Genomic DNA, 70,239 nt, shown 5'->3' on the forward strand with positions numbered 1-70,239 from the left:
GTCCGCCCGCCCCCGCTCGCCCGCCCGCCATGGCTCCGTCCGCCCGCCACTGCTCCGTCCGCCTCCACCACGCCCGCGCGTCCCTGCATCTCCGGCTTGGCCGCACCCGCAGCCGCCGCTCGCACCGCGTCGCGCTCGCACGCTCCCCGCCCGTGCCGGCCTCCGACGCCATCGGTGCACACGCGCCCGGCTGCTCCAACCGTCGCGATTTTCCGAAAGTTCGGCGCGCCACGAGTGAGGGGTTGGCCCCGTATTCAGCCTCCCGCCCCGTAGAAGTAAGGGGCCAAAAGCCACCCCGTAGCCAAAGCGCAGAAAATCGACGCGGGGGCCTGTTTTACGGGGTCTGCTAGACGGCCGGGTAGAGCCATACCCCGTATATCGACGGTTATTTTACGGGGTTGGGCCTTTTAAGGGGTCTGTTAGACCTGCTCTAACCCGGAGCCACTAGTGGACGCGACACGGCGACTGGCTCTTGCCGTTCGAGGGACGAGCCTGCTTCGACCGTGATCTGCAAGACTGGGTGGGCCTCTGCCGTCACCGACTGGAGGACGCCGGCGGCGGTGCAGGGTACCTCTGCTCGTGCGATGTCGTCGCTCCTCCTCCTCCTCCTCCACAAGCCCAACCCCGCCTCCGTCATGGAAGCTTGCCAAGGATAAGCTGTACGACAAAGGAAAAAAATAGCGCGCTATAACAAAATAGCGTGGGTCTAAAAATACGCTATTAGTATGCTATATCGTGCTATTAACGCGAATAGCGCGCTATAGCGTCGAAATAGCGTAGCGTCGGCTCTCCAGATATGCTATAGCGTGCTATTAGCGTTGGAATAGCGCGCTATTTTTTTCCATGTAAGACGCAGATCAAGAGTCGTTGCATCTAGGCGCTACGCTCGTCTACATGGGAGGCCATAGCAAGTTCTCCATCGTTGAGTCCAGGATGCATCTCAAGGACCAAGACAGGATTCAACCCAACCCTCGCGACCAACGGCCACCTACCCGTCGCCGGGTGATCCGCGTCACCACGTTTGGCCTCCAGTTTGATGAGGCAGGGGAGCTGCGGATCATGGCTCCTCTAGTCTGTGCCAACAAAACGTTCAAGCAAACCCATTATGTAGGGGATCCATCGTTGGATCCTGTGGTTTAGCTGGACGATGTTCAAGACTAGTGCACGCGTATATGTAAATTATACGCCAGATTTTCCAATTTTTCTGGTGGCTCCTTCAGTTTGTGCCTGCCGCAAAACCTAAATTGTTGGAATTGCGGCTATTTGTTGGACGATTTAGCAATTAAGAAACAAAGCTTGCTTTGAAAGTAAGTTAATCCACTCCCTGGGCAGAGCTTCATGGAGACAAAGATGCTGAAGACATTTGGGCTGGAGTGGACAATCTCATGAGACTCACCTCGATGGCTGACGGTGCAGAAGCAGAGATAAAAATGCTGATAATGACAAGTGCACTGGAGATAGGCCTGGGCAAGGATGATGGTTCTGCTGTTTGAAGCTCTCTAAAATATGGCGCGTTCTGTTGCTCGTGTTGCAGCTGCCTTTGTTTTTGGTTGGTTCTTGTTGTTGGCATGCAATATATACTCAGTTTCCTCTTTTGTCCAGCAAAAACGGTAGCATTAGGCGGCGTTTTTTTTTTCTTTTACCTGAACTTGGCTGAACATGGGTCCGTTATCTTCTGGTAATGAAATTCGATTTTTTGTTGGATCACTTGAAAAAAATATGTAAATTATGTACGTGTGTTAGGTTTTGCTCGCCCTGAAGGTAACAACATTAACCAAACACATAGATATGGATATGTAAGGTTTTTTTAGGAAAATCCTTCATGTCACGCTTTATTTTCTCTTTAAACAAGGATACGCCGTTCATTACATCAGAAATAATAAAACTAGGTGGTCATAGTGTCAAAAAAACTCATTTTTTTGAATCATAGGAGAATATAGCAATTTATGTGTTCGGTTCAAAATAATTTGCCCTCTTGGTGTTTGGATCATGCTATCATGGCTACCTAGGACCCAAGGGTCTTGCCAAGATATTAATGTTTTGGCCTAGTCTGACTCGATCACCAAATTAATGTATCCCCTTTTGAAGTATTCCGAAGTTTCCTACACATGCTGCGAAGCTGCCATGCTCGACAATGCCGACGTTGAAAGTTACTTTTAGTCATTTCGAAGTTGCCTATTAGTGTTGCGAAGTTGCGTACCGCTGTTGGGAGCTTGCCTACCCTGATTGCGAAGTTGCAAGGTGTTGTACGGAAGTTGCCTATCATTATTTGCGATGTTGTCTACCGATATCTTGAGTTGCACACCATTGTACTCAGCTTGCGTAACCATTTTTGTCAAGTTGTCTTTTGTTATTGTGAAATTTGTCTACCATGATTTTTTCTGAAATTGTGTGTTGCTGATGTGTAATTGCGTACCGCTAGTGCGAATTCTACCACATGGAAGTTGCCTACAACACCGACAAGTGTTGTAGGTAACTTATGAACGGTGAAAAACAACTAGTATAGCGAATTTGCATAGGAGCTTTCGATCTAGCAACAAAACTTCCCAAAAATTCTGAACTTGTTGAGCTCTTGAAATTTTGTCAAAACCATTCTATGCTTTCGCTACTTTTTTCGGAAAAAAGAAATATAAGAAAAAGGCTTAAAAAAAAAGAGCGACACCCTTCCTGGCCGGCCTTGGGTTCACCGTACAACATGTTAGGCCGTACGGCCCATCTTGCGGCCCACTGCCTAGCCCGCCATCATCAGCACTTCGTTCCGGTCCGCGCCCTAACACGCCGTCACGCCGCCGCTTTTCCTTTCCTCCCTACCGCTCCTCCTCCTCGCCGGCGCAGGCTGCGGCGCCTGCTCCTCCCTGGCTGCCCGCTTCCGCTCTTAATGGTCGCCATGAAGAGCAAGGAGCAGGAAGACGAGGTGCCCACGGACCGCGTGCCGCACCTGCCGTGGATGCGGCACCCCGTCGACATCGACTCCTTCTCCGGCTACCCCGTCACGACCCTCCCCCGTCTCGACCCAAGGTACCACCATTACTCCCTCGGTTCGTGCTTTCTTGCACTCTTAGAACAGCGATTCACTGCTTCAGTTCTGATTTAGCTGTTGTTGATAGGCTACGGAGGAGGAGTTACAGTGCGAATTCTTGTTTCTTTGTACATACCATCGTGAGCTATGCAGTATTTTCGTCCTGTTAAGTCCGGCCTGCTGAGTTTCTAATGCTGAACTCCGCGATTTTCTAACAATGGAGCTGTTGCGCTTCACTTGAATAGCTTGCGCTCCTAGCGTTGAGCCTGGTCGTCACCCTACCCAGTAGAGGCTCTGTTAGCATTCATTTTGTTCACTCCAATCTGAACTAGTTGTTTCACTTGCTTTACATGTTCAATCTGGTAAAGCTACAAAAGTATTGTTACTGCGTGTACTTTTTACCCTGCAAACATCTTAGTAAGAGCATGCAACTGATGGCTGTCTAATATTCTGATGCAGATTGGCAGCGGCAGTGCAGAGAATAGGAATCGAATCCTTCTTCCCAGTTCAGGTAGCGACATGGCTGGAAACGGTTGGGCCCGGTGCTTTCCAGAGGGATATCTGTATCAACTCCCCGACTGGATCCGGCAAGACCCTTGCTTATGCCTTGCCTATTGTGCAAATGCTCTCCACTCGGAAAGTAAGGTGCTTGCGTGCCTTGGTCGTGCTACCTACACGGGATTTAGCATTGCAGGTTTGTGCGGTTTCTTTTGGACCTTCTAGAAACGTATATCTGATAGCCCATATCGTTAACAGCTATGATAGTGATTTATCCATTTCATACTCTTCAGCTGACATTAACATGTGGAAGTGTTCATCCTGTTTCAGGTTAAAGAGGTTTTTGATGCTATTGCTCCTGCGGTGGGATTGACAGTAGCTTCAGCAGTTGGTCAATCTTCCATAGCGGATGAAATTTCAGTTCTTATCCGCAAGTCCAAACAAGGGCTTTACCCAACTCTTGATGAAGAATTTGTGGAAATGGAACCACAGACTCAGGTTGATATATTGGTGGCTACTCCTGGAAGATTGATGGATCATATTAACATGACAAAAGGTTTTAGTCTCGAGCATCTTCAGTACCTGGTAAGCTTAACATCAACAATTTATATGTCCTCTTTGCACATGCCTTTCTTCGTACAATGAACAGCTGAGTTCAGATGTGATAAGATATGTACTGTTAGTGCATACTACAATGTACATTTTTTAAGAAGAAACTACTGATATTGTTTCACTTAGATTCTGGCAATGGCTTTTGACCAAAGCGCATATGATTTACTTTAGCTGGCCTGTATCCATTATCCGGTAGCAGCAATGTGTGATTATCCTGGTGCATTTAGAGCTGACCAATTAATTGCTTTCCAGATTCACTTTGTTTAGACCCTTGCTATGGATATATGTTTGCCACTAGTTGCTGCTTACAACATAATTTAGCATATGCTGCTTGTGTGGTTTTCAGTATTGTTGTGTTGATAGGACCATCAGCTTGTATAATTTGTCTATCTAGGCTGGCATATGATGATACTAGTGATACCGTTTTGATTATATTTTGAATCTTATTAATGCCTCACACTTAGTTTTGAACTTCGGATTTCAGGTTGTTGATGAGACGGATAGAATGTTAAGGGAGGCATATCAGTCCTGGTTGCCAACAGTTATCCAATTTACCCGCTCCACCAATCAAGATCATCACCAGCTTGACACTGCTGGAAAAACTCTACTACATCCATTCACTACCATTAGAAGATCGTAAGCCTTACTCTACCAGATTTACCGCTCATATTATTCTTGCCCACTTTACTGCTTTATACTTCAGTTGAGAACTCTGTTTTTCTATGCTATTGCATTAGGGGTGTTGAGCGAGGATTTAAAGGTAAATGCTTTCCAAGACTGGCGAAGATAGTTTGTTCTGCTACACTGACTCAAGATCCTAGCAAACTTTCTCAACTTGAGTTGCATCATCCCTTGCTGTTGAATAGTGGGAAGAAGCGTTACAGAATTCCTACAAAGCTGGAGTCATACAAGCTGGTATATCTCCATCTTTGTGCAGCAGCTTAGTGGTTATTTCTGTTTTCAATGCTGATGCCACACATCAAAGGAGTAAAGGGTATTGGGAATTGTGCTGCGCTTTCTTATTCATGTTGCTGCTCTGCTGCTATTGCAGGTCTGCACATCAAACTTAAAACCACTGTGTCTCATTGTTCTTCTCCAAGAGTTGCGTGGGGAGAAGTGCTTGGTTTTTACGTCATCTGTAGAATCAAGCAATAGACTAAGCACTTTACTCGGATTTTTCGAAGACTTGCCCTTTAAGTTTAGTGAATTTTCACGTTTGCAGCGTGAATCTGCTCGAAGGTAAATCGCTCATATATGTTTCCTGTTGTAAATCAGAGTTCATTTTCATGTAGTTGATTGCAAACAGCGACGGTAGTAACAAACTGCAAATAACCAATATCTTTGGCCATGTATATCTTATACATGTTTTATGGATCATATTTGTTTAGCGCATGTAATTCTGAACCTGAGGACGCTACAAGAATTGAAAATTTAGCTTCTGTTGATGGTAGTATGTGATAATGATATGTTGTCTTACCTTGTGATATTAACACTACTCTCTGCTGCAGGAAGACATTGGCAGCCTTCAAGGAAGGGGAAATAGATGTTCTCATCGGCACAGATATAATGGCTCGAGGAATACATATCGATGGTTTAAAATATGTTATCAACTATGATATGCCACCGTATGTGAAAACGTACATCCACCGAGCAGGTCGTACTGCTAGGGCGGGCGAATCTGGTTCTTGCTTCACATTTTTAAGGAAACATGAGGTAATGCATTGTTTAATAGTAACACTATTTGGCATCTGGTACTATGCTTGCAACTGGTTGATTGATTCACACACCATGATAATGTACATGGCATGATTATTTGTGTAAAGAAGATGCCGAACAAAAACCAATCTCATCCCTGTACTGTGCGGGTTAGACACATGCACAGCAAGTTAAGCATTTTTTTATGCGACATGATTTTCTGTAAATAACTGTTATGCCCTTGTAGAAAACAATTCAGACTTCCTAATTTGGGTTAGGACCTATGAGTATATTAATGTTGAATTCTTCGGATATATGTTTTGGTGTTAAAACATATGTTTCTACCACCAGATGTTTAACTAAGCATGGTCTGAGAAATTGTCCAGCTTCAATTGGATTAATCTCAATGTATTTTTTTTCTTACTTGGGTTGATGAGTCAAATGTTGCGTAGGTCAAAACTTTCGACAAAATGCTCAAGAAGGCAGATGATTCTAGCTGCAGCCTTCGTTCACTACCCGAGGAATCAATAGAAAGCCTTCGCCCAACTTTTTCCATTGGTAAGATAATAGTCATATTTTTTTGAGATCTAACCGTCATATTTTAATCAGATTATATTGTTGCACCATTACCCATATGATTGGTGTTTTATTCATTCTATTTTTTTTCTGCTTCCTCGGTTCTTAACAGCTCTAAAGAAACTGGAAGAATCTCTACAACCAGAAGCATCAAAGAAATCCAACTCAGGAGATAAAGTGCCAGTTGGTTCTAAAAGAAAGAGAACCAAGCAGACGTGAAGTAACAGATCAGTTGAAGTTCAAAAAATTCACCATAACATTGGTAATATAGATTCGGTGAGCTCTACTCTAAACATGGCAAACAACTTCTTGTTCTATTTGCTTCTCTATATGTACCTCTATCAGCCCAATTGATCGGCACTCCATGATCCAACCAGTAGCAACAACTAACATGATAAGCTGTGTGGTTTGAACTTTGAAGTGGTTTTTAACTGATTTAGTGTGAACTTTGTATTGATAAATCTGGTTCATGATACATTGAGAATCATAGTTGGATGGAACCGGGCAATAGGAAGTTACAGTTAAGTCAAAGGTTCTAACAAAGCAAACTCCAATTCTCTAATAGAGTTATCCACATTGGTGACTAATTGGGCTTAGAGTAATTAGGCCAGGCCTTGATTCTGCTGTCTAACTTTTGAATTTAACCAAAATCGTAGATCAGTTTTCTGCTTCATGATTTGTATATAAGTCACCATGTCAGCACATCATGTCTCTCTGAACATTCACATTTTAGCCATTGTACTCTCCACTGTCAAATGTGATGCCCATTTTTTTGAGTTTTGATGAACTAGAAATCAGCGATGCTGAGAGTTTGAACAGTTTGACTAGGCAGTGTGTTCTACCTATTGACTAAAACTGCTACATATCACTCCGGCACAATTGCCATCATATCAAACTGTCCAATTTCCTTGAGATTCAAGGAAAGATCTTGAGTTTATCTTCTCTGTTAACATGGTTCAGTAATCTTAAAGTGGGTGTAGCAATATAGTCGTAATTGCAACGCAGCCATATTCTTCCAGTACCTTTTTTTTGTAGAAGTCAGCATCATTTGTTTATTATATATTTCTTATGTTTCTATTCCACCCATCTCCTTCAGGAAATTTGTACCCCGAAAATTCTGAAGGCTCCATCCATCATTGGCATCCAAACCAAAAGGGTCTAGCTTGTTGTACCTGTTAATCCATTGGTCATGGCTGCAATACGCTGCTCACTTTCGTGCTCGGTACAGTGAATTACTACTAATGTTTTCACTAGGGAAAGTATTATCCTTCCCATCTGTGGTGTCAATCCACCACTGTGCTTATAAGTTGGCACTCTTCCCCGCAACTGTATAAGCCGATGTAACATTTTTCCAGTTATGCTTACACTTGAAGTGTTTTTTTTTGGAAATACACTTGAAATGCTTGTTTCTACCTTTACTGTGAGATAGTTTGTCAATATATGTACTTAGTATTTTATACTTCTATTTCGTTCCATTCTTTCATTTGTGAGAATGCACCCTTATCAAAAGTAACACTTCTACTAATTACCATCTTTCTAGTTTTGAGATACCACATTTTTTAAAATTGCACTAGGCTTATAACCAAGATAAATGCATTTAACAGCTCTATACTCCGATTTCTCATTATTAACATGAGCATAAGAAAAGTAAACAGGACAACCAAATATTTTCAAATCTGTAGGGTCATCTGGACCATACCTTATTAGATGTATTCTTGTGAATAGCCAACTTAGGTCAGCAATTTGTTAAGTGACAAGCAGTGGAAGTTTCCAGCCTAGAAACACTTGCATAAAGATTCAAACTCTCCAAAACAGAATTCGAACCCATTATAGCTGCACAGCTTCTTGATATGTTTTCTCGATCATACATATCAGCAAATACCGCTGGTTGGATGAATGTCCAGTGACACAAGATGTTCATATCTGGCACTCAAGCTTGTGATCTTCTGCATTTTCTATCAATAGCTGTACACATGGATCTTCACCTCCTGTTGCATCCACAAACCATTGTTTTTGTGGGATAAGTTATACGCAAGTAACAGCTGCAGTGATGATACATCCATACAGTCAAATCAATTTGTTATTTTAGTATTGTATACCACATTGCAATAGTTTAGAAGAATTCACTTTTCTCTGGAGTGTGGACAAATGCTAATTCAGTAGCAGTCCGATCACTGTACGATGACTTATCCAAGCCAAGATGCAATCTAGAAGACGGTAGCAACGAGGGGGTATCGAGTCTCACCCTTGAAGAGATTCCAAAGCCTACAAGATGAGGCTCTTGTTGCTGCGGTAGACGATCACTTGCCGCTTGCAAAAGCGCGTAGAAGATCTTGATCACGATCGGTTCCGGCGCCACGAACGGGCAAGCACCTCCGTACTCGGTCACACGTTCGGTTGTTGATGAAGACGACGTCCACCTCCCCGTTCCAGCGGGCAGCGGAAGTAGTAGCTCCTCTTGAATCCGACAAAGACGACGGCGTGGTGTCGGTGGCGGTGTAGAAGTCCGGCGGAGCTTCGCTAAGCTACGCGGGAAATATGAAGTGGAGGAGCAAAGCTAGGGTTTGGGAGGGGGTGGCCGGCCACTCAAGGGGGCGGCCAAGCTATGGTCTTGGGGTGGCCGGCCCCCTCCCTTGGCCCCTCATTATATAGGTGGATCCCAAGTGTTGGTGTCCAAGTCTTCGAATAAGACCCGAAACCAAAACCTTCCATAGGAGGGGGCAAACCTAGCCCAACTAGGACTCCCACCCAAAGGTGGGATTCCCACCTCCCATGTGGGGGTGGCCGGCTCCCTATGGTGGAGTCCACTTGGGACTCCACCCCCACTAGGGCTGGCCGGCCATGGAGGTGGAGTCCCTTGTGGACTCCACCTTCCTTGGTGGTTTCTTCCGGACTTTTCTAGAACCTTCTAGAACCTTCCATAGAACCTTCCGCGACATTTTATTTCACATAAAATGACATCCTATATATGAATCTTATTCTCCGACCATTCCGAACTCCTCGTGATGTCCGGATCTCATCCGGACTCCGAACAAATATTCGAACTCCATTCCATAATTCAAGAACTACCATTTCAACATCCAACTTTAAGTGTGTCACCCTACTGGCTCGAGAACTATGCGGACATGGTTGAGTACTCACTCCGACCAATAACCAATAGCGGGATCCGGAGATCCATAATGGCTCCCACATATTCAACGATGACTTTAGTGATCGAATGAACCATACACATATATTACCAATTCCCTTTGTCTCGCGATATTTTACTTGTCCGAGGTTTGATCTTCGGTATCACTCTATACCTTGTTCAACCTCGTCTCCCGACAAGTACTCTTTACTCGTACCGTGGTATGTGGTCTCTTATGAACTCATTCATATGCTTGCAAGACATTAGACGACATTCCACCGAGAGGGCCCGCAGTATATCTATCCGTCATCGGGATGGACAAATCCCACCGTTGATCCATATGCCTCAACTCATACTTTCCGGATACTTAATCCCACCTTTATAGCCACCCATTTACGCAAGTGGTGTTTGGTGTAATCAAAGTACCTTTCCGGTATAAGTGATTTACATGATCTCATGGTCATAAGGACTAGGTAACTATGTATCGAAAGCTTATAGCAAATAACTTAATGACGAGATCTTATGCTACGCTTAATTGGGTGTGTCCATTATATCATTCACACAATGACATAACCTTGTTATTAATAACATCCAATGTTCATGATTATGAAACTAATCATCCATTAATCAACAAGCTAGTTTAAGAGGCATACTAGGGACTTCTTGTTTGTCTACATATCACACATGTACTAATGTTTCGGTTAATACAATTCTAGCATGATATATAAACATTTATCATAAACATAAAGATATAAATAATAACCAATTTATTATTGCCTCTAGGGCATATCTCCTTCACATCCCTCCACATGTATCAGGGTTTCGGAGAATCTGCTAAGTTTATCGCCCGAATGTTAGGAAGGTCACACCGGGAAGATATTTTTGCACCATTACACTTTCCACCACACTTTCACACATATCATAGGTTCACATGCAAGTTCTGGTAGGATTCTGGTGCTCCGGTGGTCATTCTCCCCACTCCTCCCCTCAAAACAGCGGTATGTGTGCCCCGGCAGGTCCACCCCCTAGATTTCTCCGCGCGAGGTTCCACCAATGTACTTTTTCATTGTTTTAGGTTTGTTTAGGATATATACACATGGAAAACCAAGCTTGGGACCCTTTGGCACATGCTAGCCTCCGGTATACCCGCAGCCATTATCCCATGAGCCACCCTTTTCGGTAACTTGTTCTTCAAGATAATCTTCAAAAGTGGGCATACCAAAGTTCCCATCCAATGCCGGTGATAAGCAGATATCATCCATCGCGTTGTCTTCAACAAGGTAGTCCACATGCGGTATGTGTACACGAGATGTGCAAGAGGAGGGTGACTGGCATGCACTACGAGGCACATGTTCAGTGCGTTCGCAACTATCACGCTGACCGCAAAGCTTGGATGTCTAAGGAGGATGCTCGTGACACGCTCATGGCACCGTGGCAGTACCTGCAGGTACTTGCAGTTATGTGTTATTGATTTCTTTATCGCCATGTAGTTTATTTTACCATAATGGGTCTATCTTATGTATGTAGAACCCTCCTCAGTATGTCGGCAGCGACAAAGCGTGATTTCTGGTGATGGTCATGTGGTGGACATGCCCCCATTCCTCAAGAAGCACAAGGAGGGCAAGTAGAAGAGGGCAGAGATGCGAGGTGGATCACATATCCTAGGCATCATCCCCCTCTCTCTTCACATGCAGGCCGAGGTGAGCAAATGGTTCCTTCATTCTTTGAATTCATGTTATATATTGTTAACTCCGCAAGGGTGTCCCACTTCACTTAATTACATGTTCTCTTTTGTAGGAAGTCAAGACAGGAGAGAAGCCGAACGTATTTAGCTTCATTCGAAAGATGAAGACCAGGAAGACGCCGCATCCTCAGACGGGCTCCACGTGGGTCAACGAGCAAGCCGAGACCCAGTGTACGGCGTATGTCCCGAAGTACAAGGAGAAGCACGGCGAGACCTCCCAGCCAGAGGTCGAGGAATTCAACGTTGAGGTTGCGGTGCTTGCGGGAGAAGGCATGAAGCATGGCCGCCTATGGCTTAGTGACGGATGCGTCCACCCAAACGATAGTTCCAACTCTCCGCCAGATCCGTCGTGGTCGTCAGATCGGCCAGCCTCAGGTAGAGACCCGGCCACGGGCTTCGGATCTAGATGTCGAGCGGTTACGGGTATGTTCTTCATCGGTCCTCTACGTTTATTTACATGCTTTCCATTGCAATGTTAATGACATCGCGGCAACACAACGTAGGTGGAGATGACAGCACGGGAATAGGAGGCCCAACAGCAGCAGGCGCAGCTGGAGCAGCAACTTAGGGAGTACCAACAGATGCAGCAGCAGATGCATACGATGAGCTGGATGATGAGCCAATTCGCTCTATCTCCATAGGGGAGTCAGCAACTTGCTACTCCTCCTCTCGCCTTCTCGTGGGTAAGTGGTTAACTTAATATCTCCATCTTATTTTCTCTTGTCTTATTGACTAATCATGACATCAGATGCAGCCGTCGCCGCAGATGATGCCGAACATGCCGCTCATCTAGGCACCGCCCACTCAGAGCCCGGTGACACCTATCACCGTCAACAACACTGACATCATCCGGAACTGATCCTAGGTGAGTTCTCTTACACTTGTGTCCAACGCGCTTCTAGGTTGTAGAATGCCATGACACTTGTCCCGAAACTTGATTTTTAGCCACGACATGCCACTTGTAGACTTTCAACTTGAAAATTTAGCCATTCCATGCCACCATGTTCAATTAAATATCATTATGCAAGTTTTAGCCATTACATGCCACCATGTTTAATTCCATGTCAATATGCAAATTTTAGCCATCGCTTGTTGAAAATGTAGCCATGCAATTAGACTTGTAGAAATTGTACCAAAATCATAACTTTTCTTTTCATGCCATTAGAATTGTACCAATTGAAAATGTAGCCATGCCATGCTAATACTTGTTGAAAATGTACCAATGTCATGTTTTTTCCTTTTCACCTTGTAGGAGAAGGACAAAGCAATGGAGAAGGACAAGGTTGATGCCATGAGATGCATGTTATGGAATATGTAATGGACCTTATGTATTTGTGGTGTGGTTGAATTATTTGTGGTGTGGTTGAAATGAATATATATGTATATCTCATATTTTGAAATGCAGGGAATAATCAAAAAATAAAAATAACAGGAAATACATCAGGGTCTTTGCCGTGTGTGCGTATGCACACGTCAAAGGACATTTGGTCACTTTGTCGTGCGCATACACACGACAAAGGGGCCACGTGGCGACAACCTATGTTCCTGGCAAGCTTGCTTGTGTGCCTGGCGGGTTCTTTGCCGTGCGGGTGGACCAATGGCACACGGCAAAGACTGTTTGACGTGTGACGCCGCACGGTAGAGGTGCAACTCACGACCCAGAGCTTCAGCACACGGCAGAGTTCCAGTGCACGGCATCGCGAGAGACGCACGGCAGCGTCACGCCGCACGACAAAGTTGGAGGGCGCCCTGGGTTCAGCGTACAACATGTCAGGCCGTACGGCCCATCTTGCGGCCCGGTAGAGGCAGCCCATTGCCTAGCCCGCCATCATCAGCACTCTGTTCCGGTCCGCGCCCTAACACGCCGTCACGCCGCCGCCTTTCCTCGCTCCCTATCGCTGCTCCTCCTCGCCGGCGCAGGCTCCGGCGCCTTCTCCTCCCTGGCTGCCCGGTTCCGCGCGTGATGGTCGCCATGAAGAGCAAGGAACCCTCGGATGAGGTGCCCTCGGACCGCGTGCCGCACCTGCCGTGGATGCGGCACCCCGTCGACATCGACTCCTTCTCCGGCTACCCCGTCACGACCCTCCCCCGTCTCGACCCAAGGTACCACCATTACTCCCTCGGTTCGTGCTTTCTTGCACTCTTAGAACAGCGATTCACTGCTTCAGTTCTGATTTAGCTGTTGTTGATAGGCTACGGAGGAGGAGTTACAGTGCGAATTCTTGTTTCTTTGTACATACCATCGTGAGCTATGCAGTATTTTCGTTCTGTTAAGTCCGGCCTGCTGAGTTTCTAATGCTGAACTCCGCGATTTTCGAACAATGGTGGAGCTGTTGCGCTTCACTTGAATAGCTTGCGCTCCTAGCGTTGAGCCTGGTCGTCACCCTACCCAGTAGAGGCTCTGTTAGCATTCATTTTGTTCACTCCAATCTGAACTAGTTGTTTCACTTGCTTTACATGTTCAAACTGGCCTCTTCTGTAAAGCTACAAAAGTATTATTACTGCGTGCACCTTTTACTCTGCAAACATCTTAGTAAGAGCATGCAACTGATGGCTGTGTGATTCTCTGTTGCAGATTGGCTGCGGCAGTGCAGAGAATAGGAATCGAATCCTTTTTCCCAGTTCAGGTAGCGACATGGCTAGAAACAGTTGGCCCTGGTGCTTTCCAGAGGGATATCTGTATCAACTCCCCGACTGGATCCGGCAAGACCCTTGCTTATGCCTTGCCTATTGTGCAAATGCTCTCCACTCGGAAAGTAAGGTGCTTGCGTGCCTTGGTCGTGCTACCTACACGGGATTTAGCATTGCAGGTTTGTGCGGTTTCTTTTGGACCTTCTAGAAACGTATATCTGATAGCCCATATCGTTAACAGCTATGATAGTGACTTATCCATTTCATACTCTTCAGCTGACATTAACATGTGGAAGTGTTCATCCTGTTTCAGGTTAAAGAGGTTTTTGATGCTATTGCTCCTGCTGTGGGATTGACAGTTGCTTCAGCTGTTGGTCAATCGTCCATAGCGGATGAAATTTCACTTCTTATCAGGAAGTCCAAGCAAGGGCTTTACCCAACTCTTGATGAAGAATTTGTGGAAATGGAACCACAGACTCAGGTTGATATATTGGTGGCTACTCCTGGAAGATTGATGGATCATATTAACATGACAAAAGGTTTTAGTCTGGAGCATCTTCAGTACCTGGTAAGCTTAACATCAACAATTTATATGTCCTCTTTGCACCTTCGTACAATGAACAGCTGAGTTCAGATGTGAATATATACTATTAGTGTTACAATGTTCTGTGGAATGATCGACTGTAGTATTGTTTGTGTGTGCATACTACCATGTCCTTTTTTTAAGGAGAAACTACTGATATTTTTTTCACTTAATTATTCTGGCAATGGGTTTTGATCAAGGCACACATGATTTACTTTAGCTGTCCTGTATCCATTATCCAATAGCAGCAACGTGTGATTATTCTGGTGCATTTAGAGCTGACCAATTGTTTTCCAGATTCACTTCTTGTTTAGACCCTTGCTATGGATATATTTTGAAGTCATACAAGTGTTGCCACTAGTTGCTGCTTACAACATAATTTAGCATGTGCTGCTTGTGTGGTTTTCAGTATTTTTGTGTTGATAGGCCCATCAGCTTGTATTATTTGTCTATCTAGGCTGGCATATGATGATATTAGTGATACTGTTTTGATTATCTTTTGAATCTTATTAGTGCCTCACACTTAGTTTTGAACTTCGGATTTCAGGTTGTTGATGAGACGGATAGAATGTTAAGAGAGGCATATCAGTCCTGGTTGCCAACAGTTATCCAGTTTACCCGCTCCACCAATCAAGATCATCTCCGGCTTGACACTGCTGGAAAAACTCTACTACATCCATTCACTACCATTAGAAGATCGTAAGCCTTACTCTACCAGATTTACCGCTCATATTATTCTTGCCCACTTACTGCTTTATACTTCAGTTGAGAACTCTGTTTTTCTATGCTATTGCATTAGGGGTGTTGAGCGAGGATTTAAAGGTAAATGCTTTCCAAGACTGGTGAAGATAGTTTGTTCTGCTACACTGACTCAAGATCCTAGCAAACTTTCTCAACTTGAGTTGCATCATCCCTTGCTGTTGAATAGTGGGAAGAAGCGTTACAGAATTCCTACAAAGCTGGAGTCATACAAGCTGGTATATCTCCATCTTTGTGCAGCGGCTTAGTGGTTATTTCCGTTTTCAATGCGGATGCCTAACACATCAAAGGAGTAAAGGGTATTGGGAATTGTGCTGCGCTTTCTTATTCATGTTGCTGCTCTGCTGCTATTGCAGGTCTGCACATCAAACTTAAAGCCACTGTGTCTCATTGTTCTTCTCCAAGAGTTGCGTGGGGAGAAGTGCTTGGTTTTTACTTCATCTGTAGAATCAAGCAATAGACTAAGCACTTTACTCGGATTTTTCGAAGACTTGCCCTTTAAGTTTAGTGAATTTTCACGTTTGCAGCGTGAATCTGCTCGAAGGTAAATTACTATATATGTTTCCTGTTGTAAATCAGAGTTCATTTTCATGTAGTTGATTGCAAACAGTGACGGTAATAAGAAACTGCAAATAACCAATATCTTTGGCCATGTATATCTTATACATGGTTTATGGATCATATTTGTTTAGTGCATGTAATTCTGAACCTGAGGAAGCTACAAGAATTGAAAATTTCGCTTCTGTTGATGGTAGTATGTGGTAATGATATATTGTCTTACCTTGTGATATTAAAACTACTCTCTGCTGCAGGAAGACATTGGCAGCCTTCAAGGAAGGGGAAATAGATGTTCTCATCGGCACAGATATAATGGCTCGAGGAATACATATCGATGGTTTAAAATATGTTATCAACTATGATATGCCACCGTATGTGAAAACGTACATCCACCGAGCAGGTCGTACTGCTAGGGCAGGCGAATCTGGTTCTTGCTTCACGCTTTTAAGGAAACATGAGGTAATGCATTGTTTAACAGTAACACTATTTGGCATCTGGTACTATGCTTGCACTGGTTGATTGATTCACACACTATGATTATGTACATGGCATGATTATTTGTGTAAAGAAGATGCAGAACAAAAACAAATCTCATCCCTGTACCGTGCGGGTTAGACACATGCACAGCAAGTTAAGCATTTTTTTTGATGCTACATGATTTTCTGTAAATAACTGTTATGCTCTTGTAGAAAACAATTGAGACATCCTAATTTGGGTTAGGACCTATGAGTATATTAATGTTGAATTCTTCGGATATATGTTTTGGTATTAAAACATATGTTTCTACTACCAGATGTTTAACTAAGCATGGTCTGAGAAATTGGCCTGCTTCAATTGGATTAATCTCAATGTAATTTTTTTCTTACTTGGGTTGATGAGTCAAATCTTGTGTAGGTCAAAACTTTCGACAAAATGCTCAAGAAGGCGGATGATTCTAGCTGCAGCCTTCGTTCACTACCCGAGGAATCAATAGAAAGCCTTCGCCCAACTTTTTCCATTGGTAAGATAATAGTCATATTTTAATCAGATTATGTTGTTGCACCATTACCCATACGATTGGTGTTTTATTCATTCTATATTTTTCTGCTTTCTCGGTTCTTAACAGCTCTAAAGAAACTGGAAGAATCTCTACAACCAGAAGCATCAAAGAAATCCAACTCAGGAGATAAAGTGCCAGGTGGTTCTAAAAGAAAGAGAACCAAGCAGACGTGAAGTAACAGATCAGTTGAAGTTCAAAAAATTCACCATAACATTGGTAATATAGATTCGGTGAGCTCTACTCTAAACATGGCAACCAACTTCTTGTTCTATTTGCTTCTCTATATGTACCTCTATCAGCCCAATTGATCGGCACTCCATGATCCAACCAGTAGCAACAACTAACATGATACGCCGTGTGGTTTGAAGTGGTTTATAACTGATTTAGTGTGAACTTTGTATTGATAAATCTGGTTCATGATACATTGAGAATCATAGTTGGATGGAACCGGGCAAGAGGAAGTTAAGTCAAAGGTTCTAACAAAGCAAACTCCAATTCTCTAATAGAGTTATCCACATTGGTGACTAATTGGGCTTAGAGTAATTAGGCTAGGCCTTGATTCTGCTGTCTAACTTTTGAATTTAACCAAAATCATAGATCAGTTTTCTGCTTCATGATTTGTATTTAAGTCACCATGTCAGCACATCATGTGTCTCTGAACTTTCACATTTTACCCATTGTACTCTCCACTGTCAAATTTGATGCCCATTTTTTTGAGTTTTGATGAACTAGAAATCAGCAATGCTGAGAGTTTGAACAGTTTGACTAGGCAATGTGTTCTACCTATTGACTAAAATGCTACATATCACTCCAGCACAATTGCCATCATATCAAACTATCCAATTTCCTTGAGATTCAAGTGAAGACCTTGAGTTTATCTTCTCTGTTACCAGGTTCAGTAATCTTAAAGTGGGTGTAGCAAAATAGTCGTAATTGCAACGAAGCCATATTCTTCCAGTACTTTTTTTTGGGTAGAAGTCAGCATCATTTGTTTATTATATATTTCTTATGTTTCTATTCCACTCATCCCCTTCAGGAAATTTGTACCCAGAAAATTCTGAAGGCTCCATCCATCATTGGCATCCAAACCAAAAGGGTCTAGCTTGTTGTACCTGTTAATCCATTGGTCATGGCTGCAATACGCCGCTCACTTTCGTGTTCGGTACAGTGAATTACTCCTAATGTTTTCACTAGGGACAGTATTATCCTTACCATCTGTGGTGTCAATCCACCACTGTGCTTATAAGTTGACACTCTTCCCCGCAATTGTATAAGCCGATGTAACATTTTTCCAGTTATGCTTACACTTGGAAGTGTGTTTTTTTTTTGGAAATACACTTGAAATGCTTGTTTCCACTTTACTGTGAGATAGTTTGTCAATATATCTACTTAGTCTTTTATACTTCTATTTTGTTCCATTCTTTCCCTAAGTCAACAAAACCAAGATAAATGCACTTAAGTTATTACGAAAGTCAACAAAACCAAGTCTGGGGAGAAAATTTACTTCACAAAAGAGTGGACTGAAGGAGCTTGATCGTACGCACATCATCTTCAGTTGGACATGCACATTCCCATCCTCTCTCCCTCCTTCGTCGCTTCAGAAAAATATTCATCTTTGTTCAGCACGACTGAACCGGCAGCAAGCGAGTACATATATCCCGTGATTTGGAACTGAAATTCACCTACTTCCAAAGGACATTCAGCATGATTTGCCTTGTTGTGGTGCACCCAAAAAATAACGACGGGAAACAGATTATGCGCTACTGTAGCTCATCGACATCTTGGAGGTGGTCGCCAGAAATCTCCATGGTCTTTCGGCGTACTTAAAGTTGGTTCTCGAGTTGAAGAATGGGTGACTATTATTTGAAAATTTTCATTTGAATTGCCTGCTTTAGATGACCATGTCACTTTCCAAAACTAGGACGACATCTCCAAAACCCAGCATGATTTTCTTTTCTTGTCGTTGGTTGGCGTGCTCTAAGAGGTAGTGGTGGGTAGGGTTGAAAATGAAACGGAAACGGAGGGAAATATGCTTTATCGTTTTTGTTTCCCTCTATCTTCTCAGAATCGAAAATGGAATCGAAATCCCCGAAATGAATATGGAAATGGAAATCATCCGATATGAATACGGAACGAATACGTTACGAAAACGGATTATTGACACAACTCAATGCAGCATAATACCTTAATTTGTAGACCGAAAGACACACATAAAGAAAAATACAATAAGACAAGATATATCACTTAATTTTGACAAGCGGCAATTCAATATAAAGTAAAACACGTAGTTTAACGGTTGCATACACACGCAATTATATAGATTATATAGAGTGATTAATGTTAGAGTAATTAGTGGATTTGATAGGTGGATCATGCCGCTGCATTAGCACTTTTACAAATTGTTGCAACATGATTTTTCATCCAGTGAACAATGTCAATTCCCTTGCATATATTTTCTTGGCGGCGTGGTTGGACAGTTGTGTTGGATGAACAAGCCACAACAAGAGAACCGTGCTGACAGCCGCCAGCAAGCATTGCATAGTGTGGGGTTCGGCCGAGGCGGACCCTCCCAAGTCCCCAAAATCTCTACTTCCTCGTTCCGTCCGCCGCATTGCGTCGCGCTCGCGCACCACCGGAGCCGACCAGCAGCAGCAGAGGAGATGGCGGCCGCGTCCTTCACCGCCGCCAAGTTTCTGGCGCCGGTGGCCGGGAGATCCGGTGGCGACAGGCCAGCGCCCTTCCTCCCCGCGCCGTCCTCCGCGAGGCCGCTCCGCCGCACCAGGCCGGCGCAGCGCCTCCTGGCTGTCTCCTCCGACGTGCTCGCCGGGAACAAGGCCGCGCCCGCCGCCGCCGCGCAGCCGGTGAGACGCCTCTCTACCCCTGGACGAACCGATCTCGCAGGGCACACGCTGCCCCAGCGTAAAAAAAATACGATCTTGCGCCTCTTTTACCGTTTCACGAGTGGATCCTCAGTGCCGCTGGTTGTAGATTCGTGAGGTAGTCTAGATTTACTGCAGGATTGCAGTAACTTAATTCCGATTGGAAGCTTACACAATTTTGTTTTATTCTCAAAGATTGGGCAGTAGTTCCCCTACTCATATGCTAGCCAGTTGCCTCATAAATCTTGTAGTACTCAGAATTCTCCTCTAATTTGAGCATTGAAAAGCCCTACCCATATACTACCAGTTTCCTCATAAATCTTGTAGTACTGATAATTCTCCTCTAATTTGAGCATTGAAAAGTTAAATTTCAAAAAAAAAGAGCATTGAAAAGTTCACTCTAGGATTTGAAAGTGCTGCAGAAGTTCTCTGTCTACTATCCTCTCATCTGCTTGTTAGCAAATGCAATGTACTTGCTGTGCTTGTATATGAACTGTTAAATATCTTAATTCATACTGTCTCACTCTATGCAGGCAGTGACACGGGAAGAGGCACTAGAGCTGTACGAGGACATGGTCCTTGGCCGTAACTTTGAGGACATGTGCGCGCAAATGTACTACCGCGGCAAGATGTTTGGTTTTGTCCATCTCTACAACGGGCAGGAAGCTGTTTCCACCGGATTCATCAAGCTGCTCAACCAGCCTGACTGTGTCGTCAGTACGTACCGTGACCATGTCCACGCTCTGTCCAAGGGTGTCCCAGCCCGTTCCGTCATGGCCGAGCTCTTTGGCAAGGCCACTGGCTGTTGCCGTGGACAGGGCGGGTCCATGCACATGTTCTCTGAACCCCACAACGTCCTCGGAGGTTTCGCCTTCATTGGAGAGGGCATCCCCGTCGCCACTGGTGCTGCCTTTGCTGCCAAGTACCGCCATGAGGTGCTCAAGCAGTCTAGCCCTGACGGGCTTGATGTCACGCTTGCGTTCTTTGGAGATGGTACCGCTAACAATGGCCAGTTCTTTGAGTGCCTGAACATGGCTCAGCTGTGGAAGCTTCCTATTGTGTTTGTTGTGGAGAACAACCTTTGGGCCATCGGGATGTCGCACATTAGGGCTACTTCAGATCCTGAGATCTGGAAGAAGGGCCCAGCTTTTGGAATGCCTGGGGTACATGTTGATGGGATGGATGTCCTCAAGGTCAGGGAGGTGGCAAAGGAGGCAATTGACAGGGCAAGGAGAGGTGAAGGACCAACTCTAGTAGAATGTGAAACTTACCGGTTCAGAGGCCATTCTCTTGCTGATCCAGATGAGCTCAGGAGGCCTGGTAAGATTACCTTCCTATTTATAGTTTTCTTTCACTTTTACTTTTGCAAGTAGTAGCACTGCTTGCTAGTTCTCTGGGAGAACTGTAGAAATTTAAAATGCAAGAAAAATATTTTTACCATGATGCTTATGTCATTATTTTTAAACTAGCCTGGTATCTAAGTTGACATAATGTGCACTAGATTATGAGTAATATATCACATACACTGATGCAAGTTGTCTTTAGTGTTCAGTGCCATCATAAACTAAGAGCTGCACAGGGCCTATATTATCATGAGCTGGATCTATGATCTATCTAACACGTCTCAACAAGTAACACTAAGATGTCAACAGCACCTACTAGGATAATGCCACGTATAGGATTTACTTAGCAATTTTACCTTATCGTGTGAATATAGGCTTTTTCACTTGGCTGATGAGATGGTCATTAACGATGATTTTATTTGATAAAAAATGTTGTAGTTAGATAATGCCGTAGACCAATCTGGTTTGAGAGTACAGTTTTGTCGTGCCAATTAAAATACTGAGCGAAATACTTCTTTTGTTCTATGCATCATCACAGTCATCTTATCTCACATGCCAACATCCTAAATGTTAGTCCCTCCAGCCCAAATTAATTGTATATGTGGCTGCGTGAATTAATTTGGGCCAGAGGGAGTAATAAGTCTGAAGGAAAATAGCAGGCATATGGAAAAGCATGTCCTGCTGTCCTGGACTTCTATCTTTCTGCACTACACTGCGACTTGATCACAAGTTTGCCCCTGTGATAATGTACCACTTGATGAGCTGTAACATAGTTTTTGGAGTATCTTCTTGTCATAGGATGTCATGACTTTGAAATGGACCCACCAGGTGTTTCCACAACTAGTTGATAAATCATACGAACTTTACATAAGCCAGTCATAATCTTTTGCCTGATGTTATATTGCCTTCTTAAGGGCTGTGTCATTTTTGCTCTACTAGTGACTGTATCAGAGGGATTATAGGTCATAATGGTGGAACCCAAATAGTTATCTAAGCTTGGTTGTTCTTACATGACCTAGACCCTGAAATTACTTTGATTTTCAACCAGACACCAGACTATGATATTTTTCATGATCTGTGTATCTATTATGAAAAAGATCACTCTCTACAAATCTTGACATCTGACTATTGTATTCAGTGCATATCTGCCTCCATGTTCTGTTTTTTATTGCACTGTATTGTTTCCTGAATTATAAGGCATCCTCTTTCTTTGCTAGTTTGCTGACTCCACCTTGTGCTGGTCTCGTCCGCAGATGAGAAATCCCATTACGCCGCAAGGGACCCCATCATGTCCTTGAAGAAGTACATCATCGAGCAGAGCCTCGCCTCCGAGGCGGAGCTGAAGAGCATTGAGAAGAGGATTGATGACGTTGTGGAGGAGGCTGTGGATTTCGCCGACGCGAGCCCTCTCCCCCCACGGAGCCAGCTGCTTGAGAACGTGTTCGCTGACCCCAAGGGCTTTGGCATCGGCCCCGATGGCAAGTACCGGTGCGAGGACCCCAAGTTCACCCAGGGCACGGCCCAGGTCTAGGCTGATCCCCCCTGTACATCCGAGTTTTCACTGCATCTCTTTTGTTGGTAACGAGCAGTGAAAGATGCTCTTCATTTACTTCACCGAAGTGGGTGCATCGCCTGTCATGATCCTTAAATATGTTCAGTGTATGAAGTTATTTATTTGTGCACACGTATTCTTCTCTTATCGTTTTGATTGTTTTGAGCCACACATTACAACTTGATTCTCAAGATACTGTTCAGTGCATCTCTAAAGATAATTTAACTTAGTCACTGCCTGAACGCAATCATTGGTGGAATGTCATCGTTGTCAATTTTCTTCATGAATTTCAGTAAACGCTCTATAATTAAGTTATCTTGTTTGTAAAGCGCTTAAAACAGCATATCCTCTCTCTGGGTTCTCACATTATCTTTCAGTTTGTTGACCAACTTTGCATTTGTACCATCTAAGGACAACTTTGCATTTGTACCATTTCTAGTATCCTGAAAACTTTGATATTTTCAACTTAGAATATGATCAGGCCCCCCTTGGACCAATAATTTTGATTCCTCTTTACTTCTATCCAACAAGGGAACGACAGTTCCCAGACAAGTTTGATATAATCAAGCTAAGGCTAGAGTTTAGATAGAAGCTCGATCATGACCCCAAAAGGAGAAACATATATTAGGAAAGCTATTACACATAAGAAAAGAAAATGTAACAAAAGATTACATGATTAAACATCATTTCTTATGAACAAACAGTAAGGAGAAGAGAAAGAAGCAGCAGCTAACGATCCCACCCCTAGAAGACAACCTTCTGAATACTGAATCCTTTGAGAAGTGCCCGGAAAGAATGGACGTCCGATTTCACTGTCTACCACCATTCTTGATGGTCAGGGAGTCATCAGCAGCCGTACCGTTCACCAGATGAGGTGATGCAGGGCTACCACCTTCAGGTAGGGGTCTGATAGGGTGGATGCTCGAGCGGAGTGACGATGAGGTCGTGGAGGAGATGACCGAGGCAAGGGAGATTGGCATCAGACAGAGCCCCTTGCCCTGCAGGTACTGCATCGCAATTCCCATGTCCTCCTCCATCAACCTTGCTACTTGCTGCTCCGTCGCTTGCAAGGTGCTGCCACCATTGTCGTCGGTGGCATTGTCGTCTCCACTGCTGCTGGTCCCATTTCCATTTCCGTTGCCCTGCAAGTTGGACAAATTTTAGTATAGTGGCAATTTAGCAGACGACTCAAGAAAGAAAATCTGGTGGGTGTTTGTCAAATATGGGTTGACCTGTAGTAGCTGGGGTGTGTTCAAGAGTTGGAATTGTCCTTTGTGATCAAACTACTAGTAGGAGCTACAGCTTAAATGCTTGATTAGTAGTTTGGTACATTGTGTTCACTTTTCAGGCGTGTTTTCCTCCCTCATGTTCTTGAAGTAGCAAGATTCCTTTCAACCTTTTTCTTGTCGTGTTGGAACCCACTAATACTTGATAAGTTCCTTGAGCAATTTCATGGCATCCTTTCGATTTGAAGCATGCAATTTTTATAGGCATACTATTCGTTGTACTAGCGCTTTTCCGTGACTTGCAGTCCTCCAAATGCCAATGTTAGCATTTTTAATAGGATTCTATTACGTGGACTTCAAGAGGGATCGACCTTTAGACAAAAATAATCATTTTTTCATATAGTACTAAAAGTTAAATGAGCCAGAATCAACACACCAACTTTGAAGATGACATACTTATGAGTATTTGCGCCGAACCGATGGTCAAAAGGTTAGCACTTTCCGTATACACTTTGTGATCTAATGAAACGTCATTAGCGGAATTCAGGGTTTAAAAAACTTGGCCCACGCACAGGGGCGATACCAGAAAAAAAATCCTATGGATCCACCTCAAGAAGGCTCATTTTCTACAAATGAACAGCTTTTTTCCCTCTCTAATTAGTGAAGGAATGCTGATTTTGTTTGGGGTCAGCTGACCCCAGTGCTAACAAGCCAGCTCCGCCCCTGCCCACGCAGGCAAGTGATGGTGTGTGGCTTTAGGTTGTTGGTATCAATGATGTAGTTCTCTCCAGTTTTTTTTTTTCACAAATAAGTTTGCCAAAATCAGTTTAAAGAAGTGTGCCAAAATGAGTTTAAAGATATTCGCCAAAATGGAAGTTCATGTAATACCTCTGATGACATGCTAGCAACCAGAGGGGCAACTGCAGCAGCTCCGCCTAATCGGCTCATGCTGAGAACCTGCACCATTGTTAATATCGGATCAGGGATCATGATTTCCATGTTTCAAGGAGCCAACTGACTAGCAACATTCGGAAACACATTTACTGTTAGTAACCTAGGCTAGGTGTAGAGAAGTCAAATTACCTTGACTTGGAGCTGGAGGAACTTCACATAATCAATGATCTCGTCGAGCATCGTTGCCTTGTCGGTCTGCAACAAAATTCCATATTGTTATTCCAGTGGCACCGATCATTGTTCGGTCTGGTATGTATGATGGCATCTGTGTCAGCTAAGAAATGACAACTGATATAAGCTTTTATTCCGAAAGCCAGCACAAGACATTAGCTATCACTCTAGATACTCTAAACAGTGACTAAAAGTTGTGCAAAAAAATATATCACATGTGCCATTGGAAGCTTCAGAAGTATTATCGACGGCACGAGGTGGCAGAAAGAGTACTGCCCATCCGGTTCATGGAGAATCAGAGAAGCTGGACTTGAGCAGTAGACAATGCACCTGTATGTCCGGCTATAGTGTTTTGCAGCCGTCATGGAGTCCGAGCAAGTGGCATGTCTCGAAAATGAAACATGTTTGTGATATATGGAACCCCCATTTATCTCATTCTCCTCATGATGTTCAATATTCTAGGTCCAGGCAATGATCATCAAGTCCATAATTTCACCCCCACCCATCAATTTGGTGTAGGAGTAGGTGTTTATCTGTAATTGCACTAATCGATACCACCTCTGGCCTTATGGCCCAACTGGTCATGGGCAGAACATTTTTCATTCCCCTTGGCACCATGGCAGCTTCTTTTACTATTGCTTCCTGCTTTGCAGTTACCACCAACCAGTTAGAAGCTACTAAACAACTAAGCCAGATCCATCTTCCAATCGAGGTCCAACAGGTCACCTTATCCCGGCAATTAGTTAAGATGAATGAACCAACTACCATGCTTTCTCATTCCATCATGCACCAGCTATTTTAGAAATTACAGAAACGAGATAGCATCCACACGCTATACTATGAGAGCAGGTCTAACAGACCCCTTAAAAGGGCCAAACCCGTATAATAACCGCCGATATACGGGGTAGAGCTCTACCCGGTCGTCTAGCAGACCCCGTAAAATCGGCCCCCGCTTCGATTTTTGCTGTTTTCGAGTACGGGCGGGTCGTCGCCCCTTACTTGTGCGGGGCGGGAGGGGAATACAGGGCCAACCCCTCACCTTTGGCGGGCTGAAATTTCAGCTAGCAACTGCTTCTGTCCATTGGAGCCGGCGCGGCCATGGCGGGCATCCGGAGCGGGAGCGGGCGCGGCCGGCGTGCGGGCAGCCGGAGCGGGCGCGGCCGGCGGCGGCCGGGGCGGGAGCGGGCGCAGCCGGTGTGGGCGTGGCCGGCCGTGGCTCGCGCGCAGCCGTGGCGGGCGGCGGCGGCACGAGGTAGGCAGGGCGCGGGGCGGGCGGGGTGCGGGCGCGCGGGCGCGGGCGCGGCCTTGGCGGGCGGCGGCGGGCGGGGGCGGGCGGCCGTGGGCCAGCGGGGGCGCGGGGCGAGCTCCGGGCGGCGGCGGGCGCGCGGCGAGCGCGCGGGCGGGGCCTTGGCGGGCGGCGGCGGGCGGCCGTGGTCCGGCGGCAGGCGCGGCGGCGGGGGCCGGCCGGGACGGGGCGGGGCAGGGGCTGGGCAGGGGCTGTGGCTGTGGCCAGAGGAGGAAGAAGGAGAGGATGAAGAAGATGGATTTTTTTTTTTGGCATATTTGGGAATATTCCCTTTTACAGTTTAGTTATACGGGGTCTGCTAGCTTGGACGAATTTTCGGCCGGCGAAAAGTGAATACAGGGCCCTCTACTCGCGTTTTAAGGGGCGAAAATATACGGGGCCTGTTAGACATGCTCTGATAAACCAGCTTTCCTCCAGAGCAATAATGCAGGAAACATGGATGCATTTTCACCACAATTCCAGGAAAGCTTTCTTCTGCTTTGCTCAAAGAGAGTGGAAAGGCGAAAGAAAAAGGCAAAAGTGCGAGGGGGAAAGGCAGGAGGTTTTGTGTCACCTTGTTGGCGTTCGGGACCAGCTCCTGCAACGCCTTCATCCTCTCCGCTATCCTCTCCCTCCGGAGCTGCGAAAGGGCACATGAAATGGATGAGCAGTTTTACCTGATGCCAACATTTTGGACAAACAATTGCAGTAAAATTGTAACGAGTGTAACAGGTCAAAAATACCGAAACCAAAAAGTTTGAGCTAAAATGACAAATTTGCAGTGAGATTGTGAGAATGTGACAGGTGAAACTGAAGAATTATCCAGCAATGGTGGAAATCAAGAACTGTGGAACATGTAAGAAATGATAATTGGGGGAGAAGGGAAAGGTGGTGGGGAGAGTGGCGTCGTACACGTTCGGCGATGCTGTGAGGGTCCGTGGCCTGCCCCCTCCTCGCCCGCTGGCGCTGCCGCGGTGGCGCGGCCGCTCCGCCCTGCGCCGCCGGCGGTGGTGGCGCCGGCATTGATCCGGCCTTGGAATTCAGGGGAAAAAGCAGAGTTCTATTAGCGCGACTGATCAAACACGAACCTGAACCGAAACTGGACACCGAATGGTACTTGGCGCACCTGCCCGAACGGCTGCTGCGCGGCGCCATGCATTCCGGCGGCGCCGAACCCGTCGTACAGCGCCTGGCTAGCTCCCTGCAAGTCCTCCCGCGACCGGTCCGTGAACAGCGGCAGAGGCAGGAACCCGCCGGCGGCGGCGGCGCCGCCGCTGATCTGGTGGTGGCGGAGGCGGGAGGCGAGGAGCGCGGACTCGTCGAACGCTGGGTCGCCTTCGCTTCCCCCGCCGGCGGTCGGGAGATCCCAGGGGGACTTGCCGGAGCCGAGGTCGGCCCACGCCGTCGGCAGCGCGGACAGCATCTGGTCGAAGAAGTCGTCCTGTCCGCCGCCGGCGCCGCCGTGCATTTCGCGGCCTGTCGGCTGCATCGGCGAGGTGATTCTCGGCTCGCGTGGAGAGGAGCGGGGAGGAGGAGGGCGTGACTCTAGCTTACTGATGGCCGGCGAGCAAAGGTGGTGGTGGCTGAGAGCAATGTCCGGCGGCAGCTCAAAGAACAGAGCTCTTAAACAGGTTATAGTCAGAAAAAGTGCCATCAGCTCCCGCAGCACCCGATATTTTACATTTTGCTTTACTTTATACTGGCATATGGGACCATATCAGAGTGAGACATTATTTTCTTTTCCATTTTTCTTCATTATTTCACTTATTTTTTCCTCATATTTGTTTCCCCTCCCACATAAACTAGTTGAGAACCATGGCTTCCGACATCGGCTCGCTAGGGATTGCATCCCACCTCCCACACCCCCGACGTGACAGGATCTCCGCCACTGATTTTGCCGCATGCAACTCCTCTACGACAGGCAACACACGATCGTATTGTTGCATAGAAGGATGAAGATATTAGGAGAGGCTCCACCGCTCGGCCAGAATTCGATAGTCACAACATAGGGGATGGGGACAGAGATGCAATGACAAGTAGCTCAGACTACAACCCCGGCCTCAACACCAACACGCTTTCCTTCATCCACCTATGCCAAGGCGACCACTCGATAGATGTCCTTCTCGGACAAGCCCTAGCAGCGGCACAAACATTTTAGCTTCATGATCTTTTTGCTAGCAACACACAAGACCTTGTGCAATGTTTGCTTGCCAAAGACACATAAGAGACAGACCCCATCGATAAAGGATGAGGTGAGGCGTCCAATGTGTATAGGGGTGGAGGCTTTGGGTGGAGCATTGCGAAAGCGCGGCGACACCGTCAAGAGGAGAGGCCGCCACAAGTGAAACATCGGCGAGTCAAAATACATATCTAAGGGCCTACCTAAATCCCCCGAGGGAGCAAGTGTTGAGTGTTACCATTGATGGCATGTTTCATTCTTAGGATAGGAAATCTGTAGGAATAGAAAAAAATCTAGGGTTTGTGTTGTCATGCCCACCCCAATTATACAGAAATTCATATTAAGCAAAGTTTGTTTGATTCCACTACAAGAAAAGCAAAAGATTATGAAAAAGTGGTGTGAGCGGATGTTTGATTTCCTATGAAATCTACTGCAAAGAACTCCTTAGGAAAAATTCATATGGGATTCAATCCTCAAACAAACATCATAGAAAAATAATCCCTATAAGATTTAATCCTACAAACTTCTTATGCAATTCCTTTAAATCAAACAAGCCTTCACCTTTTATCGTTTGGTAATACTAGTCATCTAACACATTCCGGGCGGAAAACCGCCCAACATAGGGGTATAAGGGCCCACCTGCGAGATGCTATTCTCTTAGAGCAACCCCCTCAAACCAATTGTGCTACATTGAGTGCAAGTATATATCGTTCTATAACTATTTGTAAGGATAAAAAAGTTGTCGTTTCTAGAAAAATCAAATGTGTTGCGTATGGTGGTTTGTTGCAACTAGCATACATATGCTTTCTCTTTTTCATAAGAATACGCTACTTCTTAACTTTCTTAATTTGAACTACTTGAACCAAATATGTAGCACCTGCAAACTCTACTTTTATCTAAGCTTCCCGTAAAAATATGAATTGTGTCGTTACATCCTAAATGCAAATTTTGCCAAAAGCATATTCCAGCAACCTCACTTGTTTTGAACTGTGCAATTACATGTCTTTTCAACAGATCAATTACATGTTTAGACAAAGAGCCGAGGTTTTCGTGCGGCGCAGGGATGGATTGGGGTCCTTGGGGTGGTAAAACCGACTGCTGCACATATTATCTTTGGATCTCCACTTTTTCTGTCCTTCCTGTGAAATGAGAATAGGTTGCTCTTGCAAGTTGCAAAACATGGACAGGGCAAAACAAACATGCAAAATTGCTAACATTCAGCTACATATACAGGTGGGGTCCATCATCAGTTTTGCAGTCAAATCACTCTTTTACGAGCGTAGCTTGTTTCACCTATTCAGCATTTCAGCTACATACATTTGCTGCGCGAGCTAGAAGCACTGCTGGTTCTCATGGCAAAAATACTTCATGGCGCTTCATCTAGAACCTGGACCCGTTGTTTCGCTTCGGCCTATTCACACTAGTTGGTTTGGCGATGGTGCTGGTCGAGTTGGGTCTACGGAGGATCGCCGTCGTCCTCATCGGCTGTACATGACTCGTCGTTGGCTGAGCTGACCTCCTGCAAAAAGGAGCTTCCATCTTCGCCCGAATGTCAACCTCCATCCTTGCCTTCTTCAACATCGGATTCTTGTAGCCGGAACCGCCGCTTCCTCCTCCGAAGTAGCTTCGTTTGCAACTGCTTGGCTGCACCTTCGTGAAGATCTTAATGGCCCTGCTTTGCCTCTCGGCGTTCCGCGCCCGGCACTTGCTCGTCAGCGCCTCCACCATCCTGTCTTCCACCTCCTTCTGCTGCTTCGTCTTCGCCCTGAAGAGATCCTTCCACTTGTACCGCGCCCCGGCCCGCTGCATCCTGTCGACGACGCGGCCCGTGTGCTCCTCGCCGAACTGCCGCCGGTAGAACCCCTTCCACAGCACGTCGGTGACGGGGGTCAGGTCTGTCACCGTGCGGCTCTCGATGCGGGTCAGCTGCTCCAGGTCGCAGTGGGGCAGGATCCTACGCAGCAGCGCCGTGTCCACGCACTACACCACAGTACTGAATTCCCAACCGATGTTGGTCGGTAATAGTCATTAATGGCGAGAGATTGTTGGTCGGGAAAACTGGCAACCAACTGTTGGTCGGGAAAGAAAAAACGTAACAACAGACGATCGGTCGGAAATTCATGGTGTCGAACAATCGGTCGGGATTCTTGGTATGGACATCGAACCATCGGTCGGTAAAGTAATACCGACCAACAACTGGCCGGCAATGGGCCTGCTCGCGGGAAAACCGAAAACCTTAGCGCCAAAATGACACCTTAGCGCCAAAATGGGCCAGCCCACCAAAATTTCCCTCTTTTATTTTCGTTCGGCTCTAAACCTAGTGGCAAAGACCGCCCCCAAATCTGCCACCACACGCGCTTGCTCCGCCGCCACAATCACGCGCTCCCTCCGCCGCCACGTGCTCATCGGCCGGCGAGGCTGCCGTCGCCTCTCCCGCTCGTCCTCGAGTCTCTCTCCGGTAGGCGGCGACGAGTGAGCATCCCGTGAGGCTTCCTCGTCCACATCCTGTCGCCGCCCGCCCGTTCGTCCGAAGCCAATCTCAGATCTGTTTGTTCGAGCTCAACTAGGGGCGACACAGCGACCCAGTGCAGAAGCGCCTGGTGAGAAACCTCCCCGCCCTACCTTGATTCTGGGCAAAACCATTTTTATACATATAGTTTCAGCTTCGATCCGTGTTTCCTGCTGCTGGCGCTCGCACACTGGCTTAAATTAAAACAGGGCGGCCTTTGCTCGCGATGCGCGGAACTCGTTCCGATTCAACGCGCGTGCGGGCGAGAAACTCTCGCCAAGGCACAATAATCACAGGGGAAGGCGTCGGTTCCTCTTATTATTGATGGGGGCATGCGTTGGTTTCCTTCTTATTTTGGATTTAGTAGTACGCGCTGAATCTTCTTTTGGGTGGAGTCATAGGTCGCTGCCTCTCTTCGTTTGCTGGAGGAAAACGTTTGTTGGCCTTTGTCAAAGGAAATCCGTAATGATTCTTGGTTCTGCTCCACGGCATGAATGATTGATATCCTTATTTCTGTTGTTGATTGCTTCTGTAAAGCCTTCCGGTTTAGCACTAAACTGTTTAGTGGTGAACATCTCATGATTGACATGGTGTTGTATTATTTAATCATGCGGAATAATCTTGACTGCTCTCTGTATTTTTATTCATGCAGTATGTTAATATCATATTTCTGCTGTTGATTGCTTCTGTACCCTTCTGGTTTAGCACTATACTGTTTGGTAATGAACATCTCATGATGGTGTTGTATTATTTAGTCATGCAGAATAATCTTGAGTACTCTTTGTATCTTCATTTCTAAAGCATACAGTGAAGGATGCTATGTATGTAAGCTATCTATTCAACTATTATTGAAGTAATGGCGACTTATGACAACTTGGCTGTTTATTTAAATATTGTTGTCTGGTGCTAATTTTTAAAAATATAAGAGGAGTGTTATTTTGTATTTTCTAATTTGTTTGGTTTTAGGATTCTTGGTCCTTGGAGTTCACGAGCTCTCGGGCGCCGCACCCCACTGCTTGTCACTGCCTCTCTAACCTGTTGGTGACTACTGCCTCCCTAACCTGTCGGTGAGTCGACCCTCTACTTCATTTTGCAAATAGAGTTGTTCATTTACTACATCTTTGATATGTTGTGTTATGGGCTTTAGTATGTGTACAGTTGGGTGAATGCATTTTCCTTGTGTGAACTACGATAAGACCTAAATTTATATTACTTTGACCATCGCTATCCGGTCTCTGATTCTGTGTGTCCTTTGGTTCTAATAAAAATATTAGCTAAAGAGCCAAACATGGTTGTGTTGAAATATAGTAGCTACAAATTAAATGGGATAGACTTCCATACACAATCATATGATGAGGGTCGTCCTGTTCAAGGTAGTGGAGTAGCTCTTATTGCACAAACCACATCCTTTCAAAAAGGAAATGGTGACAATACTAGTGTAAGAAACAAGGCGTATTACGGCATTATAAAGGAGATTCTTGAGCTAAACTATCAACACGAGGGGAAAGTAGTGTTGCTAAAATGTGACTGGGTCGACAATCGTGTAGAAGATAAATGGGTAAAGACTGATCAGTTTGGAATCACTTCTGTGAATTTCAAGCATATATTCAATACCGGTGAGAAGATGTCAGACGAGCCTTTCATTTTAGCATCACAGGCAACTCAAGTTTACTATGTTGAAGATCCCATTGATGCTGAGTGGTCTACTGTTGTCATACCATCATATTATGACATAAATGAAGCAGAAAATATTGAGCCTGATAATGCTTTGCGTGCAACATTGCTTGATCCATGCACTTCTATACGTGTCTGTTATGCTCACTTGTGATAGTTTTGGTAGATGAAGCCCTACAAACCAGCTGTGTCTGGCTCATCTCGTCACTGAGATTTTTCAGTTCAAAATCAGTTTCGAAGACATCAACTGAAGATGATGTGAGTAAAACTTCTATACTTGTGTTCTTTATTCTCATTCTGCCTGTAGTATTAGTTTAACAACATAGCATTCTTTAAAATGAAGATACACTGCTGAAAACTGAAGTTGCAGCCTAAGCTGCCATCACATCTAATCTATACTGGTATTACCTTATTTTTCCATTCAACCTCTACCGTCACATCTAATCTACACTGGTATTACAATTCGACAATGTTGTTTCAAGGCTTCCCATTCTCGAGATCTCTAAGTTGTTGTTGATCCTTTGACCCATTAAACATTTTATCCATCTGGAAAGTTACAAAAAGATAGACAAAGGCATATGAATATGTACTACAAAGAAAAATTACTAAAAGATCTTATACGGCAAAAAAAAATTAAAAGACAAAGGTAAAAATAACATACTGGTTCTTACGATTGAATTACTAAAGGTAACTATTGAACTAAGATTTAACAAAGAATCACAAAATATATCTAATGCATACATGTATGCTTGAATCACGAGTTGCACACACGGTACTTTTTGGCTGGAGCATGATCACAAAAATGTCCATCCCAGACTGATTTTCGGTCTGCAAAGAAAATCCATGGAGTAGAACTGGCATGAAATTGGGGGTAGAATAGAAGCAAGACGGTTACTACTAAACCAAAATTTCGGATCTGCTCACCTTTGAATCAAAACTAGTAGAAATCGCACACGCAATCATGTAGATTCATCCTGCAGTCTGCATACAAAAGATAGATCAATAAGCAAAGTAAATTCCAGATCAGTACGTCCCAGCCAACCTGCGTCCTTGGTCGATCGGCAAGCCGGCCATGGGAACGTCGTGGCCAATCACCGGCGAAGAGTGCACGCACTGCGGAGGTGAGACGCAAAGGACAAGCTGGTGAGGCCGCGCTTGGTCGTGGTTACGGGCGAACGAAAAGGATGCCGCGCTGGTATGGCAGAGGCGGGGGCAGAAGTTAGATCGTCGGCGCTAGGAGAGGAGAGGAGAGGAGGGTTAGAAGTTTGGCCGGTGGCGCTGGGAAATCGTGGATAGTGTGAATCGTGATATTTGCGCGATTCTTTTTCTTCTTGGGGATCCCTTATTCATGGGAGCTGATTTGGGAGTTGGAGAAATACACGGGGAGGGCCACAAACTTGGAAGTTTATCTTATTATTACGAGTTTATGTTATACTCCTGCAACGGACTCATTTGCAGCATATATATCCATATCTACCATAAACTTTTGCAACACAAATTTCATGGGTTGCAAAGTATTCGTTGCTTTACCATGGTTCCTCTTGTAGTGTGGGAATGAGTCCCTGTTTTTCCCTGTAAACAATTTTCCTGCCTCCGCTGTTGGCCGCTGGCCATGTAGCTGTTCTGTGATGCCTAGTGCCTGCTATTTTTGGGTCGAACATATGGCTAAGAGTAGGGTGCCTGCTGCAAACAGAGCTTGGCTCTGGTGGTTAGGTCCCTTGTGGTGGAACCAGCCCACCCAGGTTCAAGTCCTAGACTTGGCATGGGTGTTTGCATTTACCTGGATTATTCCAGGATTTAACCGGCGCTATGCTTTCGGTGGTAGGTGACGTGCCCGTCAACAGCGAGGCGCCAGTGGTGACTTCGTCAACCTCAAGATATGCCGGCTCAGTCCCTCGAAGGTGCTCATAGGGGTAGGGTGTGCGTGCGTGCGTTCATAGGGGTGTTTGTACGTGCGTGTTTGTGAGCGTCTGCGTTGTACTGTGTTCTCAAAAAAAAAAAAAAAGAGTAGGGTGCCTGCTTGTATTTGTTTTTTTCACCCTATCTATTTGTACTACTTTGTCCAAACTGAGAATGTATGTAACAACGCAATTTTATATGTTTGTACTTGTTTGTGCAGGTGTCCCCTTCAAATATGAATTATCATGCTAAACGTTTCCCGCGAACCACCAAGTACCTGATGTTTCCCATCAACAGAATGAATTGTGTAATGGAGCAAACTTGGTCATATAGTAGTCATCGGCTTCCATTTTGTAAAACCTGCTTATATGCGGTGACAACGTATCTATGTTATGTTGACTATGTTGTAATCAGATGAGAACATATGAACAATTGGTATTGTAAGAGTTTAATCCATATCAGAGTCATGTGTGCTATTATTTATGTGGTATGCATTTATGATTGTGTCGAATATGAGAATATAGTGAGTTTTTCCATTCATATATCTAAATTACTGAAGTGTTGGTCGGCAAAAGAAACACCGACCGACTGTTAGAAAGAAGCATACTCTGGTAAGTGCTAACGGAAAGTTGGTCGGTAAAACTTACCTTGTCCGATGTTCGGTCGGCGAAGAAATGTTGGTCGGGAAACCATTGCCGGTCGGCAAAGAAAACGTCGGTCGGGAAAGCTGGAGGAATGGTGTCGAACCGTCGGTCGGCAAAGAAATGTCGGTCGGGAAAGGCCTTCGCCGACCGGACTTACAGTGACCGACAACGTTGGTCGGCAAAACTAATCCCCGACCGACTTTCTGTTGGCGTAAGCGGTTTTCCCAACCAACTTAACGGTTGGTGTTCTAGTGTTGTGGTGTAGTGACGCCGTCCACGCTCTCGACGCGCCGGAGGTTGTCGATGGCCTTTCGCACGCAGATATCCAGCAGACTCGGAGCTTTCCTTTCCGCCTCCATCCTGAATTCCTGATGGTTCAGGGCGATGCGCCGAGAATGGATCGCCGGACGTCGATGCAAGACGAAACCAATGAAGAGGTCGAGTTTCCCTGTGTGGCTCTCTCTTCTGTTTTCCCCGGAGGTATTTATCTCCCGTAGAATAGGACCTGAAACCGTGAACACAGATGCGGAAATGGAGTCATACTCGAACTCTTTTCCTTTCGCATGTCGGATCAGTCGGATGTGAGTCGCAAACAAGCGGATCATAGTCGGAGTCGAATTGGTGCATCTACTAGCTTGTACTCGCCTCATAGTGAACACGACAGTAGCACCGATGGGCCAATTCGGCACACAGGACCTCAACAACTCCAACGGGCACACATCGCGGCTAATCGACGTAAGCCCGATCGAAACATGCCAAGAAATGCTCCACCGCAAGAGCTTTAGGGCACCTCCACCAATGGGGCACCGCAAACAGACATGGAGCGACGTCGAAAATTGTGTCCGCACCCAGGTCCAGTGGCCCGACGTATAGTGATCGGGCCGTTCGTGGAGACGCAAACACGACACATATTTGCGTCTCGGATGCGTCTCGGCATACGCTATGCGGTCGCGCCGCGTGACCATGCGCTTTTCCCATGGGCCCGCCTTGTAGCGACCTACAGGCCCGTTTCAAGCGCTTTGCTTCCGTGGCCGTTGTTTCGTCGGTTTTCGCTTCCGCTTCTGCGCCGCAGCCTATATCATCAATAGCCCCGTTTTCTCGTCTGCACGGGCACCAGACCTGGCGGGCGGCGACTGGATTTCTGCGCCACCATGAATAGCATCGTGTCCCGCGCGTCTGGCATTTTAAAAGCCGACCGGCATCTTTCCTGCCATCACCCACACCATCGACACCTCTGCTCCCACCCTTACCACCGCGCGCCACCGCATCACCATGAGGAAAAAGAAGCACGACTCCAAGGCGTCCAACAGAGTTGTGTGATACGTCGCAAACGTATCTGTAATATTTGATGCTCCATGCTTGTTTTACACCAATTCCAATATGTTTATTTACACTTCGTTGCATTTTTATATATTTTCCGGCACTAACCTATTGACAAGATGCCACAGTGCCAGTTCCCTCTGTTGTTTTGTATTTCAGAAAAGTTGTACATGAAATATTCTCGGAATTGGACGAAACAAAAGCCGAAGATCTTATTTTTTACGTAACGAAGACGAAGTTCAGAAGAGAGACGAGTAGGCGCCACAGGGCGGCAAAACCAGCCCTAGACGCGGCCCAGGCCCTGGCCGCGCGTAGGGGTGGTCTGGAGCCCCCTGGCCTCCACCGATATCGCCCCTCCGTCTATTTATTCACGATATCGGGAAAACCCTGAAAACACAAGCCTCCGTCCACAAAAAGTTCCGTAGCTCCGCCGCCACCGAAGACAAGATCTGGGGGACAAAAGTCTCTGTTCCGGCACCTTGCCAGAACGGGAAATTGCCCCCGGAGTCATCTCCATCGACTCCACCGTCATCTTCATCGCCGTTGCTGACTCCCATGATGAGGAGTCACTAGTAGAGAAACCCCCCTTTAATACCGGTTCCAGAGGGCCTTTAGTATCGGTTTTACTAAAGGTTCGGTACTAAAGCCCCCCCCTTTGGTACCGGTTCCTTACGAACCAGTACTAAAGGTTCCTCCACGTGGGCAAGGAGGATCCCGCGGGGCTGGAGACCTTTGGTACCGGTTCGTAACACGAACCGGTACTAAAGGCTATTTCGTTAAAAAAATTATCCATTTTTTAAAATCATTTTTCACTCCCTTTTTCTTTCAAAATTTCGAGTATTTTTGTTAGTCTCTAACTGCACTTAATCTCTAGTCAAATTACTTATCCGTGGTCAAACTTCCCGATCGGTCACCCGCACTAGCATGCTTAACTTCCAAGTTTCATCCCGTTCCACTTCCAAGTGCTTCGCGCGTATATTGTTGATAGTAGTACCATATCAATCTTATTAACATGTTGGTCGTTGTCACACTTTTTTCTTATTTAAATTCCAAATAATTCTTTCAATAAACAAAAGTAATAATGTAATAATAATGTTGAATAAATAAATAAAATTAACTTTTTAAATTTGTATTATTTTTAATTATTTTTAAAAAAATTAATATTTTTTGCCAAACCTAAATCATGAAATTTTGAAAATATTATAATTTGCTAAAAGTAATAGTAATATTTTAGGACTAAAAAAATCTTATAATTATTAATTGTAATTTAAAAAAATAAAAAATATATAAATTTCTAAATTTCTGGAAAAAAACTAAAATATTCCTGCTTTCATAATTTCATTTGGAATTTTGAGAATCTAAAAATTGGCTAACCGGGTAACCCCGGGTGAATTCGGATGTAACTTTTTCCCATGATGATTTTGATATATTATACGTTTTTTTTCCGACGTCGTATGCAAAAGTTAATGCGGTTTTACCATTTTTCAAACTTTTTTTGCAAAAAAAAGTCAAAATTCGAATTTCTTAATTTCACCGAATAGTAGGTTGCATAACATAAAAGGTTCTTACGAACCGGTACTAAAGGCGTAGGCAATGCAACCGGTACTAATGCACCCTTTAGTACCGGTTCGTAAGGAAACCGGTACTAAAGGCCTCGACGGAAGCCCCTTTTTTCTACTAGTGAGTGAGTAGTTCTCCCACAAAGCTGAGTGCTTTACTGGTAGCTATGTGGTATATCTATTTCTCCATGTATGATCTTTATGTGATCATGAGCTTTGTAATCTACTTGAATAAGTAGAATTTATTCTTCAACTATTGTGCTACTCAAGTGGTTTTATTATGTGATCTCCGGGAACATCATGTCCAACAGTGTGCATACCGTGGTTGTTTCTTAAGCTTAATTTACATAAATAATTATGAATTGTGGTGTCTAGATAGTACCATCTTTGTATGCTCAAAGTAACATCGTGGGGTGTCCATAGATTAGGAATGCGAACTTTAAGGAATGCTTATGCAGCCCTACACATCGAATTTGTGTTTATTATCAAACCGGAGAGTGGTTCAGAGTAGCTTAATGAAGTGATAATATCTATGTATTCAATTATGGCATCATTGTTGAGAGTGTCCACTAGTGAAAGTATGATCCATAGGCCTTGTTTCTAAGTATTGAAAAGTTCTGCTACATGTTTACTTGCTGCCATTTTTATTTTAGATTGCAATTACCACTCATAATCATCCATATTACTTCTATTTCACTATCTCTTCACCGAACTAGTGCACCTATACACCTGCCAAGTGTATTGGGTGTGTTGGGGACACTAGAGACTTTTTGTATCGTAATTGCAGGGTTACTTGAAAGGGATATCTTTGACCTCTACCTCCCTGAGTTCGATAAACCTTGGGTGATCCGCTTAAGGAAAACTTGATGCTGTTCTACAAATCTCTGCACTTGGAGGTCCAACACTGTCTACAAGAATAGAAGCGTGTGTAGACATCAAGCTCTTTTCTGACGCTGTTGTCAGGGAGGTAAGGTAAAAATGTACTCACATCCTCTGGCTACTAAGTCTTTTAGTTGCTGGTGAGTGCTCGAAATTATTTTCTTTAGATTCTGCAATTATATCTTTTTATTTCTTATTTTTATTTTCACCAGTTAGGCTTAATGAAAAATAATAAAAAAAATTAGAGAGCCCTATAGTATTTATTTTTATCCATACACGTATTGTGGCTGCTTTTTATGTCAGAATAAACCAAATGCTGAGGGGGAGATCAGAAGCTGAGTTGGAGCATCAACCGCTGAATGAATTTGATACTACAAGCGATCCCTAATGAAATACTTTTTTTTTGTATCCATACACGTATTGCGGTGTGTTTTATGTTAGAATAAGCCAAATCCCGAGGGAGAGATCAAGCGCAGATCATCAACCACTGAATGAACTTGATCCCACAACATATACATAGGTATGAGCAATTTAAAAGGATTTTGGCAGCTGGTGTGAAACTCAAATTAATGTATGGAAGTATTAGTTCTTACTATTCCATATGTTGAAGATATTTGTAAAGTAATTCAATTTATCTTACTGCAGATCGCTGAACAGATTAAGCAGCTTGCCAAGTGGTAGACTGCAAAATTTTCAGAGTTAGTTTGCCCGTACGATCTTTTTGATTTGAAAGTAGAAAAATATGCTTTTTAGCAGGGAAATAATAACTGAACGCACTTTCTCTATATCAGATTGTATTATGTTGTGTTTACCTTTCATTTCTAAAGAGTTCTTTTACTCTATAAGTGGCACATGACATATCTTGTGCCATGTGAGCTTTATTTTGCTTCCAGTTTATCGAAGAACAAATCAACGTTGAAACCATCAGCTTTTGTCAGGCAATCCATGAAATTTCTGTTGTGATGTTGGTCACGTGTTCATATAGTGACCTTGTTTATGTGTCACAACCAGCTTTCCAACAGTTCAGTACCTACCCATCAGGATTAATTGGTGATTCTAATGCAAACGGGGGTACAAGTACAACTGGAGCAGCTGCTGGTCCGGATACGCATACATATTTCCAACATGCAAGCAAGTGTTCTACTTTTCATGTTTATATTTTCAAGATCCATTTTCATCCATATGCATCATGATACATGGAAATGATAAATGGATTAGTCTAACTAGATGCCAGCACTTACGAATTATTTATTATTTCATAAATTTGTCACTTACATTTATATGCAGTATACTGGCACTAGTGGAAAACGGGTCTGTAATCCCGGTTCGTTTGGGCCTTTAGTCCCGGTTTCCAAACCGGGACCAATTAGGCGGGACTAAAGGTCCTCCCTTTTAGTCTCGGTTGTAAAACAAATCGGGATTAATGGTCCCGCCACGTGGGCTGCTGGCGCGCGTCGAGGAAAATAATCTTTAGTCCCGGTTTGTAACACGAACCGGGATTTATTTCGTTATGTCCAATTATTTTTCGCTCCTCTTTTTTTTCTATTTTTTCAGAATTTCTAGTATTTCAGTTATTTAACTAGTTTAGTTTCTAACTACACTTAATCTCTAACTACGCTTAATCAATAGTCAAACTACTTACTTGTGGTCCAACTTCCCACTCGGTCACCCATCCTCCCACTACTCCAGCACTAGCACGCTTAACTTCCAAGTTCCTTTCCCATCCCGCTTCCAAGTGCTTCGCGCGCATGTTGTGATACTAGTATCATATCAATCCTATTAACATGTTGGTTGATGTCACACTTGTTTAATATTCGAATTACAAATAATTATTTTAATAAACAAAACTAATGACGTAATAACATGCTGTGGTAATGGTATTATAATTATAATTTTTTTAATTTGTATTATAATAGTTTTTTTTAATTTATTATTTTTTAATATTTTTTGCCAAACTTGAAAATTTAACAGTAATAGTAATCTTTATGCGTGATGTAATTATTATTTTAAAAAATTTAAAAATATAAAATTCCGAATTTCTGGCAAAAACTAAAATCTTCCTGCTTTCATATTTTCATTTGGAATTTTGAGAATCTAAAAATTGGCTAACCGGGTAAACCCTTGTGAATTCGGATGTAACTTTTTCCCACGATGATTTTGATATATTACACGTTTTTTTTCGACGACGTATGCAAAAGTTAATGCGGTTTTACCATTTTTCAAACCTTTTTTGCAAAAAAAATGAAAACTCAAATTTGTTAATTTTCCCTAATAGTAGGTTGCATAACATACAAGAATCTGAAAATATTTTATTTTTTGAATTTTCTATCATTTTCTTTTATATTTTACAGTGTTAAAAAAGGCGATCCACGGGGGGGGGGGCGTGGAGCTGCATGGGGAGGCAAAAAACCGGGACTAAAGGGTTTTGCCCCATAGATCACCCTTTAGTCCCGGTTCGTAATACGAAGGGGGACTAAAGGGTCCAAACGAACTGGGACTAAAGGGTTTTCATGATGAACCGGGACCAATGCCCCCCATTGGTCCCGGTTTGGGTTAAAACGGGGACATTTGCTTGGGACGAAAGACCTCTTTTCCACTAGTGTGGACTACAATTTCCTTAACATTTTTCAGAGAAGAGTTCGTAGGGGTACTGATATCGTATTAATTAAACACACGTACTAGGCAAGTGAACTGATCATCATTAATTCATTCAATAGGTTATTCGGTGCTTCAAGGACTCTTGTCCTTTTTTCCTTATGTAGAGGCCTCCCTGAACTATTGGGAGAAAAACTCTAGAAGGACGCCACTTCTGTCCCCATCAATTCAGATTTCCTAGGAAGAGATCTGTATACCTTATGCCTCTGTTGTACTAGCTTGTAAAAGTTTATTTGCAGTTTGGAGGGTGTCCAATGGTTTTGCTGCAGTTGGGTTGCTGGTGCTAATAATGTTATGTGTTGGTTCTATGTCCAAGCAGTGACCAAGGTCGCCAGTGTTGACGGCGGAGCATGAATGTAGACTTTGTGTGTTTGTTGTAATATTTTGGAACTCAATATATTCTATTTTTATGACTCCGTGACTTTGAACCTTGTTCTAATAAATGGCCGTGTGCATCATCATGATGCAGAAGCCGGGGTATACCCCATTTTGAAAAAAATGACTCTGTGACTTTTAAATATATCGAATAGTAGGTGTTGCGTGTTGCACATGCACGTTTACTTGCATCATGGCGATATGATATGGGGTGATACTATGTGAAAACCGTATAACAAACCTAATTTGAAATAGCTTCAATAAATTTAAAATAGCTTCAATAAATAACAAACCTAATCAATATTAGTTTGAGGCTTTATTTAAAAGGCATTCATCCAAAACATGTGTGTCTTGTGGTACAACATTGCAGATCCCTAACATTCATGTTTATCTTTCAAAAATATATTTTTCTACTTTAATCCATTTGCATTGCGATACATGGAGATGAATGGATTGTCTAATTCTGTTCCACTAGCTCAGATGCCAACACTTAGAAATTATTTATCATTTGTAATATATTATTGCTTAAATCAATTGTTTATTTGTATAGTAACTGGCCTACAATATCACAATTACTTAGGACAGTTCGTCTGGGCCATCTCAGATTAAACAAGTATACTAGGCAAGTGAACTGATGATCACCATCTCATTCACCAAGTGTATTGAGCCAAGTTTTGTCTTCCATGCTTTTAAGTCTTTCGTGTCCAGTGTTTACACACCACCACTTTTAATCTTTGTGACAAAGTCGGTAAACTAATTATCTTGCATTTTCTGCTACTTATGAAGACGTGCGTTGCACGTGCACACTAACTAGTAATAACTAGATCATCTAACCTACCTACATCTAAAAGAATTTTAATTTTTAATTTTTAATTTTCTATCATTTATATTTTGTACTGTAGAAACCTAAAAAAAGGCGATCCATGGGGGTGGCCCCCCGGCCAGGGAAAAGCTCCGCCACTATAAACGAAAGGCTCTTGGTTGAGCTGCCGAAGGGACGCCGTCCCAAGGATCAAGCACGCCTAAGGCAGCTCCGGGAGATCAACTTGCCTTTGCAGACGAACAAGAAGAATCAGCTTCTTCCCTGCTCCAGATTTTCTACCAGACCGGGTATATACCATTTAAAACTCACTCCATGACACCTAATCAAGGGTCCTAAACGAGCTATTTTTAGCGTAGTTTGTGTATTGTTCTTTGCCCGTTATTGCAATATGCATGCGCGAGAAAGTATTAATACCCCGCAAGAAAAGCAAGAAAGCAAGCATGATCTTGTTTTATCCTCTCTTGGTCTCATGATATAGTTTCTCGATAGTGCAAATAATTTTTCACGATATATAGTCATAGGAAATATATACTCAAAATTATCTGCATGATTAATATCAAAATAGATTGATTTTATTCAAACATTCACTGATGATATTGTTTTGTTTCATTGATTAGCGTGCCTACTACCTGGCTTGTTACCGCATGCAATCACACGGCCTCCGGATCAGCTTGAACCCTTGTCGTTATTGTAACCGGCGTGGTGGCAGTGGCGGCGGCAATCTATTGCTGCTGCATGGAGGGCCGCCGCTGCCCACCAGCGGCCAACCGCCAGTAATGCGCCCACCCCGTGAACGCCCAGATCTTCGACGCCACCATCGCCCTTCCAGCTGCGCCACCCGCTTAGTTCCATCAAATAATCTCTGCCTTTTGCTCGGTGTCCAGAGGAGGAGCTATGTACAAGTCAGAGGGGGTGGCGGGGGCACCGCCCCCCAACTTTTTGAGAATTACTGAAGGAATTTCTTTTACAAGGCTTGGTAGAGAATTTTTTAGCACTTTGCACCGCAGATATAGATATTTTGTGTTTTGCCCCCCATAATTCTTTGGCAAGCTCCCACTATCAGTGTTATTATGCTTATTATATGTTTATTTTGATTTGGTATCTGTGGATGTGGACTTGTGAAAACCGTATATGCATGGCCGTGGAATCTGAGTTTGGGTGCTCTCTTTCCGAGTGAAATATGTGTATTTGTGATGGTGTAGTAATAAGTACATTTATAATCAAGGTCTATGAAGTCAAGGGAATGCTGGATTTTAGCCTTTATCTTGTATGTATGGAGCAGCATTACTTTTGCATGTCCAAGCTCTCCCCACGTGCAAGGATTCATGGATTCGGATTGGCGGTTGTGGAGGTATATGTGATCTGATGCACATTTGTGTTTGGTTGGTCTAATTCCGATGCCCTCACTAGATATGTGTTTTTGTAGAATTTTGCCGTGTGGTAGCAGTGGTAGCGGCATGCTATTGCTGCATGGATGGCCGCCGCTGGTGGGAAGCGGCCATTGCCAGTAATGCGCCCACCCCATGAATGCGCAGATCTTCAACGCCACCATCACCCTTCGAGTTGTGCCACATGCTTAGTTTCGTCAAATAATCTCTGCCTTCTGCTCGCTTTCCAGAGGTGGAGCTATGTACAAGTCGGGGGGGGGGCACCGGCCCCAACTTTTTGAGAATTACTGAAGGAATTTATTTTACAAGGCTTAGTAGAGAAATTTTTAGCACTTTGTCTCCCAGATATAGATATTTTGTGTTTTGCCTCCATAATTCCTTGGCAAGCTCTACCACTGTCGGTGTTAGTATGCTTATTATATGTTTATTGTTATATGGTATCTGTGGATTTGGACTTGTGATGGTGTAGTAATAAATACATTTATAATCTAGGTCTATGAAGCTTTAGTAGAAAAATGTTTGGAGACTAATGGGGTGGTATGGAAGGCCCTTTTTCTACTAGTGAAGTCAAGGGAATGCTGGATTTTAACTTTTATTTTGTGTGTATGGAGCAGCATTACTTTTGCATGTATATGCTCTCCCCACATGCAAGGAGATTGGCGGTTGTGGAGGTATATGTGATCTGATGCACATTTTTTGTTTGGTTGGTCTAATTCTGACGCCCTCACTAGATATCTGGCAAATATATTTGTTAGTAGGTTCAAAATATTTTTCATCCTCGAAATGATTATTTTAGCAATGAAAGGTACAAGCATAAGATATACTGTACCACAAATGTACAATATGCGTACTAATGGAGCATGTGTTTTTTTTTCAAATAGAACATGGTGTTAAAAGAAACAATGAACAGTACAAAACACCTTAAGAAAAACAAAAATTACAATAAGATCCTTGAGAAGCCCTTGTGACGTCCCGGAACCGGTAACATGAGGATTCCTGTTGTGGGTATACTTCATGGGTGTACCATCGACAGTACCTAGATCCGGCAAGCTCGGGTGGCCCACATACGGTGATGGTGGCGTATGTCCCATCGAGCGGCTCAGTTGCTGTAGATCAAGATGGATGAAGTCCAGCCCAGGAACAAGGAGCCGGATCCATTAACCGACCCTAGAAGTCGGATTCGGCCTGGCCCATCAGGGGTAAGCCGGATCCAGTACGACGTTTAAGGAAAGTCGGATCTTTGACGTGCACGTCAATGTAATATTCCGTAGTTAGGCAACTTGTATTCCGGCTAGGACTCTCCTTGTAAACCCTAGATCCGTGCGCCTTTATAAGCCGGATCATGGGAGCCCTAGAGGCACAACCACAACTCATTGTAACAACGCGAAAGCGCGCAGATAATTCCAGACAAGCAGCAGTAGGCCCTGTCATCGTGTAGGTGTTCTGAAGCTGGGTAAATCGCGTACCACCGTCCCGAGGACTCTCCGCCCGATGGCCCCTACTTCTTCTTCCCTCCATGATGATCCCTCCTATGGAGTACCTTCGAATAGGAAACGACAGTTGGCGCCCACCATGGGGCCAGTGCCGTCTGGAGGCCGGAACCGGGAGGGTTCCGCCATGGGAAGCTACGACGAATCCATCGCTATGGGTGTGTCCTTTACGCCGGGAATTTTCCGATCGTCCCTCAGGACGAGTGCTGGATTCCGGCTAGGACCGACCACATCAAGCTCTCCATCATCCCAATTGGCGGCATTCACATCTTCATTGGCGAGACCATCGATTCCAACGGAAACGCCCTGGTAAGTCATGCTGACGCGACCGCCGCAGAGCTGGACGTAGTCGCGAAGATCCGATCTGAGACGCAGGAACTTCCTAAGGAAGATTCCGCCTTAGATCTGGAAATTTAAAAACCCACCCAATCCGCCCTTGAGCAGGAAATTACGGTTGAAGGCCAATGCAGATCCTCCTGGGTCTCCCAGGTGTTAGAGAAGCAAAGGTGCCACTTCGTGCACTTCCTCGCAAATACCGCAGGGACCACCCTTCCTCAGGAAGGAGCCGGACCCATGCAGGTTGAAGCTATCGGAGACAGCGATGCTCCGGATCAGCAAGAGGCTGCCAGAGGTAGCGACGTTTCAGATCAGCAAGAGGATGCCGGAGATAAATAGGAATCAATCTTGGGCAACCTAAGCCCAACATCAGATGATGCTACCACCTTGGACACAGAGGGGTACAATCGCCTCACGAAGGAGCTGGAAGGTGACGAGAAAGCTGAAGCAGAATCCGCTCCGCCTAAATAGGTCCTTGCAACCATGACTGGGCTGGAGCAAGAAACTAACGAAGAAGCAACTCCGACCGATGTCGGACTCCTAGGCCCGTCCAATTCGGAGACTCCGCCCTCGTGTCCGCGTTACTGCGTTGTGCCGGATTTCGGAGAAGGGCATATCTCCGGGCACAAGGAAAACATGTCCGCAGAAGAGCTCATCGAACAGGCAGGCCGGGGTGCTATCGCGCACTCTGAAATCCTCAACAAACCAATAGCTCCCGATAATGTAGCAGATCCTGAAGCTCTAGAAGCAAAAAGAAAGGAAATGCTAGCTACCGCCAAAGTATTTGCCAACACCGCAGCAGCAATGCTGGAGGAAAGGAAAGAGGCAGAAGAAGTGATGGAAAGTTTCCTCAAGAGAGAGCACGAAGCCGCATAATGCTTGGAAGAGGCCAAGAAACTCCGAGCACGATGGGAAACCATCATAGAGGATGCTGGCAAGGAAGCAGATAGGATCCGCCGGGAGGCCATCGGCCCCCGTAAGATCAACTTTGCGACCCCCATAAACCAGCAGCCGCTCGCAACTCCAAAGGACAATATGAAGAAAGCCGCGGAGATCCTGGCCAAGAAAGACGAGGAAATTGACATCGCTCACCTCCGCACACTTGTGGCTTCAGCAATGAAGCAACAGAGTAAGGCAGACACTTCGCACAGGTTGGAATCCAACCCGGAACTATGTGTATCCACCGCGCAGAAGGACACCTCCGGAAGATAGCATCGTGACGATGAATCGCACACCGTATCCACGAAGCACAGAAGGAAAACAAGAGAACATCCAAATCTGATCCCCGTACCCTCGAAAACACCTCCAACGGACCCAAGGAAGGGAAAGGATCCGATGTACACTGGTAGGGACAAGTACCGGAACCCATCACCTCTACCGCGGAACCTAGATCCTCCTCCGCCACCTCGCCGTCGTAGTCCAGCCGGAAACACCAGACGCCATGGGCCTGGTGGAATCAATATCCGCGAAAATGTGGTCCCTCTCAGAGGAATCAGAACACGGAGGGTACGCCGGAATCTCGTCGGAGCCAGAACGAAGAAGTGAGCCTGAGCCCCGTAGAAGCCGGAATGAAGGAGGCGACCGCCATCATGGAGAAGGTAGCCACCGAAGCCGGAGTCAGCAACGAGAAGGGCGTGGAGAATTTGAAGGCGGAAGCAAAAGGTCCCACAGGCCCCCTCGCAGATCTCCCTCCCCACCACCCAGTGGAGGAGGTGGAGGCGGAGGCCGGAGATCTCGCTCCCGTTCAAAATCTTCCCGCAACAGCCCACGTGACACAAGGGAACGTCTCAACGAATACATATCTGAATATACATCGGCCCAAAATGCTTTGGCAAGATGATTCGAGAGGAGCCAACACCAAAAGGCTTGAACCTTAAGCTACCCGGAAATCTGAAGCACTATGATGGTAGCGAAAGGCCCGATACCTGAATCAAAGACTACTTCAATGCAGTCAGCTTCGCCGGAGGGAACCAGAAGATAGCCTGCCGCATGCTTCAGTTATACCTTATTGGTCCATCCCGTACCTGGCTCAGCGACCTCCCGGAAAATTCCATCTTTTGCTGGTTCGACTTGATGATCGCCTTTGAAAAACACTTCGGGGGCACCTACAAAAGAACTGCCACAACAAGCGACCTGCAAGCATGTATCCAGAAAAAGGTGAAACTTCACGGAATTTCCTCACTCGATGGTTAGCAACCAGGAACGAGTGCGAGAACGTGGATAACCGCACAGCTATGCACGCCTTCATAGGTGGTCTGCAGAGGGGAGGACTGCTCCGGCACAAGCTTACTTGCCTGATCAATGAAAACAATCTGACTTTGGATGACATGATCGACATTGCAAGTACTCACACCTCCGCTGATGACGACGCAGGTGGAGAACTTACTGCCATAGCCATACCTAACATAGGCATCCCCAATGGGCCTGCCGAAGATGGTACCCGGGGTTTATTGAAGGCCCACGAGGCGAAGAATATGAAGCTCAGAGGCCCAATCAGTATTTAGGAAAGATAGAGTTGTATTAGGAAATATAGAGATATGTAATTTTACGGGTTGAACTTAGAGAGTCTCCCGGAATATGTAATCTTGTGTAATACGAAACCCTCGGCTCCGCCTCCTATATAAGGGGGAGTTGAGGGACGAAGAGATGATCGAATCCATTGTCAACACAACCCTAGTTTCTTATTCGTCGAGTACTTTTCGGCTGAAACCTTCGAGATCTACTTGCTCTCTACTTCCAACTAAACCCTAGTCTACAATCTGTAGGCATTGACTAGTTAATACCTTGTCAATTGGTGCCGTCTGTGGGAATTAGAGGAGACAAGGAGCTGATCTCGATGGCACGTTCAAGATCGTCGACTTCTTCGACAGCAAGCAACGCGATGGATAGAGGTAAACAGATCGAAACTGATCTAGTCGCTTTTGTTCCTCACCCGCCCTCCCGTTTGGATGCATATGCGTATCTGGAGGAGCCCATGGAGATGACGTTCGGAAAGTTCAACTTCCACGTCGAGAAAGAAGGGTCGTATCATCTCGAGTTTCCGTCTCCATCGGAATTATCGGCGGTCGATTACGATTCTTCGGACTCATCGACATCAATCGAGACAGGCGATGAAGAGATTTCACCGCCACGCTTCATCAACACTTTGGCAAGTGAAAAACTAGCCAAGATCTTCAGCGACATGTCCTTCGAGTCGTCTGCGGACTCCAATATAAGCAGCGATTCTGACAGCATCGACAGTTTCGGTTTCATTGAAAAATCCACTGCTGTTGGAGAGGTCTTCGCCGATCTACATGACGGTGTCACCAATCTCGACAAAATACAAAAAATAAAGTACCATCAGATCTATGCAATTGGAGATTCAAGCCGACCTTAGGAGGAAACATCTGAGCACTTCGACGACTTGGGAAATCCGTACGTCGACCCCGCTGATCTTACGCGAGGTCTAGGAAGCAAGTACGTCGGGCCTGGAACGCGAGATATGGTGCAATTTCCGCAAGCAGTATGGGATAGAGTCGCCAGAGCCATTGATGGTACAGAGCCAATGACTGTAACCACGACAGCTGAAGAGTTACAAGCATATCAATATAGACTCGCCCGTGCCAGGCGGCAACTCGAAAAACAGAAAATCGAGTTGGATAAGAGACAAGCCGCAGCTTCTGAGTCACGCAGGCGAAGAGCAGATTTGAGTCGACAATCAGGCACTTTGGGAAGCAGCCATAGAGAAGCTCGAAATAGGGCAAGATCTCGACTGCAAAATATACCCGAGGCTGAGAGGGAGAACCTAGTCCAAAACCTCGACATGTCCTTTATGTCGATAGATACAAGGGGAAACATCATTCCCAAAACACCAGAGGCTGGATATATGGCAACGCAGGCCTTCATCCTGGCGTCCAGACCACCTCCCGGAGATCCAAGAGAAGCACTGTATAACATGGCCATGGCAGGAGTTGGAGCCATGGGAACAACATTTGCAAGTACACCTCCCGAAGGTTCGGCAAGACAAAATAGTCCACGACCCATCGCAACGGTGCAAGATCCCGCAAGATCGAGTGGGGCAAGAGACGCAGCAACCCAAGCAAGGGTAGACAGAGCGCGACAGGAAAGAAGAGAACGTCGGAGTTCACCAGAAGATGATGAGGATATGTGTGGACTCCCGTGCTTTACGAGGCGAGTACGCAAAACTCAAGTTCCGTCAGGATTTAAACTACCCGATAATTACAAAAAATTCGACGGCCTGCAAGATCCTGAGGACTGGCTAGTTGATTATCTCGAGACGGTGAAGCTGATGGGTGGAACTAGGGAAACAGCCATGTAGAGTATTCAAGTACACTTGAGCGGTGCTGCACGGTCGTGGATAAAGAAGCTGTCCCCTGGGTCTGTCGACAGCTGGGAAAGTTTCGAGGATATCTTTGTGAAGAATTTCCGATCCACATGCAAGAAACCTGCGTCACTGGAGCAGTTAACGGCGTGCAGGCAGAAACACGATGAATCAATGAGGACATACATCCAGAGGTGGAACATCATCAAAAACTTGACAGAGAATATTTCTGACGAGAGGGCAATAGATGCATTTGTCGCTGGTACTAGGAGGAGAGACTTTGTCGAGGATTTGGGTAGAACCAACCCAAAAACAATATCAGCGCTCATGGAAATAGCGAATCGGTGGGCGGATGGAGAAGATGTTGTTCACAACAGGCGGCATAGGTCGCCAGAGGAGGACCGCAGTCGAAACTTTCAAAATAGACGACGATTCCCTCGACAGTTCTCGAGCTATGATGCTCCTGGCCAAATATCGGCTCGATTTCGAGGAAACACTGGAGCAAACAATCGAGATGATTTTCAAAGGAGTAGCGAGCAACGAGGCGACAATAGAGACGATTCCCATAACAACAGACAAAATAGTGGACCAAGGTTCCAGAGACCATATATATCTCCCGAGGATATGATGAACGGACCGTGTCAGATGCATTTTTACCTCGATAATAATGGAAAGAGGCAGTCAGGACATTTGCAGAAGGACTGTCGAAATTTTCAAGCAATTCTAAGATTTGGAGGGCAAGCCAATACGCAAGCAATGAATAGAAACCCCCAGGGGCCAAGGAGTGAGATTCACCTTCCACCTCCTCCTGCAATTACAGAGGAAAATCGACATCAGCTGCAAATAGCGGCAGCTCCAAACCCACCTCCTTATATCAACACCAATGGTGCGGTCTCGATGATTCAGAAAGCTAGGCCATCTAACAGGACTCAGAAAGTAATCTCGCGTCAAGTGTTCATGGCAGAGAAGATGCCTCCACCAACAATTGAGTACCTGAACTGGTCGGGACAGGACATCGGCTTCACAATAGCGGATCACCCACAGCAAGTTCCTCGACCAGGGCAATCAACACTTATTTTACCAGCGGTGATCGCAGGATTCGACGTTCTCGAGTATTCATAGATGGAGGCATCAGTCTAAACCTTATATATGCAGATACACTAAGGAAGATGAAAAAATCCCCGGCGAACCTAAAACCAAACTGACACATGTTTCCATGGTATCACGCCAGACAAGCCAAGTTATCCGCTGGGGAAGATCAACCTCGACGTTCAGTTTGGAACCCGGGAAAACTACAGAATAGAGAGGTTGGAGTTTGAGGTTGTGGGTTTCCCGTCGCAGTATCATGCTTTGTTGGGACGACCAGCTTATGCAAGGTTTATGGCAGTACCACATTACACATATTTACTATGGAGGTTGCCTGGGCCCAAGGGACCAATCACAGTAAAAGGAAGTTTTGCGATGGCTGATAAGTGCGACAAGGATTTTCATCGATTGTCAGAAACTTTCGGAATGCAAGAAGAATATATGGCGTCAAGGTTAACAACAGACTACGATGTATTGCCAGACACAGGGATGCAACCTTTGACACTACTAAAGATTCCAAGGAGGTACAGATCCACCCGACAGATCCCAAGAAAACGACATCCATTGCAACAAACATGGACCTCGCATAGGAAAGTGCGCTCGTCAAGTTCCTCCGTGAGCGCTGGGAAATCTTCGCATGGTGTCCAGATGACATGCCAGGAGTACCCAGGGAACTTGCCGAGCACCACCTCAACTTGGATCCAGTAGCAAGGCCAATTAAACAACCTTTGCGACGTTTTTCGAAACCAAACCGCAAGGCTATGCTGTCAGAGATTGATCTACTCAGAGAAGCTGGTTTTATCAAGGAGCTACATACAGAAGCCACATGGGTAGCTAACCCAGTGTTGGTGCCAAAGAAAAACACAAAAGTCCTTCGCATGTGCGTCGACTTCACGTGTCTCAATAAACATTGTCCAAAGGATCACTTTCCCCTCCCGAGGATCGATCAAATTATCGACTCCACGGCAGCTTACGAACGTCTTTCCTTCCTGGATGCATACTCTGGTTACAACCAGATCAGGTTAAAAGAAGAGGATTGATAACGCGTGAAGCACACGTCCGTTGGGAACCCCAAGAGGAAGGTGTGATGCGTACAGCAGCAAGTTTTCCCTCAGTAAGAAACCAAGGTTATCAAACCAGTAGAAGATGAAGGCCACGTGAAGGTTGTTGGTGGAGGAGTGTAGTGCGGCGCAACACCAGAGATTCCGGCGCCAACGTGGAACCTGCACAACACAATCAAAATACTTTGCCCCAACTTAACAGTGAGGTTGTCAATCTCACCGGCTTGCTGTAAACAAAGGATTAAACGTATGGTGTGGAGAATGATGTTTGTTTGCAAAGAACAGCAGAAAACAATGATTGCAGTAGATTGTATTTCAGATGTAAAAGAATGGACCGGGGTCCACAATTCACTAGTGGTGTCTCTACAATAAGAAATAGCATGTTGGGTGAACAAATTACAGTTGGGCAATTGACAAATAGAGAGGGCATAACAATGCACATACATATCATGATGACTAATATGAGATTTACTTAGGGCATTACGACAAATAACATAGACCGCTATCCATCTATGCCTAAAAAGTCCACCTTCGGGTTAGCATCCGCACCCCTTCCAGTATTAAGTTGCAAACAACAGACAATTGCATTAAGTATGGTGCGTAATGTAATCAACACAAATATCCTTAGACAAAGCATTGATGTTTTATCCCTAGTGGCAACAAGACATCCACAACCTTAGAACTTTCTCACATCGTCCCGCATTCAATGGAGGCATGAACCCACTATCGAGCATAAATACTCCCTCTTGGAGTCACAAGTATTAACTTGGCCGGAGCCTCTACTAGCAACGGAGAGCATGCAAGATCATAAACAACACATATATGATAGATTGATAATCAACTTGACATAGTATTCCATATTCATCGGATCCCAACAAACACAACATGTACCATTACAAATAGATGATCTTGATCATGATAGGCAGCTCACAAGATCTAAACATGATAACACATGAGGAGAAGACAACCATCTAGCTACTGCTATGGACCCATAGTCCAAGGATGAACTACTCATACATCAGTCCGGAGGCGATCATGGTGATGTAGAGTCCTCCAGGTGATGATTCCCCTCTCCGGCAGGGTGCCGGAGGCGATCTCCTGAATCCCCCGAGATGGGATTGGTGGCGGCGGCGTCTCAGTATGTTTTCTCGTATCGTGGCTCTCGGTAATAGGGTTTTCGCGACGGAGAGTTTAAGTAGGCGGAAGGGCAGAGTCGGGAGAGGCACGAGGGGCCCACACCATAGGGCGGCGCGGGCCCCTCCTTGGCCGCGCCGCCTTGTGGTGTCGCCACCTCGTGGCCCCACTTCGTATCTCCTTCGGTCTTCTGGAAAGCTCCGTGGAAAATAAGACCCTGGGATTTTGTTTCGTCCAATTCCGAGAATATTTCCTGTGTAGGATTTCTGAAACCAAAAACAGCAGTAAAACAGTGAACCGGCGCTTCGGCATCTTGTTAATAGGTTTGTGCCAGAAAATGCATATAAATGATATAAAGTGTATATAAAACATGTGAGTATTGTCATAAAACTAGCATGGAACATAAGAAATTATAGATACGTTTGAGACGTATCAAGGATGAAGTCAAAACAGCTTTTATAACACCATATGGCGTGTTCTGCTATAGAACAATGCCCTTTGGGCTGAAAAACGCGGGAGCAACATACCAGCGGATGATGCAGAAGTGTCTAGCCATGCAGATTGGCAAGAACGTCCAAGTATATATCGACGATGTCGTCATAACAACAAAGAAAGGGTCCACCTTGGTCGAGGATCTGAAGGAAACTTTCGACAACCTCGACAGCAACTGCCTCAAACTGAACCCGACAAAGTGCTCGTTTGGCGTTCCTGCAGGGGAACTCCTCGGGTTCCTAGTCTCAGCAAGAGGAATCGAGGCCAATCCCGAAAAGATCCAAGCTATCGTAATGATGAGGAAGCCAACAAAGATAAAGGAAATACAACAGCTGACAGGGTGAGTCGCAGCTCTGAGCAGATTCATCGCTAGACTAGGAGAAAAAGCACTACCGTTTTACGCTTTGATCAAACAAGGTGAGAAATTCCAGTGGAATGAGCAGGCAGATAGAGCTTTCAAAGAACTTAAGCGCACAATCTCGACATCACCAATCTTGGTGGCACCCAAGGAAAAGGAACCTCTCCTGCTATACATTGCAGCCACGCCTTAGGTGGTCAGTACAGTCCTCATGGTTGAAAGAGAAGAAGAAGGCAAATTCCATGGAGTGCAGCGGCCGGTATACTTCGTCAGCGAAGTTTTATCACCTTTAAAACAGCGGTACCCGCAGTACCAGAAGTTAGCATATGGCGTGTTTACAACCGCAAGAAAACTGCGACACTATTTTTCGGCGCATACGATAATAGTGGTCAATGAGGAGCCTCTATCCAATATACTAAACAATCCAGAAGCTACGGGTTGTGTCTCCCTTTGGGGAATAGAGCTTTCCCCTCGGGACATCACATATGAAAAAATAAAAGCAATAAAGTCGCAGATCTTACCAGATTTCATCGCAGAGTGGATGGAGCTACAAAATACGGGACCTCCAGATTTATCGAGAACCTGGACTATGAACTTCGACGGGTCCAAGAGATTAGAGGGAGCTGGAGCAGGCGTGATACTAGTATCACCTCAGGGCGACAAGTTGAAGTATGTCTTACGGATGACGTTTCCAAACGCGTCTAACAATGAGGCAGAATATGAAGCACTTATACATGGGATGAAGGTGGCGAAGGCTTGTGGCGCAACTCGATTAAAAATCTTCGGCGACTCACAACTGGTAGCTCAGCAAGTCATGAATCAATGCGACGCAGTCAATGATAGTATGATAGCATACAAAGAAGTGTATAACGAGCTCGAGAAGTTGTTCGATGGGTGCGAGGTAAATCACCTCAGCAGGCTAAGCAATGATGAATCTGATGTTCTTGCAAACATTGGGTCGCAATGTCTCGCAATACCACCTGGTGTATTATGGGAAGAGATAGCTGAAAGATCAACCAAGGCGCAAAAACAAGCAGAGGAAGGAAAAGGGAGAAAAATCCTCGGGGGTTAAAGAAGCATCATCGGGAGAAGAGGAAGAACCTAAGGAAATAATGATGATACAGATTCCGTGGATGCAGTCGTACATAGCATATATTTCGAGAAACGAAATACCCGATGATCCAGTTGAAGCAAGGCGAGTTATCAGGCGATCTAAAGCATTTACTGTAGTCAAAGAATAGCTGTATAAACGAAGTATCTCGGGAGTATTGCAACGATGTGTCACACCCGAGGAAGGAAGGCTAATCCTGAAGGAGGTACACGAAGGAGTGTGCGGACATCATGCAAGCAGTCGAGCTATAACAGCATAGGTTTTCAGAGCAGGGTTCTATTAGTTAACAGCAATCAAGGATGCAAAAGACATAGTTCGCACCTGCGACGCGTGTCAAAGGTTTGCCGCAAAACCTCATTCTCCGGCAGCAGAGTTAAGGCCAATACTGCTATCATGGCCTTTTGCCCAATGGGGTCTTGATATGGTGGGTAAATTGCACAAGGCTTGGCCAGGAGGATACGAGTATATGCTCGTAGCTGTCGATAAGTTCACAAAGTGGATAGAAGAAAAGCCGATAAATTCACCAGATGGAGCATCCGCAGTCAAGTTCGTCAAGAGCATAGTCTTTCGCTTTGGAGTCCCTCACAGCATTGTCACAGACAATGGCGGCAACTTCACATCCAAAGAATTCAAAGCATACTGCGAAGAAGTAGGCATCAAACTACAGTTCGCTTCAGTTGCGCATCCACAAACCAATGGACAGGTTGAGAAAGCAAACGCCGTCATCTGCAACGGCATCAAGAAGCGTCTATTAAAACCATTGGAAAACGCCCTACACACGTGGCCAGAGGAGTTACCCAGCGTGTTATGGAGTATTCGAACAACACCAAATACATCGACACAGGAAACTCCGTTTTTCATGGTCCATGGAGCTGAGGCAGTATTGCCGATAGAGATAGAACACAACTCCCCGAGAGTGGTGGAATACAATGAAGAAACCTCGACAAAAGCACTGGAAGACAATGTCGACGCACTGGACGAAGCTCGAGACGAGGCACTATCAAGAGTCACCAAGTACCAGCAAGATATGAAAAATTACCACAGTCGACGTTTGCGACCAAGATCTTTCCAAGTAGGAGATTTGGTTCTTCGGCTCACACAAACCAGCCATGAGAAACTAGAATCACCATGGGTTGGCCCATACATCGTCACCGAAGTAATCGAAGGAGGAGCGTACATGATAAATGACAAGAAGACAGGGGTCGCCGAACCAAACCCTTGGAACGTGGCGCAGCTCAGGCGGTTCTACGCTTAGAGTCGAAATATAGTCCTCCTTTGTAAAAATATAATGTACTTAAACGCCCGCGAGTTTTCAGACGCACTCTTTTCCTTTTCAGGGCACCGAGTGGGGCTGAAAAGGTTTTTAATGAGGTGGGCTCGCGGTGCTGCAATATAGTAAAGATATTGGTGACATACATCTTCTTTATCGACACTCTTGGGGGCTCGCGCCCAGCAGTTACAATATATATATACATTGCCGAAAAATACAACTTGCAAAAATATTTCGCCTTGGTGCAAAGCACCTCGCAAATCAATAAAGATACAAAATAGTTGTCAACAAAAAACCTCGGGGGCTTATCGAAAGAAAGACAGTTTGAGATATTTGACAATATACATATTATTTACAATATACAGGTGATCATCGACAGGGAAAAACAACAAAGAAGTTCTTCAATTATCACCTAGTATATCATCTATATTGATCCTCTCGTTATTTGGACCCCCAAGGCTATGTTCAGCATAGCTCCCTCTCACGAAGAATTCAGAGTCTAGACGAAGCAACTCATCCATCATTTCTTCGGCTACTGGAGTTACAGCTTCGTTGATCTTGTCGATATTTCTCCTCCTTCTAGTCAGTTTGGCTTGGCATTTCGCGACAATCTTAGTCAAGTCTAACTTCAGGTAGCAGACTTGCAGCATAATCATGGCAAACCTTGCTCCGGCCGTCAGCTGAGCCTTCACGAACCCGTGGATCCGGGGAGCATCCCGAAATTTGTCCATCAGATCAGGAAGAGTTTTCGGTGGAGGGTTGCGAGGAAACAAGGCGTTGAAAACCAAGGCCAGCGTCTTGGTACAAAAGTCGAGAAAATCACGAACTTGGCAAGCGCGATCTTGGAATCTGACGATTTGTCGGGTACGTTCAGGCGTAGCCCAGAAATTTGAACCATGCTCCAAGGCGAGTTTTATAAGTACATTGGATCTAGCTTCCACACGCTGATCTTCGGCAGCAGTGTCCAGAAAAGAACCTACCCAATGGAAGCATCAGCGAGAGGTGGAAAACAGGCAAGACAAAAAAATGAGAGAAATTGAACTCAGGATGAATACCTGCCATATCCAAGCTAGCATCGTTCATCAGTTGTAGCATATGCTCTTCTCGCGAAAAAGCTTGTGCAGCCTCGATAACTGCGGTGTCCTTCAAAGTCAGGGCTTCCTGGGCCTGTTGAAGAGCAAGTTTCTCCCGTTCGGAAGATTTTCGAGATTGTTCCATTATTACGAGAGCTTGTTTTTTCATCGACTGAAGCTGCTGTCGAAGTTCGTTTATATCTTCCATTTGATCGGTACTCGAGGAATTCTCGATAAATTCGGCAGTAGAAGCTTTTCTCGAAAAAGATACGGCCGGCAACGCATCAGATGGACGAGGCATCACGGTATAGTTGTCAAAAATCAACCGGAGAGAATTTTTTTTGATATCAATAACTTGGCAAAATAGTTTTTGATTGATTCAGTTGGATATTTACACAAACATTACAAAAGAGGGTTCCTAGTGAACCAAGGATCAGCTGTTGCCAAAGCTATTACGGCGACAAAGAACAAAGAGAAAAAGAGCAAAATAAAGACAAGAGGACAAGACGGTCTACTTGACCTCCGGCTTTGACGAGCTAGGAGCAGGAGTTGGTTTCCACCCGAGGAAAGAGAGGATCTTCTTCGAGTTCGGCTTGGCAGCCTTAATCAAAGATTGCCACCTCTTCGTCTCCATCTTCGGGACGGTACCAACCTTCGCCCAGTCGACGTTTTGTTGGCTTTCGGCAACCAACGCAATGGTACCTTCAACACCTATCTTTAATCCTTCTTGCCGAAGGCCCAGCCCGAGGTCTTCTTCGGGGATAAATTGCCTAGCCAAAGCAGCAAAGGTCTCAGGTTTTTCCTTCTTCGCGAAGAAGTAGGGAAAAAGACGAGAAAACGCCGACTTGGCGTCGCAGATACTCTGGCGCACTTCGTCTCCATGAATCTCAAGAAGCGACAGGGCGTCAAGAAGATGATCACCTGTGGGCTTTTCGAGCTCAAAATCTTGGTGCATCCTCCGTGCTGAAGCAAAATATCAAGTCGGTAAAAAGTATGGACGAGCAATGACTCAAGATAAAAGCAAGTTGGTTAGGACACTTACTCACGAAGCGCCGATTCTGCGACTCCAAACAGGCAATGACGTTTTCCTCGCGAGCACGCTGTTGAGTGATGTTCTCGCTCAGAGTATGTTCCGTGTCATGGAGTCTTCTTCGAAGACCCTCGACAGCGGCAACGTTTGATTCAGCTTTCTCGCGAGCTTTTTCACTCTGCTCCAGCTTGCGAGCAAGGTCATCAGCGCGTTTATTAGCCCCGGACAGATCCTCTGAGCAAAAATAAAGAAGCAACAAGGTTATGATACGAAACAAAGAGGAAAATTTGCTCGACAAAAAGGAAGCAAGAGTAAAGTACCTTTCAATTGATTGGCAAGGTCACGGTACCCGATAAATTGGGTACCAAGACGAACAAATTCTTTCATCAGAGGCAGTAAAGTAATCGAGATGAGAAAGACTACACAAGAAAAGAAAAGTTCGATAGCAAAAAAGAAAAGTGAGCAGAGCACTTACATCGTCCATACAAGGAGTAGCAGAACTACTGGCCAAAAGAGTGGACTCTTTGCATGGCTCAATCCTTGCTCTCTTTGGCGATGAGGCTCGGGGGCTCCCAACAGGAGACGGATGCCCTACATCTTGTTAAGGAGGCGAGGTTTCGTCGGGGCGAGTCTCCGATAGAACTAAAGTATGTGACGTGCTCGTTTGAGCAGTCATGTTAACAGGAGGATCTTCTTCCTCGCCACTATTCACCAAGCAAAAGTTTAAGAAATAAGACAAGCAAAATATCGGTTGCAACAAGAAAAAGGCGAAAGAAACTTACGAGCTGACGAGGGCATCATCGTAAGGGCTGAAGGTTTGTTCCTGTTCCTCGGGAGAGGTTTCCTCGAGAAGGGACTTATCAACCTTGGAGGCACCGGAGTCTGCGACTTCATCCCTTTTCCGCTTGTTCGTCGGAGAAGCATCATAAGGAAGGGAATGTGTCGACTCGGTAGCTTCAGAATCTACTTCTCTTTCAGAGGAAGCCGCGGATTTGTGAGAACCCGCAACTTCGCTCTCATGGCGAGAAGTGCCCTGGGGCTCGTCGGTGACGATGGTTCTTTCTTCGACTTCTCCGCCTTCAGGAAGAGGAGGAAGGGAAGATAAAACTGGATGATTCTACAAGGAGCAAAGACACATCGACAAAAGTTAGCATTTCACCAGCAGAACAAAGTCAACAAAATAGCAGTCGATAAATGTTAAGAATTTCGGCAACATAAGAATTTACCTTGGGGAGGGCGTAGGTGCCGCTATACGGCTCCACGCGATAGGAGGAAGGAACGACATCCTTTTTTCTAAGCGATGAGATTCTTCTGATCAGCTTCTCCTAGTCCTTTACTGTGAGATGCTTGGAGAGCCGGTTGACATCTTCTTCGCCAGCGTACATCCAGAGGGGGTTTTTGCGAGCCTGCAGAGGCCACCCTAATTCTAAGGAAATACTCTGTAATTTGGATACCCGACAGTTCCTTGCCACGGGTATGTTGGAGCTCGTGGATACGGGACATCAGCGCCTCTATCGCCGTTTTCTCCTCTTCGGTGGCCTCCGCGTCCCAGGATCGGTGGCGAATAATTTCGGCACCTCCATCGAAAGGAGCAATGTTATACTCCACCGAGTCGGGGCATTCTTCGTGGACGTATAACCATCTTTTGCGCCACCCTTGGACGGAGTTGGGGAATTTGACGTGAAAATATTCGACATTAGGGCGAACGCAAATAACAACACCACCTATGTTGTAGGTGATGTTGTGGGAGCCATCACGGTGGAGGCAGAAGATGTGTTTCCACAGAGCCCAATTAGGATGGACTCCGAGGAAGCATTCGCAAAGAGTAATGAAAATAGAGACATGGAGGATGGAATTGGGAGTCAGCTGGTGAAGCTGCAACCCATACACAAAGAGAAGGCCGCGGAGGAAATCATGGATGGGAACAGAGAGGCCGCGGATAAGGTGGTCAACGAAGCTAACCCGATATTCGATAGGAGGTGTCGGGTAGCTCTCCTCGCTGGGGAAGCGAAGAGCGTCCTTCTTCTTCATCAATCCAAGTTTCTTCATCAGGTTGATGTCCTGATTGTAAATCTTTTTTTTTGACCAAACCTGATTGGAAATCTTGGATCTTTCCCACACCCCCGTTCCAAGATCTTGCGCCACCATCTTGGATTCAGGTGTGCTGTGCCTGGTGCGTCTTGCGCGGGGTGGCATCAACAATGGCGAAGGCGTGAGTGAGAGTTTGGTTGTGCTCAGGAAGTGTTGGGTGCAATGGGGGATTTTTTGGAGCGAGAGCTGAGGTGCGGCGATGCGAGGGGAAGAACGGAGGAAGACGAAGGCTTTTTATATAGAAAATTTGCCAATCGTCGCACCGTTGGATGGAGAAGTGACACGCGTACAACACGCGACCGTTGGGAACCCCAAGTGGAAGGTGTGATGCGTACAACAGTAAGTTTCCCTCAGTAAGAAACCAAGGTTTATCGAACCAGTAGGAGTCAAGAAGCACGTTGAAGGTTGATGGCGGCGAAGTGTAGTGCGGCGCAACACCAGGGATTCCGGCGCCAACGTGGAACCTGCACAACACAACCAAATTACTTTGCCCCAACGTGACAGTGAGGTTGTCAATCTCACCGGCTTGCTGTAACAAAGGATTATATGTATAGTGTGGATGATAATTGTTTGCAGAAAACAGTAGAACAAGTATTGCAGTAGATTGTATTTGATTAAAAGAATGGACCGGGGTCCACAGTTCACTAAAGGCGTCTCTCCAATAAGAATAAGCATGTTGGGTGAACAAATTACAGTTGGGCAATTGACAAATAAAGAGGGCATGACCATGCACATACATGATATGATGAGTATAGTGAGATTTCATTGGGCATTACGACAAAGTACATAGACCGCTATCCAGCATGCATCTATGCATAAAAAGTCCACCTTCAGGTTATCATCCGAACCCCTTCTAGTATTAAGTTGCAAACAACAGACAATTGCATTAAGTATGGTGCGTAATGTAATCAATAACTACATCCTTAGACATAGCATCGATGTTTTAACCCTAGTGGCAACAGCACATCCACAACCTTAGAACTTTCTCATCATCGTCCCAGATTTAATGGAGGCATGAACCCACTATCGAGCATAAATACTCCCTCTTGGAGTTACTAACAAAAACTTGGCCAGAGCCTCTACTAATAACGGAGAGCATGCAAGATCATAAACAACACATAGATAATAGATTGATAATCAACATAGCATAGTATTCTCTATTCATCGGATCCCAACAAACACAACATGTAGCATTACAGATAGATGATCTTGATCATGTTAGGCAGCTCATAAGACCCGACAATGAAGCACAATTAGGAGAAGACGACCATCTAGCTACTGCTGTGGACCCATAGTCCAGGGGTGAACTACTCACTCATCACTCCGGAGGCGACCATGGCGGTGAAGAGTCCTCCGGGAGATGATTCCCCTCTCCAGCAGGGTGCCGGAGGCGATCTCCTGAATCCCCCGAGATGGGATTGGCGGCGGCGGCGTCTCTGGAAGGTTTTCCGTATCGTGGCTCTCGATACTGGAGTTATTATCGACAAAGGCTTAAGTAGGCGGAGGAGATAGGTTTAGGGGCGACGCGAGGGGCCCACACGCTAGGGCCGCGCGGCCAGGGGTGGGCCGCGCCGCCCTGGCGTGTCGCCGCCTCGTCGCCCCACTTCGTTTCTTCTCCGGTGTTCTGGAAGCTTCGTGGAAAAATAAGATCCTGGGCGTTGATTTCGTCCAATTCCGAGAATATTTCCTTACTAGGATTTCTGAAACCAAAAACAGCAGAAAATAGCAACAGGCTCTTCGGCATCTCGTTAATAGGTTAGTGCCAGAAAATGCATAAATATGACATAAAGTATGCATAAAACATGTAGGTATCATCAATAAAGTGGCATGGAACATAAGAAATTATCGATACGTTGGAGACGTATCAGCATCCCAAAGCTTAGTTCCTGCTCGTCCCGAGTAGGTAAACGATAACAAAGATAATTTCTGGAGTGACATGCCATCATAATCTTGATCATACTATTGTAAGCACATGTAATGAATGCAGCGATCAAAGCAATGGTAAATGACATGAGTAAACAATTAAATCATATAGCAAAGACTTTTCATGAATAGTACTTTCAAGACAAGCATCAATAAGTCTTGCATAAGAGTTAACTCATAAAGCAATAAATTCATATTAGAGGTATTGAAGCAACACAAAGGAAGATTAAGTTTCAGCGGTTGCTTTCAACTTGTAACGTGTATATCTCATAGATATTGTCAATGTAAAGTAATATAACAAGTGCAATATGCAAGTATGTAGGAATCAATGCACAGTTCACACAAGTGTTTGCTTCTTGAGGTGGAGAGAGATAGGTGAACTGACTCAACATAAAAGTAAAAGAAAGGCCCTTCGCAGAGGGAAGCATTGATTGCTATATTTGTGCTAGAGCTTTGGTTTTGAAAACAAGAAACAATTTTGTCAACGGTAGTAATAAAGCATATGTATCATGTAAATTATATCCTACAAGTTGCAAGCCTCATGCATAGTATACTAATAGTGCCGCACCTTGTCCTAATTAGCTCGGATTACCTGGATTATCATCGCAATACATATGTTTTAACCAAGTGTCACAAAGGGGTACCTCTATGCTGCCTGTACAAAGGTCTAAGGAGAAAGCTCGCATTGGATTTCTCGCTTTTGATTATTCTCAACTTAGACATCCATACCGGGACAACATAGACAACAGATAATGGACTCCTCTTTAATTCTTAAGCATTCAACAATTATCAATTTTCTCATATGAGATTGAGGATATTTGTCCAAAACTGAAACTTCCACCATGAATCATGGCTTTAGTTAGCGGCCCAATGTTCTTCTCTAACAATATGCATGCTCTAACCATTCAACTAGTGGTAAATCTCCCTTACTTCAGACAAGACGGACATGCATAGCAACTCACATGATATTCAACAAAGTGTAGTTGATGGCGTCCCCAGGAACATGGTTATCGCACAACAAGCAACTTAATAAGAGATAAAGTGCATAAGTACATATTCAATACCACAATAGTTTTTAAGCTATTTGTCCCATGAGCTATATATTGCAAAGGTAGAGGATAGAAATTTTAAAGGTAGCACTCAAGCAATTTACTTTGGAATGGCGGAGAAATACCATGTAGTAGGTAGGTATGGTGGACTCAAATGGCATAGTGGTTGGCTCAAGGATTTTGGATGCATGAGAAGTATTCCCTCTCGATACAAGGTTTAGGCTAGCAGGGTTGTTTGAAACAAACACAAGTATGAAGCGGTACAGCAAAACTCACATAAAAGACATATTGTAAACATTATAAGACTCTACACCGTCTTCCTTGTTGCTCAACCCTTACTAGAAATTATCTAGACCTTAGAGAGACCAATTATGCAAACCAAATTTTAGCAAGCTCTATGTATTTCTTCATTAATAGGTCCAAAGTATATGATGCAAGAGCTTAAACATGAGCACAACAATTGCCAAGTATCACATTATCCAAGACATTTTACCAATTACCACATGTAGCATTTCCCGTTTCCAACCATATAACAATTTAATGAAGCAGATTCAACCTTCGCCATGATCATTATGAGTAAAGCGTAAGGACATATTTGTCCATATGCAACAGCGGAGCGTGTCTCTCTCCCACACAAAGAATGCTAGGATCCACTTTATTCAAACAAAACAAAAACAAAAACAAACAGACGCTCCAAGCAAAGTACATAAGATGTGATGGAATAAAAATATAGTTTCACTAGAGGAACCTGATAATGTTGTCGATGAAGAAGGGGATGCCTTGGGCATCCCCAAGCTTAGACGCTTGAGTCTTCTTGAAATATGCAGGGGTGAACCACCGGGGCATCCCCAAGCTTAGAGCTTTCACTCTCCTTGATCATATTGTATCATCTCCCTCTCTTGATCCTTGAAAACTTCCTCCACACCAAACTCAAAATAACTCATTAGAGGGTTAGTGCATAATCAAAATTCACATGTTCAGAGGTGACATAATCATTCTTAACACTTCTGGACATTGCACAAAGCTACTGAAAGTTAATGGAATAGAAAAATCCATCAAGCATAGCAAAACAAGCAATGCGAAATAAAAGGCAGAATCCGTCAAAACAGAACAGTCCGTAAAGATGAATTTCTAAGAGGCGCCAGACTTGCTCAAATGAAAATGCTCAAATTGAATGAAAGTTGCGTACATATCTGAGGATCACTCACATAAATTGGCATAATTTTCTGAGTTACCTACAGAGAATTAGGCCCAAATTCATGACAGCAAAGAAATCTGTTTCTGCGCAGTAATCCAAATCTAGTATGAACCTTACTATCTACGACTTTACTTGGCACAACAATGCAACAAAACTAAGATAAGGAGAGGTTGCTACAGTAGTAACAACTTCCAAGACTCAAATATAAAATAAAGGTGCAGTAGTAAAATCATGGGTTGTCTCCCATAAGCGCTATTCTTTAACGCCTTTCAGCTAGGCGCAGAAAGTGTGTATCAAGTACTATCAAGAGATGATGCATCTACAGCGGGGTTTGGAGTTTTCTCAACTATGCATTGTATCTTATTTATGTAAGTTTCAGAGGCTCCCTTTTTATTACCCTTAGGCTTGCTACTCTCATCAAACAAATCTTCAGGAACAATCCAATCAAAATTATTTTCTAGTGCCTCGCACATTCCCAAGAGCTTGCAAGGTATTGATGTTTTAATATCCCCCTCATAATTAACTTTATTAGTGTACTTTTGTCTCTCTTTTTCCATCTTTCAAGGGTGCTAGCAAAGTTTGTATAAGAGCCAAGCATATTATATTTAGTAAAGACCTTTCTAGCTTCTCTTGCTACATCACCAAATTCTTTAAGAAGAGTTTCTATGACAAAATCTTTCTTCTCTCCTTCTTCCATATCACTTAGTGTAAGGAACATATGCTGCATTGCGGGGTTGAGGTTAACAAATCTAGCTTCTAGCATGTGTACTAAAGAAGCAGCAGCAATTTCATAAGTAGGAGCAAGTTCTACCAGGTGTCTATCTTCAAAATCTTCAACCGTACTAATATGAGTGAAAAAATCTTCTATATTATCTTTCCCGAGGATAGACCCTCGGCCTACCGGTACATCCTTAAGAATAAACTTAGGAGGAAACATGATGAAATAAGTAAAGCAAATGCAAGTAACTAATTTTTTTGTGTTTTTGATATAGCAAACAAGATAGCAAATAAACTAAAACTAGCAACTAATTTTTTTGTGTTTTGATATAATGCAGCAAACAAAGTACTAAATAAAATAAAGCAAGACAAAACAAAGTAAAGAGATTGGAGGTGGAGACTCCCTTGCAGCCGTGTCTTGATCTCCCCGGCAACGGCGCCGTAAATTTAGCTTGACACGCGTACGTAACGCGACCGTTGGGAACCCCAAGTGGAAGGTGTGATGCGTACAGCAGTAAGTTTTCCTCGTAAGAAACCAAGGTTTATCGAACCAGTAGGAGTCAAGAAGCACGTTGAAGGTTGATGGCGGCGAAGTGTAGTGCGGCGCAACACCAGGGATTCCGGCGCCAACGTGGAACCTGCACAACATAACCAAATTACTTTGCCCCAACGTGATAGTGAGGTTGTCAATCTCACCGGCTTGCTGTAACAAAGGATTAGATGTATAGTGTGGATGATGATTGTTTGCAGAAAATAGTAGAACAAGTATTGCAGTAGATTGTATTTGATTAAAAGAATGGACCGGGGTCCACAGTTCACTAGAGGCGTCTCTCCGATAAGAATAAGCATGTTGGGTGAACAAATTACAGCTTGGGCAATTGACAAATAAAGAGGGCATGACCATGCACATACATGATATGATGAGTATAGTGAGATTTAATTGGGCATTACGACAAAGTACATAGACCGCTATCCAAGCATGCATCTATGCCTAAAAAGTCCACCTTCAAAGTTATCATCCGAACCCCTTCCAGCATTAAGTTGCAAACAACAGACAATTGCATTAAGTATGGTGCGTAATGTAATCAATAACTACATCCTTAGACATAGCATCGATGTTTTATCCCTAGTGGAAACAAGCAGCATCCACAACCTTAGAACTTTCTCGTCACTCGTCCTGCATTTAATGGAGGCATGAACCGACTATCGAGCATAAATACTCCCTCTTGGAGTTACTAGCAAAAACTTGGCCGTAGCCTCTACTAATAACGGAGAGCATGCAAGATCATAAACAACACATAGATAATAGATTGATAATCAACATAGCATAGTATTCTCTATTCATCGGATCCCAACAAACACAACATGTAGCATTACAGATAGATGATCTTGATCATGTTAGGCAGCTCACAAGACCCGACAATGAAGCACAATTAGGAGAAGACGACCATCTAGCTACTGCTATGGACCCATAGTCCAGGGGTGAACTACTCACTGATCACTCCGGAGGCGACCATGGCGGTGAAGAGTCCTCCGGGAGATGATTCCCCTCTCCGGCAGGGTGTCGAAGGCGATCTCCTGAATCCCCCGAGATGGGATTGGCGGCGGCGGCGTCTCTGGAAGGTTTTCCGTATCGTGGCTCTCGGTACTGGAGTTATTATCGACGAAGGCTTAAGTAGGCGGAGGAGATAGGTTTAGGGGCGACGCGAGGGGCCCACACGCTAGGGCCGCACGGCCAGGGGGTGGGCCGCGCCGCCCTGGCGTGTCACCGCCTCGTCGCCCCACTTCGTTTCCTCTCCAGTGTTCTGGAAGCTTCGTGGAAAAATAAGATCCTGGGCGTTGATTTCGTCCAATTCTGAGAATATTTCCTTACTAGGATTTCTGAAACCAAAAACAGCAGAAAACAACAACTGGCTCTTCGGCATCTCGTTAATAGGTTAGTGCCGGAAAATGCATAAATATGACATAAAGTATGCATAAAACATGTAGGTATCATCAATAAAGTGGTATGGAACATAAGAAATTATCGATATGTTGGAGACGTATCAAGAAGTAATGGATTTGATGCTTCACACGTGGCTAAGGGGTAAAAGTGTATTTTTACAGAGAAGGAACTGGATAGGCGCTACAGTAAACGTGCCAAAAAAGTGGAGGACGTGTGTCCCCCACTTGCGTAACGTGTCAAACTACCACAGGTTTTGGGTCCACCAGTCAGTGACATGACATAACTCGTGTTTTCCCAATACAGGGATCGTGGCTAACGTCAGCACTGATGTCACTTGAACAAAGGAAAAACTCGACAACGGTGATATGAAATGAGTGACAAAATAGAAGTGATGATAATTTCGAGAGCTTTTGATCAAATACATGTTTTTGCTCAAATGCTCGGGGGCTACTTAAGAAAAAAGAACAATCTTCGAATTCTGCAAGAAAGAAATGGCGGGAACCTATGATCAAATGCAAGCATTTGTCCATAGCCTCGGGGGCTAGTCCCATCGGGAGCGCTGGTCGCGCACCCGATAAATATGGAAGATCTCGAGAGGTTTTCAATATAGTCACAAGAAAGATATTAAAACGGTGAGCCTACAACCAAGCACAAGCACTTGGCTGTAGCCTCGGGGGCTACTCCCATCGGGAACGCTGTTCACGTGCCCGATGAAATTATAAAATATATTGGTTGGCATATCTCGAGTTATGCAAATAACTCTCTATATACTCCCATCGGGAAGACAAGATAAGTCATTCGTTGACTCAAGAAAATGTGCTATTCCAACAGCCGAAAAAGCACTCGACAATATATTCTCAGAGCGCTAAAAGCCGCGAATAATCTCTGAATGCCGCAAAACTTTGCGAAGGTAAGACCCCAGATCCGTTCTGAGCGGCGTGGCACCATCTCTGACGTCGGTTTGCTACTTTTTTCCGTATCAACAGATACGAAGAAAAATCCTAACGGACGCGTTAGGTACTCGATAAAACATGACTGGGACTCGACAAATGGTAAGACCTTAAGTGGCACATGTCGAGTTAACACCAGTATCCCGAGATCATGTCCAGGGACGTGATCTTGAAGTAGGTTTTTGCGGATTGCTACTAGAGCAGTTAACTAGTACCTGATCCATCAGATGAACTAGCCCCAATTACCATTTTCCCTGTACAATATATAATTGTATATCCAAAGATATATGATGGTTTGAAAAGTTATTTGATGAACTATAAAATTGGAGATTTTCCTTAATTCTTCGATTCAAGCAAAATCTCGGGGGCTACTGACATAGGCATCCCCAATGGGCCTGCCGAAGATGGTACCCGGGGTTTATTGAAGGCCCACGAGGCGAAGAATATGAAGCTCGGAAGCCCAATCAGTATTTAGGAAAGATAGAGTTGTATTAGGAAATATAGAGATATGTAATTTTATGGGTTGAACTCAGAGAGTCTCCCGGAATATGTAATCTTGTGTAATACGAAACCCTCGGCTCCGCCTCCTATATAAAGGGGAGTCGAGGGACGAAGAGAGGATCGAATCCATTGTCAACACAACCCTAGTTTCTTATTCATCGAGTACTTTTCGGCTGAAACCTTCGAGATCTACTTGCCATCTACTTCCAACTAAACCCTAGTCTACAATCTGTAGGCATTGACTAGTTCATACCTTGTCAATACCCCTGCACCAGCAAAAGAAGAACCGTGATAACGGTGGCGGCAGCAACAACAACAAGCGGAAGAATCCCCCGATGACCAGAAGAGCGGCGGATCCGACATGGTTTCCATGGCATTCCAACGCGGAGGTCAAGGAGGCGGAAGAGGCTGCGGTCGTGGAGGCGGAGCCGGTAGGGGTGATGTCTACGGGTGCTTCTATTCTTGTAGACAGTGTTGGGCCTCCAAGAGCAGAGGTTTGTAGAACAGCAGCAAGTTTCCCTTAAGTGGATCACCCAAGGTTTATCGAACTCAGGGAGGAAGAGGTCAAAGATATCCCTCTCATGCAACCCTGCAACCACAAAGAAGAAGTCTCTTGTGTCCCCAACACACCTAATAGGTGCACTAGTTCGGCGAAGAGATAGTGAAATACAGGTGGTATGAATGTATATGAGCAGTAGTAACGGCGCCAGAAAATAGCTTGATGCTACAACTGGCGTGTGATTGATGGTGGTAGTATTGCAGGCAGTAGAGATGCAGTAAAACAGTAAACAAGCAGCGATGATTGCAGTATTTGGGAACAAGGCCTAGGGATCATACTTTCACTAGTGGACACTCTCAACATTGATCACATAACAGAATAAATTGATAAATGCTATACTCTACACTCTCTTGTTGGATGATGAACACCGCTAATTGCGTAGGATTACA

The 70,239-nt window shown here is 44.9% G+C and overlaps 5 protein-coding genes and 1 long non-coding RNA gene across 7 annotated transcripts; 4 read left to right on the forward strand and 2 right to left on the reverse strand.

Annotated features, from left to right (window-relative positions):
- The first annotated feature begins 2,878 nt into the window (after positions 1-2,878).
- LOC124689042 (DEAD-box ATP-dependent RNA helicase 1-like) lies at positions 2,879-7,818 on the forward strand. The gene is made up of 10 exons (XM_047222649.1): positions 2,879-3,018; positions 3,479-3,713; positions 3,848-4,102; positions 4,614-4,765; positions 4,867-5,044; positions 5,181-5,368; positions 5,638-5,842; positions 6,277-6,382; positions 6,513-6,676; positions 7,497-7,818. The coding sequence occupies exons 1-9, from the start codon at positions 2,879-2,881 to the stop codon at positions 6,617-6,619; spliced, it is 1,566 nt and encodes a 521-aa protein (XP_047078605.1). The 3' UTR covers positions 6,620-6,676; positions 7,497-7,818.
- Positions 7,819-13,234: 5,416 nt separating this feature from the next.
- Positions 13,235-18,168, forward strand: LOC124689043 (DEAD-box ATP-dependent RNA helicase 1-like). Of its 2 annotated transcripts, none has more exons than XR_006998695.1 (10): positions 13,235-13,374; positions 13,847-14,081; positions 14,216-14,470; positions 15,033-15,184; positions 15,285-15,462; positions 15,601-15,788; positions 16,057-16,261; positions 16,697-16,802; positions 16,908-17,071; positions 17,878-18,168. XR_006998695.1 is itself a non-coding variant. In XM_047222650.1 (10 exons), exons 1-9 carry the CDS (start codon positions 13,235-13,237, stop codon positions 17,012-17,014), a joined length of 1,566 nt encoding a protein of 521 aa, XP_047078606.1. In that variant the 3' UTR covers positions 17,015-17,057; positions 17,878-18,168. The 2 variants fall into 2 exon arrangements, 1 of the variants encoding a protein (XP_047078606.1); XM_047222650.1 differs by having other exon boundaries at positions 16,908-17,057.
- A 1,333-nt stretch (positions 18,169-19,501) lies between these two features.
- Positions 19,502-22,874, forward strand: LOC124689044 (pyruvate dehydrogenase E1 component subunit alpha-3, chloroplastic-like). The gene is made up of 3 exons (XM_047222651.1): positions 19,502-19,702; positions 20,254-21,040; positions 22,317-22,874. The coding sequence occupies exons 1-3, from the start codon at positions 19,502-19,504 to the stop codon at positions 22,592-22,594; spliced, it is 1,266 nt and encodes a 421-aa protein (XP_047078607.1). The 3' UTR covers positions 22,595-22,874.
- A 434-nt stretch (positions 22,875-23,308) lies between these two features.
- Positions 23,309-27,740, reverse strand: LOC124689045 (bHLH transcription factor RHL1-like). Its single transcript, XM_047222652.1, has 6 exons — positions 27,378-27,740; positions 27,164-27,283; positions 26,826-26,891; positions 24,925-24,990; positions 24,730-24,798; positions 23,309-23,757 (listed from the first exon to the last, which is right to left on the reverse strand). The coding sequence occupies exons 1-6, from the start codon at positions 27,738-27,740 to the stop codon at positions 23,425-23,427; spliced, it is 1,017 nt and encodes a 338-aa protein (XP_047078608.1). The 3' UTR covers positions 23,309-23,424.
- A 2,070-nt stretch (positions 27,741-29,810) lies between these two features.
- LOC124691116 lies at positions 29,811-35,515 on the reverse strand. Its single transcript, XM_047224394.1, has 3 exons — positions 35,426-35,515; positions 30,112-30,410; positions 29,811-30,036 (listed from the first exon to the last, which is right to left on the reverse strand). The coding sequence occupies exons 1-3, from the start codon at positions 35,513-35,515 to the stop codon at positions 29,811-29,813; spliced, it is 615 nt and encodes a 204-aa protein (XP_047080350.1).
- LOC124689046 lies at positions 30,812-34,991 on the forward strand. Its single transcript, XR_006998696.1, has 4 exons — positions 30,812-31,030; positions 31,906-32,006; positions 32,780-32,871; positions 34,733-34,991. It is a non-coding gene; the product is annotated as an uncharacterized LOC124689046 (long non-coding RNA).
- Positions 35,516-70,239: the final 34,724 nt, after the last annotated feature.

Source organism: Lolium rigidum, chromosome 2 (assembly GCF_022539505.1).
Source record: "Lolium rigidum isolate FL_2022 chromosome 2, APGP_CSIRO_Lrig_0.1, whole genome shotgun sequence".
NCBI lineage: Eukaryota > Viridiplantae > Streptophyta > Magnoliopsida > Poales > Poaceae > Lolium > Lolium rigidum.

Excerpts from the sequence above, each read along its gene's own strand:
- LOC124689042 (XM_047222649.1), top strand. The coding sequence starts at position 2,879 with ATGGTCGCCATGAAGAGCAAGGAGCAGGAAGACGAGGTGCCCACGGAC. Across the intron at positions 3,714-3,847 it reads CACGGGATTTAGCATTGCAG|GTTAAAGAGGTTTTTGATGC; the intron begins GTTTGTGCGGTT and ends ATCCTGTTTCAG. Across the intron at positions 4,766-4,866 it reads TTCACTACCATTAGAAGATC|GGGTGTTGAGCGAGGATTTA; the intron begins GTAAGCCTTACT and ends CTATTGCATTAG.
- LOC124689043 (XM_047222650.1), top strand. The coding sequence starts at position 13,235 with ATGGTCGCCATGAAGAGCAAGGAACCCTCGGATGAGGTGCCCTCGGAC. Across the intron at positions 13,375-13,846 it reads CTCCCCCGTCTCGACCCAAG|ATTGGCTGCGGCAGTGCAGA; the intron begins GTACCACCATTA and ends TCTCTGTTGCAG. Across the intron at positions 16,262-16,696 it reads CGCTTTTAAGGAAACATGAG|GTCAAAACTTTCGACAAAAT; the intron begins GTAATGCATTGT and ends AATCTTGTGTAG.
- LOC124689044 (XM_047222651.1), top strand. The coding sequence starts at position 19,502 with ATGGCGGCCGCGTCCTTCACCGCCGCCAAGTTTCTGGCGCCGGTGGCC. Across the intron at positions 19,703-20,253 it reads CCGCCGCCGCCGCGCAGCCG|GCAGTGACACGGGAAGAGGC; the intron begins GTGAGACGCCTC and ends CACTCTATGCAG. Across the intron at positions 21,041-22,316 it reads AGATGAGCTCAGGAGGCCTG|ATGAGAAATCCCATTACGCC; the intron begins GTAAGATTACCT and ends TCTCGTCCGCAG.
- LOC124689045 (XM_047222652.1), bottom strand. The coding sequence starts at position 27,740 with ATGCAGCCGACAGGCCGCGAAATGCACGGCGGCGCCGGCGGCGGACAG. Across the intron at positions 24,991-26,825 it reads TGGTCCCGAACGCCAACAAG|ACCGACAAGGCAACGATGCT; the intron begins GTGACACAAAAC and ends ATTTTGTTGCAG. Across the intron at positions 23,758-24,729 it reads TTGCTAGCATGTCATCAGAG|GGCAACGGAAATGGAAATGG; the intron begins GTATTACATGAA and ends TCCAACTTGCAG.
- LOC124691116 (XM_047224394.1), bottom strand. The coding sequence starts at position 35,515 with ATGGAGGCGGAAAGGAAAGCTCCGAGTCTGCTGGATATCTGCGTGCGA. Across the intron at positions 30,411-35,425 it reads GCGTCGAGAGCGTGGACGGC|TGCGTGGACACGGCGCTGCT; the intron begins GTCACTACACCA and ends ACTGTGGTGTAG. Across the intron at positions 30,037-30,111 it reads CGGGCGCGGAACGCCGAGAG|CGGCGGTTCCGGCTACAAGA; the intron begins GCAAAGCAGGGC and ends CGGAGGAGGAAG.